Source organism: Carya illinoinensis, chromosome 14, assembly GCF_018687715.1.
Source record: "Carya illinoinensis cultivar Pawnee chromosome 14, C.illinoinensisPawnee_v1, whole genome shotgun sequence".
NCBI classification, from domain to species: domain Eukaryota; kingdom Viridiplantae; phylum Streptophyta; class Magnoliopsida; order Fagales; family Juglandaceae; genus Carya; species Carya illinoinensis.
In genome coordinates, this window is record NC_056765.1 from 15,210,201 (window position 1) to 15,282,289 (window position 72,089).

At 37.2% G+C, this 72,089-nt stretch overlaps 2 protein-coding genes across 2 annotated transcripts; one reads left to right on the forward strand and one right to left on the reverse strand.

Moving 5' to 3' along the window:
* Positions 1–2,713: 2,713 nt before the first annotated feature.
* LOC122293617 (uncharacterized protein At4g02000-like) lies at positions 2,714–3,436 on the reverse strand. Its single transcript, XM_043102150.1, has one exon. It carries the CDS (start codon positions 3,434–3,436, stop codon positions 2,714–2,716), a length of 723 nt encoding a protein of 240 aa, XP_042958084.1.
* Positions 3,437–12,686: 9,250 nt separating this feature from the next.
* LOC122293618 lies at positions 12,687–34,578 on the forward strand. Its single transcript, XM_043102151.1, has 9 exons — positions 12,687–12,714; positions 12,808–12,996; positions 26,537–26,613; positions 30,915–30,974; positions 31,080–31,520; positions 31,602–32,797; positions 33,165–33,344; positions 33,586–33,673; positions 33,856–34,578. The coding sequence occupies exons 1-9, from the start codon at positions 12,687–12,689 to the stop codon at positions 34,576–34,578; spliced, it is 2,982 nt and encodes a 993-aa protein (XP_042958085.1).
* Positions 34,579–72,089: the final 37,511 nt, after the last annotated feature.

The following is a 72,089-nucleotide window of genomic DNA, read 5'->3' on the forward strand; positions in this document are numbered from 1 at the left end:
ACAAAAAATGACACTATCATCCGCAAATAACAAGTGGTTTATTCTAGGAGCTCCTCTACAAATCCTTATCCGATGCACCCCTTCCCTACCAGCATTTCTTTTTAGCAAAGAAATAAGACCTTCCGTGCACAAAAGAAATAAATATGGTGATAACGGATCACCTTGCCTAAGGCCCCGAGAAGGAATAAGAGGACCTTTAGGACTTCCATTGACTAAAACTGAAATGAAACTGTTCTAACACACTGCATAATGAAAGAAATCAGTTTCTTATCAAAGCCAAGGGACTCCATTATTTTTTCTAAGAACAGCCATTCCACCCTATCATAGGCTTTACTCATATCAAGTTTGAGGGACATAAACCCCTTCCGACCCTTTCTCTTAGTACGAAGAAAATGCAACAACTCATATGCAATAAGCACATTATCTGAAATCTGTCTACCAGGAACAAACGCGCTTTGAGTATCAGAGATCACTTCTGACAAAACTCTCTTAAGTCTATTTGCAATGACTTTAGAAAGAATCTTATAAAGTACATTACACAGACTAATAGGACGAAAATCTGCTACCTTTGAAGGGGAAGCTTTCTTAGGGATTAATGTAATGAAAGTATGGTTTAAACCTCTAGGAAACATTCCAGAATTCAAAGCTGAAAGTAAAGCATCGGTAATAGAATTACCTATCACACCCCAATATTTATGAAAGAAGAGAGGAGGCATGCCATCCAAATCAGGGAACTTAGAAGGGTGCATCTGTTTTAAAGCTACCTCCACTTCCTCAGCAATATATGGTTTTAACAACTCCTCATTCATCTCAACAGTTACTTTGGCCTCAACACCGGAAAGAATATCCTCCATATCCACTCGATCTGCAGCAGTGAACAAATTTTGGAAATATTCAGTGATTAAAACATCCATCTGATCCCCTTTATGCCAAAAACCAGACTCATCTTGCAACTGAATGATGCTATTCTTTCTTCATCTAGTGGATGCCTTTGAATGAAAATACCGAGAGTTACTATCTCCTTCTCTAAGCCACTTCACCCGAGATCTTTGCTTCCACATTAACTCGTCCCTTTCAAGCCATTTTTGAACCTCAAGACATGCTTGTTTATGTTCCTCTAGAAAATTTGAGCCCAAGTCATTCTCTTCTAAACATTGCAGTCTCCTTTTAGCAGTAGCTAAATTCTTCTGCACATGGCCAAAAGAAACCTTATTCCATCTTCCCAACTCTGCAGCACAGCTGGAAATCAGCCCCATAATCTGATCCAAAGAGTGAGGACCTTTTCTCTGAACAACTCCTATTCCTCCTTCTAATCAAAGCACCTTCAGTATCCAACCATAAAGGACTGTGGTCAGAGTAAGCTGCTGCTCCATGTTTAACTTGAAGGTTTAGATACATTTCACACCACAAGGAATTGGCAAGAAATCTATCTAATCTCTCATTCACTAAACCTTCCTCCCCCCTACGGTTACTCCAAGTAAAAGGAACCTCCTCATAACCCAAATCTCTCAACTGGCAGTTCGATAAAACCCCTCTAAACTCCTTCATTTGTGATTCACTTCTTATGTTTCCACCCAACTTCTCAGAGTGATCTAAGATTTCATTAAAATTCCCAAAAACTAGCCATGGTAAAACAACCCCACGGCCCAGGAACTTCAACAGACTCCATATTTTAGACCGCTGCCCACTCTCGGGATGACCATACACCCCTGTCAACAACCATTCCTCCCCATCACAGTTTTTAATAGTTGCATGAATATGATTTCTAGAGTAACTAACAATCGTCAAATGAATATTATCTTTCCACAAAAGAGCCAGCCCTCCACTTCAACCCATACTGTCAACACCGAAAACCCAATCTAAACTTACAAAACTCCAACCGGCGTGATGTTAATTTCCTTTCTTGCAAAAACAAAATTTTGGGATCTTCAGTCGTGAGTAAATCACGAAGGGTGCGAATGCTCCGTGGGTTCCCAAGCGCATGGAGATTCCATGTCAAAAATTTCATTGTAATCGGACCAGCCCCACCGCCCTCTCTGTAAAAACATCCACCGAAACAGAGGAAGATGAAGGTTTACCTCTTTTTGCTTCAGCCTCCAAATTGGACTCCCCTTCCATTTCTTGCCATTGTTTGGAGAAAAATCCCCTTCATTCTGTTGAACGGAAGCTGCCACAACACCATTTTCCGAAGCTACTTCAATCGGCTGGGCATGAGTAGTCTGCAACGCCCTAAGTCTCGATCGATGACCCATTTTCCTTTGAGCACTACTATGGGAACCAGAAAGGCCATAAGGCTTTGAGCACTTGTTGCCCGATGGGCCAGAATCGAGGCCCAAGAACAGATGAGGGGCCTCCAGCACTGGGACATCCATAAGCCCATCCTCATCATTACTCTTCTTAAAGACATTTGACTCATCCGTTTCAACCACTTCCTTATTTGAACCTCCTACATCCACAGAAGATTCCAAAACAACAGCCCCCTCATTACCCCAGACGGCGTAATATTCGGATCAGATGAAGATTCACCGTTTGCAGAAATTTCAGCCCCTTCAAATTCCTGATTTCTCTCCCTCACTAGTTCCGTAACAGTCAAAACTTCATTACCCTTTACGTTACCAACCATCGGTGAACCAGTCTCAACTGTAGCAGCCGTAGCCGTAGCAGCCATCGGTGAACCACGTCCTCCTCCCCTGCGAGAAGAATTGAATCCCGCTCATAACCATGGACCGTATGGAAGTCTCTGGCAATCTACTTGGTTTGCATCAATAGCCTCACACTCCTTTAACGTATGACCTAGAATTTCACAATGAAAACTTAAGTCCGGTAGCCTTTCGTAAGAAAAACGCACCCAACAGGATACCCCCTCCTCCACAATCATACGCTTCTGACGTAAGAGAGGTTTGGAAATATTGATGAGGACCCTGACTCTCATATATTCCCCCCACTCCATCTCACCTTTATCTAAATCAACTTCCAAAACCTCCCCCAACACACCCCCGACTAGTCTCCTGATATACTCATTACGGGCCATTAACAATAAATCATGTAAACGGACCCAAAAAGGGGCATGCACTAGTTCTATCTTACCAATCTGCAACCTACCATCAAATTCCTTCAAGAGCACCAGATGCTTATTGAACGACCATGGACCCTCACGCATGACCTTAATTTTGTCTCTCGTATCCTCAAACTCAACCAACGTAAACTCGGTATTGAGATCACATAATTTCACACCCTTCACCAGGTTCCAAACTTTCCTCATCGTCTGCTTAAACGCATCACGATTATAATGCTTATTGATCAAAAGCTTCATAATCAAACAACTCGCCCTACGTTCTAAAACATCCTCTAGCCGGCTAGTCTCCACCGAAACTACTTCATTCTCCTTCTCAGTTAAAGACAAACTCGCATAAAGTTCATCCAATGCATCTGCCATTCCGAAAACCTCGTACGAGAGACGAGAGAAAAAAAACCTCTACTCTAACTAGAGAGAGGAAACCCCAATAAAAATACAATTAACCCATTAATTAATTAACTTATTTGTAGTTAAATATCCAGTGGGGAGTTTTTTTGAAATGCTCGATATTGATTCAATTACCAACTAGTCTTTTAACTAATTCCAAATCATCTAATTAATTTCAATTTTTGTATTTTTTTGTATTTGTTACAATTAATAGATCAGGGATTAAAGAGTACTAATACTCTACACAGGAGAATATATGTTTAGGTATTCTCATGGATCGCTTGATTTCTTTTTTAATTACTAATTAGAAAAAGTAATCCAATACATATTATTGATGGTACTGTTTTTTAAAATGAGCCATTAATATTGAATAATATTAAAATGTAAAGCAAGAGAATTAAAGATTCAAAGTGGTAATATAGGAGTAGATGTGTTGCTTCCAAAACCCGAGCTGAATTCCACTTGGGACGGAATGACGCAAAGAGGCCAATGCTAAGATGGGAGACTCTTTATCCTTGTCAAGAGCCAATGCCAAACATGGGCAGGTTCGGATTAATCCCAAAGCAATATCTTTTAATGTGTCATACGTACCAGGCGTATCACATACAGAACATGCATAAAAATGGTCAAAAAGGAATTATTATTATGTATATGACAAGAAAATAACGGCAGCCAATTAATCGATTAGAAGTTTTAAGTTTAGACTAAAACAAATTATATATTCATGAAGGCTATAATAAATTAACTAATTCCACAGGATATTGCATAGAAGTTCTTAATATCTTATCAAACATTTCTATTACCAGATAGTAAAACACGAGTTCTTACCCAAAGTTCCAGTATATATGGCACGGGTAAAAAGCATAGCACCATTGCAGTCTTGAATCTCTTGATTATCATTATGTAGAATTAAATCTTTATCTGGAGTAAGATAATACAAATTGCGCGCTATTTCTATTTGCCCGAAATCAATAACCATAACAACTGGAAGATTTTTCCCTTTGGAATGTCTAATGCTGATCAACTCAAAGTATCTTCGAAGCATGCACTCCACCATTCGCCAATTTCTAAGCACGACTGCCATGCTTAGAGCTGTGTAACCGTCACTATCATACATGGCCAAGCTTTGATTTGACATCAGCATCACCAACACTTCCACTATATGCTCATGTCCATATGTAACAGTAGTGTGATGAGCCGTTTTACCTTTATCTGAGATTTTCAAATTCAATGCGTCTAGGGGTAAGGACTCAATAATTCCTTTTGTCTTATCCAAATTATTGTCTCGCACATCATTGTACAATTTTGAAAACATACGTAACTCTTTATCATCCAAACCTTCTGTCATTTTTTCTTCACCTTCTCCGCAGTGTTAAGTATTCAATGACTAAGAATTTTTTTGTATTTTAAAATTCTGTAAATAATAGTAAAATAATTTAAACAATAAAGATGTTTTAATGGCCTGATTTTATTCAAGTGGTGTTGAGAAACTAAATTATGAAAAACTTTAATAATTTTGTATTTTATTTATGTGTCCAAATAAGTTATAAACATACATGCACAAGGAACGTACGTATGTCAGAAATATACAGTACCAATTAACAAGTCAAGCTGGCAGATATTTGGATGCCAAAAATTAACGTTTTTATAGCATTATATTAATATAATATTCTAATGTATGGAGGGAAAAAAAAAAAAAAAAACTAATTAGGGATCATATTTTAATGAGAAAGCAGCATTATATTTCTTTAACGAGAGATCATATATAATTAGGGATGGGGGATTCAACAACTTATACCTTGTCACAATAAATACTATCACAAATATGATCTCAATTCGTTGTTTGTGGAGTTATAGTAAAAATTAATGTTACTGCTTATCCGCGCAGGAGTGAGAAAATAGCAAGCAAGATTTAAATGACTAAGTTATCACTTACTAGCTAACATATATGAAGGAAGAATCATCATACTGACGGAGATGGCTTTTATATATACTTGGCTACCCCAATATAAATTTACCAATTTTTCCACAACTTAAACAAAATTTGGATAAAACAGACATTCGGCTAATTAATACTCTGAAGACTCGTAAAGAACAAAGTATCCCACAAACTTTGTCGTTTTTTGTTTTATGTCTGCAATATATCTTATCTGTTGCAAATAATAAAGTTTCCATCCCGCCTTCGCTTATATATATAAAAATATACACTCTTGGATTTAATTTAATGTGATTGCTGATTTAAAATCGGAGCCTAAACTCATTAAATAGGAACTAGAAAACAGCTATTATGAACTGACAAAGTACGGCTTCATCACTCTCATCATGATGTACACAGCTATGTAATTAATACTTACGACGCTGGACTGGAGGAGGGACTTTCTCCAAAGTTTACTGTTGGCTTCTTAGTCTGATCTTGTAGTCTCCGAAAGATCACTGACGATCAGTCTCAGTGTTTTTAAAATCGTACCGTACCGATCGGTATGGTCAGTATATTCCGTACCGGCCACTGGACCGGTACAGAAATTTTGTAATTTCGTACCGGTTCAAATACCGGCCGTACCGGCCGAAATTTTGGCCTGTACCGGCCTATGTATCGGCCCATACCGGCCGGTATTTCGGTTTCGTTTTTTTTTTTTTTCATTTTTTCAAACTATAAATTTATTTTTTTACCCCAAATTTAGACTAAACTATTTATAATTTATATAGATATATGTATTTATGTATAATTTATTTATATATAAATTATTATTTTAAAATATAATTAATATATATATATTTATATATATAATTTATTTATATATCGACTATCCCGAAACGGTACACGAAACGGTATCGATATCAAAATATTTCGTTCCAGTACCTTGACCGGTACGACATCCGGTACGATATTCAAAACATTGATCAGTCTCGCAGAAATTATGACCAGTAAACGACTCAAATATGCCTTGGAATTTCTTTTTTATCGCTACTTCTAGAAGACATGTTCATGACCCAAACAATTTAATTAATACTGTTGGGGTCTAATCATTTATTTTTTATGTCTAAAGCTGATGCCCTGAGATTCCAAATCATCTTTTTGCGTTTTGGAATTTTGCATTTTCGAATAGAAATCATTCAAATCATCTTTACCCGTGCTGTGACATTTGAAAAAGTATTCGGAATCACAGTCAATCAAGCATAGCATAAGCATCGCTATAATCGGTCATAATTTTAATTTTTAATATAAAATATTTTATGAAGATTTTATGTTAAATATGTTTAAATTATGATGACTTTTTTATTGAGTCATAGACTATTTTTTTTTTTCTTTTAAGTTTTTAAACCCTACTAAATCAAAATATTTGTGAAAATAGAGTTACTGAATAGTACTCCAGAGAGACATGACGGTAGCTTACATCATATATAGAGATTTTAAATTATGATTTTTATAACACATATTTAGAAAAATTTTAATAAATACTTCAATACAATCTCTTATGATTTCGGTATTTTAATATAAAATGATTTTATTTATAGAATTTATGTTCCTGGCGTTTTTTCATAGTAAAAGAAAATATTTTTTAATAATTTCAAAAAAAAAACTATAGAGAGAGAACCTCCACTTATCTCTAAAAACTCCTCCAATCCGAAACTAGTTTGAGGGGAGGAACCTCCCCCAAACCTCCAACCTTTTTGTTTTCTTTTTCTCTTTTTTAAATTTGTGTTATGTTCTTTGTTTTGTTTGTTTTTTATCTAGTCAAATAAAGGATTGAACTGGAATTTCTGGTGTTCTATGTCCAACCCACAACCCTCCATGGTAGAGATGAGCATATCGATGCTCGTAGTTGTGAATTGCAACTCTCTAGGCCCAATCCGCAACCATCCATTGTGAATGCACGCAGGATGGACTAAGTGGACCCCAGCATAGTGGTGGCAACAATAAATCGTGCGTGCGGAGGGGGTTGAGAGGCACGATTACTTTGGTAGGTGGAGGACGATTTGGCTGGCGCAGAGGTGGGCGAGAGGAAGTGGCAAAGTTCGTACACTGAATGGGTGAGCCGCCTGCCAGTGGTAGCAACGAACGCACCAGATGATCGTGCTTGTGGAGAGGTGGGCTCTGTTATCAGCAAGCTGGTGCTCGTGCGGGCGGGGGACGATGGTGCTTTGGTTGGCTAGTGTTTGTGCTCGAGGGTCAGCGGCATAGGCTGGCTCGTGCTACGGCGGCAGAGGCTGGCTAGCTCGTGTTGAAGAGGCCACGAGCATCGAAGGGAGAAGCAGGAGGAATAAGGAAAAAAGAAAAAGAAAAATAGAAAAGAAAGAAAGGGAGCATTGTTAAGTTTAGAGATTCCTAGAGCTGGGCCCACGTGTTCCTTTCAATGCACGTGTCCCTTTTATTTGTGGTATTTTTATTGGGCTTTTTTAGTTTTTTTCAATGTATTTGAAGTTATATAATCCATAGTTGTAGTATCTCATAATAAATAGAAGATATTGTCGACTTAGGCCCCGTTTGGTTACACAGATGAGATGAGATGAGATGAGATGTTTTAAATAGTAATAAATAAAATATTGTTATAATATAATTTTTGAATATTAATTTTGTATTGGGATTTGAAAAAGTTAGATTGTTTATTATATTTTGTATTGGGATTTGAAAAAGGTGTAATGATGAGTTGAGATGAGATGAGATGAGATTTTTGGTTTTGGCTAAACAAACAAAGCCTTAGAATCCATAGATTTTGTACTTTATTCTATGGAAGGGAGAGTTTTGTGAGTGTCTTAAATGGTGGTTTAAGACAGAATTTTATCTCTCTAGAGGTTTTGAATAAGATGTTATCAGTTGTAAAGAAATTTGTAGATTTGAAAGCGAGAAAATATTAGAATTTGGCTTGTATTTTATAGTTTAGAAGTTGTAATTTCACTTAAGAAAAAAAAAAAAAAAAAAAACCCAAGAATTGTGAGATCATCAGGAGTTGCAGTGAAAATTAATGTTACTGTTTATCCTGTGCAGAAGTGAGAAAATAACAAGATTGATTTAGATGACTAAGTTACCACTTACTAACGTATACGAACGAAGAATCATCACACATATAGAGATAACTTACTATTTAAAGCTAGGTTGGGATATAAAAATTATTTTAATTCATCTTATCTAATTATTATAATTATTTTAATTTTTGATAAAAAAAAATATAAAAAATATTAACATATATGAACATTTATTATAGCTCAACTCAGATGGCTTTTATATATACTTGGCTATCCCAATATAAATTTACCAATTTTTTCACATCTCAAACAAAATTTAGATAACACAGACATATGGCTTATTAATACTCTTAAGACTCATAAAGAACAAAGTATCCAACAAAGTCTGTCGTTTTGTGTTTTATGTCTGCAATATATCTTATCTGCTGCAAATAATAAAGTTTTGGTTTGGATCTTTCATCCCGCCTTTGTTTATATATAATTTAATTTAATGTTATTGCTGATTTAAAAATCGGAGCCTAAACTCATTAATTAGGAAGTAGAAAACAGAGTAAAAAAAACTAGAATACAGTAGATTTAGATCTTTAATTATAGAAAACAGCTCTTATTAACTGACAAGTACGGCTTCATCACTCTCATATGATGTACACATATCAACAAAGACGTAAAGAAAGAACTTATGTAATTCATTGTATATTTCTTCCACACATATTTGCATTATGAAGGGATTCTTTTATAGAACAAGGATAAGGTGGATATACACGAGAGGTACAGGTAAAGAAATATTTACAATAGCTGTCAATAACAGAATTCGGATTCTATGTAAAAGTTTCAAGAAGCTTCTGCTGCTGAGGTGGTATTTTCATGGTCATCAACTGAGTCATTTATCTTGGAGGGTCCATTTGTGTAGCTTAGGTTGATATGCCTCCGCGAGTCCACTGGGGGAGAAAACACAGTGAGACTTGTTCTTAAAGTAGTAAACCTGTATGCTACTAATGGCTTGGTAAATATGTCAGCCAGCTGGTCCTTACTACTACAAAAGGACACTTGAAGGGTTTTAGCAGCAACCCTGTCTCTCACAAAATGGAAGTCAATGTCGATGTATTTGGTCCGAGAATGATAAACCGGATTGGCAGTTAAGTACGTGGCTCCCAAATTGTCACACCACAAAATGGGAGGTTTAGATAGTGAGAGACCAAGTTTTTTCATAAGTGTCTGTAGCCAAATTAATTCAGCAGTAGCATTAGCTAGTGCTTTATACTCGGCCTCAGTACTTGACCGAGCTACTGTTTGTTGTTTCCAGGAGGTCCATGAAATAAGGTGACAACCTAAAAAGATGCAGAACCCTCCCGTAGAGCGTCTATCATCTGGGCATCCAGCCCAGTCTGCATCCGAATAGGCATGAAGAGAGAAATTTGACTCGTATGAAAAAAGCAGGCCATGGTTTAGAGAGTGTTTTAGGTAGCGAAGGATACGCTTTATTGCTGTCCAGTTACTAAGCTTTGGTTCATGCATAAATTGACAGACCTTATTTACAGAGTAAGATATGTCTGGTCTAGTCAGTGAAAGGTATTGTAAGCTGCCAACCACACTCCGAAACAGAGTTACATCATCAAACGGAGGAGAATCAAACTTGGATAATTTTGTAGATGCCGACATGGGGGAAGAGATTGAGTTGGCTTCAAGCATATTTGTTTTCTTCAAAATATCCGTGGTATATTTTTTTTGAGAGAGACAAATAACATTAGATATGTAAGTTCCAACCCCAGAAAATAGGACAAACGACCCAAGTCAAAAACTGGAAAGGCATTTTTCAGAGAAGTAATGAGACTATCAACAGCAGAAGGGGAGGAAGAAGTGATTACCATGTCGTCTACATAGACGAGAACGAAGATGAAGAGATTTCCCTGATGAAGAATAAAAAGTGAAGGATCATTGTGGGAGGCTGAGAAACCGTACTGAAGTAGCCATGAGCTCAATCGAGAGAACCACGCACGAGGTGATTGCTTTAACCCGTATAGTGCTTTGTTGAGTCTGCAAACATAGTCCGGTCTTTCTGAGTCAACGAAACCAGGAGGTTGTTGCATAAATACGGTCTCAGTCAGATCGTTGTGAAGGAAGGCATTTTGGATATCAATTTGTTGAAGAGGCCACTGATTTGAGACTGCAATGGAGAGAACCAGCCGAATTGTTGAGGGTTTTACAACAGGGCTGAACGTCTTCGTGTAGTCGATTCTGGGTTGTTGATGAAACCCCTTAGCAACGAGCCGTGTCTTCCTTCTTTCCAGAGAGCTGTCGGCATGTAACTTAGTCTTGAAGACCCACCTACAACCGACAAGGTTAGTAGCACAAGATGGTGGAACCAAGGTCCACGTATGGGTCTGAACTAAGGCATCATATTCACCGGACATGGCTTGACGCCAATCGGGAAATTTGGAGGCCATGGAGAAAGAGGAGGGTTCATCGGGGATGGTAGTGGTGGATATGAGGCATTGCTTGGTGGGATAGGGAATGGTTCCATCAGAAAATTGGTGAGGTTTAGAGGAATTTGTTTGAGAACTGGTGATGATTTGAGAACGAGGAGGAAGGAGAGAAGTTTGAGTAGAATCGGTTGGAGCATGGGTTTGAGAAGACGATGGAAGCTCTGGTTCTGAAGGAGTGGGAAAGTGAATATGAGCTGGGGATTCCCGTGTGACAGGTTGCGGGTTGATGGGTGGGTGTGGGTTACTGGGTTGATGGATTGATGGGTTGATGGGTGGGCTTTGTTCAAGTGTAGACGGTGGGTTGATGATTTGATTAAGAGGTGGGCCTGGGCCAAGGATGGATGATGGAAATATTGGAAGGTTAACAGTAGGCGTGGTGGGCTGTGTGTGTTTGACAGACGATGAAGAGTAAGGGAACGAGTGTTTAGCAAATGTGACATCACGGGAGATGTACAAACGATTATTTTTGAGATCGAGACATTTGTAACCTTTGTGGGAAGGGCTATAGCCAAGAAAAAGACACGAGGTGGAGCGGAAGTGTAGTTTATGATGATTGTAGGGTCGAAGATTTGGCCAACAGAGACATCCGAAAATTTTTAGAAATTTATAGTCAAGCGGTTTATGATACACCATAAGGTATGAGGATTTATTTTGAAGGACAGGAGTGGGTAGTAAGTTAATTAAGTATGTTGCAGTCTCAAATGCATCACTCCAAAAAGATAATGGAAGTGATGCTTGAGAAAGTAGGGTGAGGCCGGTTTCAACAATGTGTTTGTGTTTACGTTCAGCCAGTCCATTCTGTTGATGAGTGAGGACAAGAGAAGCGGTGAGTAATTCCAAGAGATTTGCACAAGGATGTGAGGGGGGCGAAATTCACCTCCAGCATCCGTTTGAATGGAAATGATTTTAGAGTTAAAAAATCGCTTAGCAAATTTAATAAAAGCAGTGAAAGTTTGCAACACATCGGACTTTAATTTAATTGGAAAACACCAGGTGAATCTGGTGAAATGTTCTACAATGGATAAGTAATATGAAAAACAATTTCTGGAAAGTAAAGGGGCCGGGCCCCATACATCAGCCTAGATAAGTTGGAGGGGCTTGTTTGTCCGAGTGTTGCTTGAGGAGAATGGTAGTTGGTGAGCTTTAGCTAAAGGACAGTCAGAGCAGAAGAAAACAGAGTCATTGGAGACAAAAGGCAAATGGTTGGTGCGCAGTATGCGTGAGACGAGCTCAAGGGACGGATGGCCCATGCATTTGTGCCACTGACAGAGGGAGGCTTTTTCGCTGAGATGGGTGAAGGGAGCAGATGATGGTGACGCCGGTGGAAATTGGTACAGACCATCACGAAGAGGACCGTTGGTGAGGGGCGAATTGGTCTGTTTGTCCTTCACCACAAAATGGGTAGAGTGGAATTCAAAAAAGCAAGAATTGTCAGTACAAAATTGAGCAACAGAGACCAGATTTTTTGTAATTGAAGGGACATGCAGTAAATTCGAAAGATGAAAGGAAGAAAAACGAGTTTGAAGACAGGATTCACCAATATTGTTGATGGGTAAGCCAGAGCCATTGCCTACCCATATTTGCGCAGTTCCACTTTAAGCTTCTGAGGAGAGGTTGAGATTAGATAGGTCGTGTGTTATGTGGTGGGTTGCAGTAGAGTCAGGGTACCATGTGGAGTCAGGGGTGGTGAAAGGAGCAGTGTAATTTGTTGAAAAGGAGCGTGGAGGTTCGTATTGGTAGGAGTGATCAAAACGGGAGTAACACTGGAGTGCGATATGGCCAGGTTTGTTGCAAACTTGGCACGTTGGACGGTTTGAGTTGTAGGTGGAGGGAGGTTGGTGTGTAGTAGTAGAACGCCCTCTGTTTGATGAGAATCGGTTTCGACCTCTATTGAAGCGGCCTCCACGGTTTGGGGATCGTCCTCGTTGGTCACGGAAACTATTAGAAGTGAGGTTGGCAGAGGGCTCAAAAGGATTGAGGGAGCTGGAATTGTTACGGGAAAGATGAGACATGCGGTTTTCATGGATAAGGAGGAGATGGTAGAGTTCTTGAGAGGTGATGGGATCCGATCTGGTGGTTATGGAGGTAATGAAAGATTCGTATGAGGGACCAAGGCCATTTAGTAAATAAGTGATGAATTCTTTGTCGGAGAGCATGCGAACTTTATTGAAGAACTCAGAAATGGATTGTTCACCTTGGGATAAATTGGTAAGTTGGAAGCGAATTTGAAATTCTTTTGCCTGTGAAATGGAGCTGAACATGGACTCAAGAGTGAGCCATAGTTCACGAGAGGTTTTGGAACGAATAACATGACCAATGACTGAGTCAGTGAGGGATGAGAATAGGATACTGAGAATAGCTTGGTCAGTTCGACTCCATGAGAGATATTTTGGGTTGGATTTTGGCGGAGAGTCCGTAGAGGAAGTGGGGAGGGTAATAGATGGGGCAATTTTTGTACCATCAATGTAAGAGAAGAGGTCTTGGCCTCGGAGATAGGCGGAGATTTGAACTCACCATGAGAGATAGTTATCGGGACTAAGTTTTATAGACACTACATGGGAGATGGGAGAAAGTTTGGGAGGTTTTGTGGCCATTGTGAGGAATGGATCAAGAGACTGCTAGTCAGCAGCTCTGATACCATATCAACAAAGACGTAAAGAAAGAACTTCTGTAATTCATTGTATATTTCTTCCACACATATTCATATTATGAAGGGATCTTTTTATAGAACAAGGATAAGGTGGATATACACGAGAGGTACAAGTAAAGAAATATTTATAATAGCTGTCAATAACAGAATTCGGATTCTATAAAAAAGTTTCAAAAAGCTTATGCTGCTGAGGTGGTATTTTCATGGTCATCAACTGAGTCATTTATCTTGGAGGGTCCATTTGTGTAGATTAGGTTGATAACACAGCTATGTAATTTATACTTACGTGGACTGCAGGAGGGATTTTCTCCAAAGTTAACTGTCGGCTTCTTAGTCTGATCCTGTAGTCTCCGAAAGATCACTGACGATCAGTCTTGCAGAAATTATGACCAGCACACGACTTAAATATGCCTTGGAATTCCTTTTTTATCTCTACTTCAGCAGTAGAAGACATGTTCATGACTCTAATAATTTAAATAATCCTGATGGGGTCTAATCATTTTTGTTTTCTGTCTAAAGCAGATGCCCTGAGATTCCTAATCATCTTTTTGCATTTTGGAATTTTGCATTTTCGAATAGAAATCATTCAAATCATCATTACCCGTGCAGTAACATTTGGAAAAGTATTCGGAATCATAATCAATCAAACATAGCATATGCATCACGATAATCAGTCATAATTTTAATTATCAATATAAAATAGTTTATGAAGATCTTATATTAAATATATTTAAATTATGATAAATTTCTCACTGATTTTAATTTATTTTTTAAGTTGTTAAACCATACTATATCAAAATATTTATGAAAATAGAATTACTAAATGAAACTTAATCTAGGAAGACATGATGGTGGCATACATCATAAATAGAAATTTTAAATTATGATTTTTATAATCTAAATTTTAAGAAATTTTAATAAATACTTCTGTATAATCTTTTATGATTTTAGTATTTTAATATAAAATAATTTTATTTATAAAATTTATATTCCTGGCACTTCCTTCAATATAAAAGTAAATATTTTTTAATAATTTTAGACAAAAAACTCTAGAGAGAGAACCTCCAACTTCTCTTTAAAAACTCCTCCAAACTGGAACTAGTATGAGGGGGAGGAACCTCCCCAAACCTCCAACCTCTTAGTTTTCTTTTTCTCTTTTTTAAGTTTGTGTTTTGTTCTTTGATTTGTGTGTTTTTTATCCAATCAAATAAAGGATTGAACTGGAATTTCCGGTGTTCCAAGTCCAACCCACAACCCTCCATGGTAGAGATGAGCATATCGGTGCTCGTGGTGGTGAACCGCAACTCTTTAGGCCTAACCCGCAACCATCCATTGTGAATGCGCGCAAGATGGACTAAATGGACCGCAGCATAGTGGTGTCTGTGATAAATCGTTCGTGCGGAGGTGGCTGAGAGCCACGATTACTTTGGTAGGTGGAGGACGATTTGGCTGGCGCAGAGGTGGGCGAGAAGAAGTGGTAAAGTTCGTATGCCGGATAGGTGAGCTGCCTGCCAGTGGTAGCAGCGAACGCACTAGATGATCGGGCTTGTGGAGAGGTGGGCTCTGTTTTTAGCGAGCTGGTGTGTTGAGCCTCTAACCTGTCCGAAAATCACACAAAATAATTTTAAAGTGGTTCAGCAAATTTGCCTACGTCCACTGGAGCCTCTTTTATAGAATTTGTACAAGATTTTTCGGAAAATCTACAAAATTCTATTTCTCTCTCTCACGTCCCTCTTCCTTTCCTCACTCCACTGCCCTTGATCTCTCACCTTAGTGAGGATGGTTTTCTGCACACTTAAGCTCTCCTATTTATAGGAGAGCAGGTCACTACGTTGCAGCAATTTGCTGCATGATTCTTGGGGAGGTGCCTTGGAGGTGCCTAACAATACAAAAGCACCAAACGGTGCCTAACATGCCAAATTTGAGAACGGTGCATGTGCAACAACTATACACCACCTGCACTCACACTTGGGTTGACTCAACATGGTGCACGTGCAGGCAAGGGACGATGGTGCTTTGGCTAGCTAGTGTTTGTGCTCGAGGGTCGGCGGCATAGGCTGGCTGGCTTGTGCTGAAGAGGTCATGGGCATCGAAGGGAGAAGCAGGAGGAATAAGGAAAAAAGAAAAAGAAAAATAGAAAAGAAAGAAGAAATGGAGGCGATGTTAAGGTTAGAGATGAAACCCCAGAGCTGGGCGCACGTCTTCCTTTCAGTCCATGTGTCCATTTTATTTGTAGTATTTTTCTGCGCTAGCTTTTTTAATTTTTTGAATGTATTTGAAGTTATGTAGTCCATTGTCGTAGTATCTCATAAAAAATAGAAAATATTATCTTTAGGACTTAGGATCGGTAGAGTTTGTGCTTTATTCTATGGAAGGAAGAGTTTTGTAGGCTGTCTAAAACAGAGTTTTATCTCTCAAACGGTTAGTCTAGAGGTTTTGAACAAGATTTTATTAATCATAAATAAATTTGTAAATTTGAGAGCGAGAAAATATTAAAATTTAATTTGTATTTTTCAGATTAGAAGTTATAATTTCACTTTAAAAAAATAAAAAATCCAAGAATTGTGAGATCATCGGGAGTTCCAGTGAAAATTAATGTTATTGCTTATCCCGCGCAGGAGTGAGAAAATAACAAATAAGATTTAGATGACTAAGTTACCACTTATTAACATATATGAACGAAGATTCATCATACAGATAGAGAGAACTTCTTATTTAAAGCTATGTTGGGATATAAAAATTATTTTAATTTATGTTATTTAATTATTTTAAATTTTTATATAAAATATAATAAATATTAACATACATGAACAATTATTATAGCTCAACTCAGATGGCTTTTATATATACTTGGCTATCACAATATAAATTTACCAATTTTTCCACATCTTAAACAAAATTTAGATAACACAGACATATTGCTAATTAATACTCTTAAGACTCGTAAAGAACAAAGTATCCAACAAATTTTGTCGTTTTGTGTTTTATTGTCTGCAATATATCTTATCTGTTGCAAATAATAAAGTTTTGGTTTGGATCTTCCATCCCGCCTTCGCTTATATATATAAAAATATACACTCTTGGATTTAATTTAATGTGATTGCTGATTTAAAAATCGGAGCCCAAACTCATCAAATAGGAACTTGAAAACAGCTCTTATGAACTGACAAAGTACGGCTTCCTCACTCTATCATGATGTACACAGCTATGTAATTAATACTTTCGACGCTGGACTGGAGGAGGGATTTTCTCCAAAGTTAACTGTCGGCTTCTTAATCTGATATTGTAGTCTCCGAAACATCACTGACGATTAGTCTTGCAGAAATGATGACTAACACACGAGTCAAATATGCATTGGAATTCCTTTTTTATCGCTACTTCAGTAGTAGAAGACATGTTCATCACCCAAATAATTTAATTAATACTGTTGGGGTCTAATCATTTCTTTTTCTGTCTAAAGCAGATGCCCTGAGATTCCGAATCATCTTTGCATTTTGGAATTTTGCATTTTCGAATAGAAATCATTCAAATCATCTTTATCCGTGCTGTAACATTTGGAAAGGAGCCATAATCATTACCGGCCGGCCCGTTGTAATTATGTCGTGTGCGATAATATTATCACTTTTGAACTTACTTTGTGTATATTACATGTTCTTGTTGGATAAAAATTAACTCGTTCTAGTTTATTGGAAGCAGCTCATCAGGAATAAAAGAAGTTGACATATAAAATATGACTCAGCAATCATAAAGAAGGAAGAAGATAATTTTTAGATAATTGTCAAGTTTCTGATGAACGCAAGATAGAAGCAGAAGAGATAAAAAGAAAGATTTTCATGAAATTAAATTAATGAATTAATATAACTACAGAATGTAATAGTCTAAGAGTTTTTCATCTTGAAAAAGCTCTCAATTCTATAACTCAATGTTCTTTATCAATCACTAAATACTTCAATGCTTTCAAAACCCTATGGGATGAATATATTAACTCCAGATTACCTTCTCTTAAATAATTAGAATCATCCATATCTCTTGATTCCACAAATGTTTGTGATATATGTCATCTTTTCCTATATCTCAAACTGCTTCTAATAAAATGTTTAAATTGATTCATTGTGACATATGGGGCCCCTTTGGTATTATTTCATATTATGGTTTCAGATTCTTTCTCACTATAGTTGATGACTTCACACGATGCACTTGGGTTTATATGCTCAAAACCAAATCTGAAGTCTCTTCTATACTTAAAGTTTCTATAAAATGGTAGAAACACAATTTAGTGTTCCTATCAAAACAATAAGGACAGATAATGGACTTGAATTCCTTCTAACTCAATTCTATAATGACCATGTCATTATACATCAAAGGAGTTGTGTGGAAACTCCACAACAAAATTGAGTTGTGGAAAGGAAGCATCAACACTTGTTAAACACTCACATAGCCTTAATGTTTCAAGCAAATATACCTTTAAATTTTTGGAGTGCTTGTGTGTTGACTACTGCCCATATCATAAACAAAATTCCTACCCCCTTCTAAAAAATAAAACACCATTTGAAATGCTTTTTAACAAAGCACCTACTCTCTCCCATCTTAAAGTTTTTGGTTGTCTTTGATTTGCCTCAACAGTTACAAATCACATATATAAATCTGATTCAAGATCTACAAAATGCATTTTCTTAGGTTACCCCTTTGATATAAAAGGCTATAAGCTGATGGACCTTAATACAAACTCAATTAGATCTATGGCACTACAGATTAGGCCATGTTTCTAGCTCTGATACCATGTCAAGTTTCTGATGAACACTTGAAGGTAAGGCTCGATGAACACAAGATAGAAGCAGAGGAGATGAAGAGAAAGACTTTCATGAAATTGAATTAATGAATTAATACAACTACATAATGTATTTATAGAGATAAAAGATAATAACAGAAAAATAACTAACTTTTTACATCTTTTTCTACTTCAACCTGTGCTTCTTTGGACTTTAATTCCATTTGCTCAATTTGTGAAGCTATACTCCAACAATAATTACAAAATTTAAATATCTTAATAACAATAAAATTAATTCTTAATTCTTAATTTCATGAAAATTAATCAACGTAAATAGTCCTTCAACAGAGGAGTTGATTTGCTGGTCATGAAGATGGAAATATCATGTGCTTCAAGGACAAAGTCGAAATGTGAACTCGACTAGGCATTGATGGATTGGTGATGGTTGCTCATGTAAAGGATGTATTTTGGACCTTGGTGATTAATACAAACTAACTTGCACCAAGAAACGATGTGATCCGGTGTGCCTAATTAATACACCTTCAAGTTAGAATGAAAGATAAAGAGAACCATTAATTATGAAAGATCTATAGAAAGTTATATCAAATTTACCAGCGTCGACCATTTACATAGAAATAAGTATTATTTAAATAATAATATTATCTTTTCCTTCAATATTGAGATCCCCCTTATCATCCTTTCTTTATTCACAAAGGAAAGGATTATCATCCTTGGAGGTTTTGAACCCTCTTGCAGCTGTATTTTATTTTCAAAACATCGGGGAGGAGGCAATCCCTTTGGTTCCTTGAAAACCTTTCCAAATTTTTCAATAAGCTGCCTCATTTCAAAAGGAATCTCTAACTTCGGATCTGGGTTGATTTCCTCTATCAACTATAGCCAAATACCCCTTACCACAACCTTCTTCATTGGCCTAATGTCTTCTTCTTCCACCACAAGATTAATTGGCAACTATATTCCTTGAAGAACAACCTCAGCATTTCCAATATTAAATTTCATGGTTAAATCAGTAAAATCCTATACAATAGACCCTAAACTTCTTAACCAGTCAACTCCCAAAACAACTTCACATCCACCTAAAGTAAGTGAATAAAGATGAAGTATGATGCACAAGTCCTGCAAATGTAATAGAATAGCCCTACATAAACCCAAGCAAGGTAGGCTAGCCCCATTAGCCACTTTAACTGGCAGTTGGCTTTTCTCCACTGCCAGTTTTGCTTTCCTTGCTACATGTGGATCGATAAAACTATGAATGCTTCCACTATCAATGAGTACCACCACTTTTTGCTAATTTATACTTCCCATTGTTCTCATAGTCCTAGAGGCCAAAGACCCTGTCATGGCATGTAATGATATGCCTAGCAGTTCCCCAATTTCTTCCTCATTCTCCTTAGGGCTATCGGTTTGTATTAGAGCTAATGTCCCTTCAGCCTCTTTTTCCTCCTCTTCTTCCCCTTCTTCTTCTCCCATACCTTCTAGTAAGAAAATTTTGGGTCTTATGCATCTATGTCCAGGTTGGAATTTATCATCACAATAATAACACAACCCTTTTTCCCTCTTTTCTTGCATTTGTGCAAGTTTCACTCTTCTAATAGGTAAGGTTGGCCTTCTGTTTGGGTTAAAGGTCTATAGTTGGGGTTGGTGTTTGTAGCTTTTGATCTGTTCGGTAGTGTAGGTAGTCTCAAAAGTGGCTTGGGTGCTAGTAAACATGGGGTTTGGGTTAAAGTATGTTGGCTGGTTGTTGGACCCTTAGACTGGTACCTTGAACTTCTCCTCCAAACTTCTTCTTCCTGCAGTTTAGCCAACCCAAATGCAGCTGATAGGGTTGTAGGTTTGAACATAGTCACCATGATCCTAAGATCCTATCTTAACCCACTTATGTATGTGCCAATACGAAATTCCTCCGTAAGGCCATTAATTCTGTTAGACAATACTCAAATTGTGACTGATAGTCCTCCATTTTACTAGTTTGACGAAGCTTAGTAAAGGCTCCAACTGGGTCTTCATAAGTTGAAGGCCCAAATCTAATTTTTAAAGCCACCACAAACTCTTCCTAGGAATGGACTGGACTAGAGTCTATTAGCCAACAGTACCATGCAAGCGCTTTGCCTTCCATATGGAAAAAGGCAATCTATAACTTTTGTTCCTCTGGGGTGTTGCAGTAAGAGAAAGATTGCTGAGCTTTTAAAGCCCGTGCAACAGGTTCAAATCCGTCAAATTTTGGAAAATCTAATCTGAGGGTCCTAACCTGGTTCCCCCCGGCCTTCAAATAAAGGGTTGCCATTTAATTTAATGCATTACCTGCTGAACTTCCACCTGTGTTTTGATTACCAACTGCCACTACCAGTTGATCATAACTCGTTGCCAAGCTATTGAGCTGCTACAATATAGCTTCCAGCATTTGTTTCTACCTCTCCTGCTCCTCTTTCAAGTGTATTGACTTTCCCTTCAATGCTGACATTGCCTTAGCCAGTTGAGCATGACAGCTGCCCTCAGCCATGTCGCAAGAATGTGATACCCCGTTTTTACGTGTATTTTCACTGAAGGAGTATTTTAATTTAATTAAAATATTAGTTCTTTTATTTTAAATTATTGTATTTTAATTGGATTTATTTAGTTATGATATTTGTTTTGTAGAACTTTCTTACTTTAAATTATCGTTTTTGAATTTAAATTGCTGTGTAATTTATTTTAGTTTGTTTTTGGATTTAAAAATCTAGTTGTTAGTTTTTACTATTTATTTATTATATTTTAGTTTGATGTGGTGTTTAAATTAATTTAGTCATTTTATAGCTTTTAAAATTTTTTCATCGGATCAGTTTCTGGACTCCAGAAGTGAGGATTGGACCTCATTTCTTTTCCCGATCTTTTCTTTTTCTCTTTTTCTTTTTCTTTCTCTTCTTCTTTCCTTTTTCTTTCTTTTTTCTTCTTCTTTTCTTCTCCGGTTTCTCCTCCCGTGCGCTACGCCCTCTCTCTCTCCTCACTATCACCGATTTCGTTCTGCCGCCCAGCACCGCCGCTCGCCGATGACGTGGTTAACACTACCCACCCAGTTCTCTTCCCCTTCGGCTGGTGCACCTCCTCAACAAATTTCACTTCCATCCGAGCCACCGTTAGCCGTCACGAGCTCCTCCAAGCCGCACGGTTTTCGTGCATTTTCGCCACCGTCGTTCTGCCTCCGGCCACCATCTTTTCACCACTTCATCACCTATCTCTTGCTGTCCTAAACCACCCATTTCCTGCTCCGATCCGTTGTCGGAGCAGCTCCCATGAGCTCATCCTTGTTTTTGCCGGTTTTCACTTCCACTGCCATTTCCACCTCCACCCACGGCCAACTTTCACTTCCATTAGCTTCATAAACATCTCTAAGCCATTCCCTATCAATTTCAAGTCTTAGTTTGTCCCCGTTCAAAAGTGGGTATTTTACAACCCACGGCCACAGTGTATTTTATACTGTTACTTTGCTTTTTCTCCGCCGTTTGCAGTTCCTTGATCCTTCAAAAATTATCATATAGCGCTGTAAGTATTTTTTAAACTCTATTTTAAATTTAAATATATTATTACTTTTACAATAAATTTATTGACTGGTTGGTTATTCTGGACTGAGTCCGAGGAGTCGGGGGTTGGATGGATTTGACGATGGGGTTAGTTATGTTTGGTTGATGTTGAGATTTATTGGATATTTTGTGTCTTAATGTTTGCATTGCATAGTGCATACATGTTCATGTTTAAAAAAGAAAAATTGGGTTTTCGTGAAATCGCATGTATGTACATGTGTTCGAATTTGAAAACTGGGCTTTCAAGCGAGAAATGATTTTTGGTATATGTGAACGATTGGATTGATTGGTTTGAGTCAGAGGCACATGTAGGGATGGTGGTGAGCAGGGATGGTGGTAGAATCCCGCCTGTGATTCCCGCCTACGGTGCACGCGGCATAGGGATGGTGGTAAGCAGGGATGGTGGTAGAATTCCGCCTGTGATTCCCACCTACGGTGCACGCGTAGGGATGGTGGTGAGCAGGGATGGTGGTAGAGTCCCGCCTGCGATTCCCGCCTACAGTGCTCTGATGGTTTGGTTTTTATCTGGGATAATGGCGAGGCTATGTTTAAAGGAAATGTTTTGGGCCAAAATAGGATTTTTTTGGCATGCATGGAAAATGTGGATTTTGGGACATAGGCATATGGCATCATGTTCATGCATATTGTTGTGGCATGGATATATTTTTATCTTGTGGCTTTTGGATTATTACTTACCTGCGGCACCATTTTGGTATCGTAGATTTTGATACAGATATCGAGGATGAGGAGGAGGCTGAGCCCGAAGAGGCGGCTCCGCCGGAGTTTTGATTTGGAGTTTTTATGTCTTGTATTATGGTTTTGAAACTATATTGAGACTTGTAATATTTTATTATCTGTGCTTTGAACGAGTTTGTATTTAAACAAAAATTCTGGTACTTAGTTATAAGACTTTTATTATCCGCACACTTGTTACATGTACACACACTTGCCACTCGTCGATGGGATGTGTGACATGTGTTGTCATCATCCCGACGCCTCAATTTTCGCTTGTCCGTATGTGGGAGTTGGGGGCTTCAGAAGGAACGCGGCTATGAGACCACTGTTAGGATTAGATCTCTGAGTAAAATATGTAAAAGTGAATAATGTGGTAATTCGAGGAACCACAACCTCCACAATGTAATTCTAGATAACGCGTCTGATGCCTTTTCATTATTGACTTGAGGAATTAAATACATGAATGGAAATCAATAATAGACAAAACATGCAAGGAACACGTTCAACTCCAAGACTCACTAGTGGACATACCGACCCATGTCCCACTACACTAAGACTCGGTCTACATTGACCCGTTCAACTGAAACTAAACCCAACAATTGAAATAAAACACATTGTCAGTTCTACCCTTTAATAAAATGAAATAATACATAATAGCCCACATATAAAACCCATCGCATTCAGACAATAACTCTAATATGCCGCACGTAACATTTACTTACTTCAAAGGGAAGTTTCTTGGGTGCCGAAAGAAGGTTTAGTATGTGTAGGTGGGGAAAGAGGAACCCCTGAGGCATGCCATCCCTCTATTAACACTGGTTAAACAATTCAAAATAAGCATATCATCAACTTGAAAAGGATGATTGTGAATATTTGCAATAGAAAAATTATGAAGACCCTAAAATAGAGAAGTCATGTATTTTTACCCAGTAAATTAAGCTCTAAGATTTTTTTATATTGAGATGGTAGTTTAATCAAGCCTACAAGAGAAAATTTAGACTTCTTTTTGGGGTTGGTCCATATTCTTTGACATTATCTCTGTAAAACAATGCACTACTTGTCCATCATAAATTGACCAAAAATAAAAAGAAAATGATATGGGCATTAAATAGAGCTAAATAATAGAGGAGCAGTGTCAGGAATACTTGACTGAAAATTACCAAAAGTCCCGAGGAGGGGTGTTATCAATAAATTCTCTCATGCTATCCCATGGCCCATCTCCAACCACAACTAGAATAATTGACAAAGGATACTTACTGCAACTTGTAAGGCACATTAAATAAGTGTCTTGAAGCAGTGTGTATGATCATAAATAGGCAATCAAGGCATTACCTCGCCTTTACTATTACATCAAAAGGTTTCCTCTCAGTATGTCTGACTGCAAAACAGTCGAGTCAAAAACTGGAGATTTTGTAGCTGTAAGTAATAGAATACTAATATCGACCTTTTGTTTACTTGAACTTGTAATATTTTTATTCTTAGCATCTGTTAGCCCTGACTTCCTCTAAGACAAAAGTTATTGATCCATTGACATGTTATTCAACTCAAGGATTCTGCTTCAACTGCTAATCCTTTCATCAATGAGGGAATTCAATGGTAACTACTACTAGAGCCATAGAGCATTTGCAACATATATGTATGTGTGGAGAATCTTTTTATTTTTATTTCTTTGATAAGTAAATGGGTGGAGAATCTATATGATCAGCCCTCAACAAAGATATCTACAATTCTTGGTGCCCAAGGACCTATGTAGTTTCTAGTTTTACCCTGTTATCTCAATTTTATACAACTTAAGTTATTGACAATACAAAGAAAACTTAACAATCTCTTTAAGTATGGAATTCATGCCATAATTATGCTATTTAATATGTAGTTGTTTTTGCTAATGGATACACTCATATTGACAATTTGTAGATGTTTATTTCTAAAGTTCTTTGGGCCAGATGTCGGTAAGTACTGAAACATATTAGAGTTAAAATAAAACTTCTTAATTTCTTGAAATATAGCCCTTTCACTATTTAAAACCAAAACCTAGGAGCTATAGATAATTACAAAATCATTTTGGTTTGTAAACTGTGTGCAGCTAGATTAGGATTCTTGTCATCTGGTGATGAACTAAAGACCAAAGACAAAGTACCTTTCCATAATCTATTATCAGTAACACATGATACTCACTTCAAATATATGAATCATATATATATATATTTTTTATTGTTGTACTATAATAAGTGAATTGAGTCGGACTCAATTTTCTTCAAATTAAACTTGTGCTTCTTCTCGAGGAGCACAAGTTTCTCCCTTATTTATTTCCATTTTCCCTTACTTGGGTATTTTACATCATTCTCCCTTAGAATGAGCATCATCGACCTTTGAATTTGGAATGATGTTGTTGAGTATACATTTTTATATGTTGTTACTTCCTTCCAAGTCAAAAATTTATTGACGTTAAGAAATCTAACAGAAATGTTTGATTTGAGCTTGTAATAAGAGGACATTGCCTACTTATAACTTTGCTTGGTATTTGTATATATGTACATAGTTGTAATACACAAGGGGAACACAAGGGGAACACAAGTGAAACGATGAGTCATAGTTTTCAACAGTATTGATAAAGTTTGTTCTAATTGTGGTTTTATTAAAATCTGAACATTTTGAAGTGGTATTAGCAAGTAATTATGTTCATGCAGATATGCTTGTTTGAGTTTTGAGGGTGGGAATTTCGGTGTATGGTTTTGAAGAATGGGTTTTGGCATAATTCTGACATAGTTAAATGTGGAAGCCACAAAACTCAATACTTTTGGGGGTTTCTTAAATGGTGGATGTGCTAATCATATTTTAATTTTTGAAATATATTTATAATAGAATTTCATCTAAGTTTTCCAGTCTTGGTAATTTCTTCATGGATCAAAATCCGATTCTTCAAAAGTGTATGGGTCCAATTGCAACCATGACTAAATTGCTGTTTTTTGTACTCTGGGAATTCTCTTGCTATATCTTATTTTTTTTAATGGCAAAATATAGTGAAGTTGCAATGTATAATTTTAGAACTGATTGCTTAAAGCTTCTTTCTTTTGGAGTTTAGGTGAAGAATTTCAGAGCTAATGAGCTGATGGAGTTCTACAAAGTAAGTCGTCGTATAAGATATTGGTGATTGCACCTACATTGCTTGTGCACAACTCGTAGGAGCTTCTATATTTTACTTTATATTGGGTGTGGAGATATTAGAATATAATTTCTTGTTCTATGTTTAATCTTGATGTGGTAGACAGATTTGAAACTGAAGAAACACTACAAGAAAATACACTTAACCCAACGTTTTTTGAACTGCTGCAAATAAACACGCTGCAAATTGTGATTATTTGCAGCGTTTTTCACATCACTACAAATGTGTTAACACATTTGTTACCTGTCTGGGAGGAGTGTATTGAAATTATTTGTTACAGCGAGTTTTTGAGTAATAGCGGCAATTAGTGGCGCTGTAAATAGAAATGGACTTGTTACGGCAGTGGGAGCTACGTCGGGATGAAGCTAGGCGCCAAAGTAGTAAAAATGTTTTAATTTCCCCCCAACCCCCGCCCCAACATTTCGCAGACCACAGTACCTTTCTTCCCCCGTGTTTAGAAAACTCCCTAACCGAAAGCTTCCATCTGCAAAACCTATTTGCCCTACCTCCACCTGCAAATTGCGAGTTTGACCAACTGGTTTGGGGGGAACCGAACTTGAAGCTAGAAGGATTCAGAAGGCACACACGTTCACGAAGCTCTCTTTCAGTTTTCGGAGTCCCATTTTCCCACCCCCTTCCCCCCTAGTTCGTGTAAATTCCTCTGTTTTTGGTCTATCAATTCCGACTATAGAGCCCCCTTCGCTGAGCATTAGGTTTTGGTGTCCTGTTATTAGGCTGTTCACTGCAGATTTGGGTTCAATTTGTAGCGTCGACCGATGCTGATTTTCAGCTCATAGTGGTCATTGTGAAGGTATGTTTTCTTGTCCCTCTAATTTGGTCTATCACTTCTTAATAGTTTTTGTGTTCCTCCACCGATTAATGACCACTAACTCGCTGCCTCCACCCATTCGGTGCCTGCGGAAGGAATTTCTGGGTTTTCCTCTTAGGAATGTAAACACCAGCCCATGTGTTTGATGCATTATGCTGAGATTGAAGCTCAAAATCCTCCTTTACACGTATATACTAATTCCCTCTGTTATTGTTGCAGCATGATCCTTTTCTTGGTGGCAAAGGGTTATTGGTAGAAGCCTCTTCCCCTTCATTTCCTCCACTCGGTTGGTCTATGAAAAATTAGCTGGTGATTTCCTCTGCTTTTTTCCCCATTTTATTCCCAACGTTTAGGTCAAGTATTTACAGTTTCTTGATAATGATTCATACAAGCAATGCTGTAAATAGAACTTGACTATAATGGAAGTATTTGTCAACTGATTTAGAGTTGTTATGCTTTTTTTTTTTTTTTTTGGTATGTTAGCTTGAATATCAAATCAATGATTTGCTTTAATGGCCATCTACACGTGATTTTCATATGTATCGACTTATGAGATTTGGTTTTCATAATTATCAACCAAAGAGTTGTTGGTTTCCTGCTTGACCAAATGAGGAGATTTTATTGACAACTCCATTAAGATACTAACAAAAATCTCATCTCCATTTAAATGTGATGTAAATATTAATTAACCATCAAGTATCACTATTATTATATATGTGTTTGTAGATATATACATATATCTACAAACACATATAATGAGAATGGATTTCTAACTATCTGTCATGATCATCTTCTATATATAAGTTAAGTACGTACCATTATCGACCGCGTAGCTGCGACGAAAGTGCCTTTGTCGCTTAAGTTGATCACTTGTTTGAATTAATCTCATTGTGTTATGTTCAGTAAGTTGATTAAACCTCTGCTAGTTTGGTGGAAAAATATATAGGGCCAAGATTATAAGCCCGGTATTGCATGATTTATCTTTTAGGCAGTGCATGGGGGAGCTAGATCATATATATATGTAGTGTATATATGATATTTAAATATATATATATATATATATATATATTTAATAGGTTCAAAAGAGACTAGATAGGCTACAACAGAGAGTTTGGATGGAGGATTATCCTCAGGAGATTCTTAAATGTGTAAACTTTGATAAACTGTGTAATTCAGTCTTTGTTTATGAAACTTTTTCTGGGTTTTACTGTTACTATCCACATAATTTATGGTATTTGCACCACAGACTGATCTGAATCTGGTTCTGCATGCATTCAATTTCCAAGTTGGCATATATATATTTGTCGGCTACTTGATATTTTCCTGGCTAGTTTGAAGATGACTTTTTCTGCAACTTGGATGAGACTGATATCTGCAAGGTTGTATCATGTTTCCATATATACGAGTACTGTGTACTTAATGGACGTTGCTACGTCTACAGGGCCTTTCCACCGAAATCCTCTATTGATAAGTTAAAACTTTTTTTTTCTTTCACTATTTGTTTTAAAACTATAATTTAGACATTTTTAAAAAAAATAAAAAAAATCACATATTCATTTAAAAACTCTTACTTAATCAATAAGTAAAAATAAATAAAAAAAAATAACTCTTACTTACAGTAGAAATCCTTTGTAAAACTAGTGTTTTCCTTTACACAAAATATAATTGGTGCAAGATTTTATAATAAATTCTGTTAAGAAATGATATTTGTAGTTATTGAGTATATAAGTATCGCGTAATTTTTTTTAAAAAAGTGAGTAAATACAAAACTCATATAAAAAATTAATTTTTTTTATAATAAATCTTATTCTTTTTCAAAATAATTATGTAGTGCTTACGGATTACATACTGTTGCATTACTCTTTTTTTTCTCTCTCACAGTTGCTTCCACACGGGCAAAGTTGTCAACTTAAAGAGAAGCAAATGGGTAGAAGTGTACCATTAATTAGCTGAAGTAAAAAGCACTGCTTCTAAAAGCAGTTCTGGATCACTTCCACAATTTCTTGCAGTACAAGACAGACCATTTTATATTAGACAATTGCTACCTACAATTAACAAACACATTTTAGTTCAAAGTACCACACTAATGCTTTTGCATTTTAAAACATTTCCAGCCCATTGCAACCTGCCCCACACCTCCTGTTACTGCTAACTGCTACCCCTTTGTAACGAATTAAACAAAAGGTTTACATCACATGACTCCATATATGATATATCAATTAGGTAGGATAGCTTGTAATTGTGGTTTGACATGTACTAGTTCTTGATTTCAAATCTGAATATAGATTCACTTTAAACTATTGGTATTGGTCATTTCAAGATTCATTGAATTCCCTAATTATAAGGTTTAGGTTTAAGCTATGCTCTCAATCCGGTTTGAGAGAGCGTCTATGACTTCTCATCGTTTAGACCTCACCCATCAAGTTTCTAGTACTAGATAGGGGTGCTATTATGGTCACATCCAGATACGAAAGTCATCTCCTGTTTTCTCGTTTTACCTTTTTTGGCCTAGGAAAAAAAAAAAAAAACTCTTAAACTTCATTATAAAAAGTAATAATATCTCATTTTCAAGTATCGTGCGATCTTATTCATCACCTTTCCGTAAACAATTCCAACCAATACTAAACCTCCCCATTCAAAGATCTCTCACCAAGTTGCATAAAAGAAAGAATACTTTCCACATAATTGTGTCTTCTTCCATTTAATAATCATTGATGTCATCTACTGTGCTTGGTAATCCGCTCAGTTTTCTGCTCATATTTGATTAGTTTTTTGCTTCTCGTTTTTCCCAAATGTGTTGCTCATCTTGGATGAAATGAACTAGCCTCATGTAGGCCTCTTTGTGTGTATATATACTGCTCTATTTTCAGTTGTAGTATTTAGTAAATGATATGACTTTCTATTGGGATACAACTCTGCTTTTTTGTATATGGACTGTGTTGGTATACTGTCTTGCTCATCATGGCATAATAGTACCATGAGGCTATTTTTTTTGTGTGTATCCCCATCACTATATTACTGATGTTGTACTACTTATAAGTGATCCTTACCATTTGGTTCAAACTGATAAGAGCAGAATTGTCTAAGTTATGGGTAGAAAGTGATTAATTATGTGTTTTTTCAAGATTAAACACAATGCTAGTTTGGGATAGGCCTGATAGCGATAATTGAGAGCAGATCCTTGCTGGAAAAACACTAGTAGTAAATAGAGTTATACTTCACCTGATTCCAATGCAATTAATCTGGAACTGATTAATATATGCAAATACACTGGCACGACGAAAAGTGAATAGATATCCTCTTCAATATCAGAAACCATGATCTCCATGCCAAAAATCAGTGAGATGGTGTTGCCCTATAAGGCTGGAAACTACTTTTAGCCCCTTGTGTTCTTCTTTGTCATTTTCAAAGTCCAGCTTCAACATTCCACACAGCATTACAATCGATTGTTTTTATCATAGTTCTAGATATTGCATACAACAAACACCATGACTACATATTACATTCTTGAGTCATAAGTGTTAACTAAGGGAATAGTCTCAATGTTTCAGTTTTAATTCCAACTTTTAAAACTGAAAGATCCATGAATAATGTATGACGCTTATTATTTAAAAACTGTGATGAGTTTTATCCACTTTAAATTCCAAGCATATCATATTCTTTTTTAAAATAATGTACAGATTTGTGACCCCCTTAAACTATATATTAAACCTCCCTTCTTCAAATATCCATGAAAATATTCAAAATGTGACACTACTACCATGAATCAAACCGGTGGTTATTCTTATTAGCCTATCATAAAGTTTGCAAGTCATCATGTAATTTCTTGTGCACTTAAAATCCGATTCTTCATATATATGATACTGTTTGTGTCCAAACACCTACCATGGCCTGAAATGAACAGTATAACAAAATAGTACCCTTGTTATGAATACAACACATATCTTGTTCTATGCTTTTGTTGTCGACTTGATATTGTGTCTACCTCTTTTTTGTAATAATTTACCTTTCAAGTGTATTATAATTAATAATACACTTGGAAGATTTCTCTTATTATGTTTATTATGGATAATGTTTATTATCACCTCCAACCCATGATACTACTTCTTATTTTAAACATAAGTTTAAATTTTTTTAGATTAACATGTATATCATTGTGTGTGTTCAACTAGCAATTTCCCCCTACTTGTATCATGCTCCACATGCTAGTTTGTTCTAGAACCTACCGCTTTTATTATTATGACTTTATATCAAAACTACTCATGCCTTCTTCTTTTTATTAGATGGACAAAAGTTGGATGAGTGAAGGTGATAGACTTCTATCACCTGTTTACGCTGAAGGGGTTAAAAATTTCTTAACAATGGCAAGAACCCATTCCATGGGAAGTGATCGCATTCGGTGTCCGTGCCGTATATGCTGTAATAATCTCTTCTTGCTTATATTTTAGGTGGAGTCTCACTTGTTCATAAAAGGGATAGATCCAAACTACACCCAGTGGATATTTCATGGGGAGGAGGAAACTCTCCCCATCATTGACGATGATGATGATCCCGAAGTTGAAAGTGGAGACGGCTACATTGATGACATGGACCGTATGTTTGATGACATACGAGCAGCCACATGCGGAGATGCTCCTGATGACAACACTACATCACCAACTCACTCAGCAATACCACAGTCCTCCCCAACCCCAACTTTTGACCAACTATTAGAGGATGCCCGACGTCCTCTTTTTGATGGCTGCACAAAATTCTCAAAGCTCTCTTTCGTTGTGAAGTTGTTACACATTAAAACACTTGGTGGGTGGTCAATCAAGTCTTTTGATATGCTCCTAAGCCTTTTGTGGTCAGCCTTTCCTAATGTTGAATTGCCACAATCATATGAGGAGGCCAGGACTTTAGAGCGAGGTTTGGGATTCACGTACCACAAAATTCATGCATGCCCTAATGACTGCATCTTATTTTGGAAGGAAAATGCTAATCTTAATGAGTGCCCTATCTGTAAGGCTTCACGATGGATGCCAAATACACACGGGTCACGAGTGATCCCTCAAAAAGTGCTTAGGCATTTTCCTTTGAAGCCAAGATTGCAGCGTCTCTTTGTGTCAAGCAAGATAGCAGGTGACATGAGATGGCATAAGGAGCAACGGGTCACCGATGACACTAGTATGAGACATCTTGCTGACTCAGAGTCCTGGAAGACATTTGATCAAGCTCACCCCAGATTTGCTAGGGATGCTCGCAATGTTAGGCTCAGTTTGGCAAGCGACGGATTTAATCCATTCAACAGTCTAGCTAAACCTTATAGCATTTGGCCAGTGATTCTTGTCCCGTATAACTTACCGCTGTGGTTATGCATGAAAGACATGTTGTTCATGACATCCCTCATTATCCCTAGTCCAAAATCACCAGGAAATGATATTGATGTTTATTTGCAACCGTTAATTGATGAGTTACTTGAACTCCGGGAGCATCGGGTACCTACATATGATGCATCTACTAAGGAAATGTTCATGTTACATCCTGCCTTATTGTGGACAATCAATGACTTTCCCGCCTATGGAAATCTATCTGGGTGGTCAACAAAAGGGAAGATGGCATGTCCGTTTTGTAATGCACAAACAGATTCCAATTGGTTGAAGTATGGTAGGAAACATTGTTACATGGGACATCGACGTCTCTTACCGAGAGATCACATTTGGCGAACGAGAAAAGGGTTGTTTAACGGTAAAGAAGATCTTCGCATGCCCCCAACAATGGTTGAAGGAGCGGATCTTTTAACTCAATTACAAATGCTTGGAGATATTCAATTTGGAAAATCTTGTAGGAAGAGGAAACACACTGTAGAGGAGTTGAACTGGACTAAGAAAAGCATCTTCTTCAAACTACCTTATTGGTCAACTTTGCGGCTTAGACATAATCTAGATGTTATGCATATTGAGAAGAATATTTCCGAGAACATTTTGGGCACTCTTATGAACATTCCTGGCAAGACAAAAGATAACACTAATTCACGGCGTGATCTAGAGATCTTGGGCTTTAGAAAGGAATTACATTTGAAACGTGAAGGTGAGCGTGTTACAATGCCACATGCAGCATACACATTACATGGAGATGAAAGGAATAAATTCTGTGCGTGGCTTGCTGAGGTTAAATATCCAGATGGGTTCGCTGCCAATATCACTCATTGTGTATCTGTACGGGATTCCAAAATCTCTGGGCTCAAAAGCCATGACCATCATGTTTTGTTGCAAACACTACTTCCTATTGCTGTGGGGGGGGGGGTTCTTAAAGAGGGATATTGCGTTGGCTTTGACTGAACTTAGTAGTTTCTTCAAAGAGTTGTGTGCACAAACACTAGATGTGAATCGTCTATCAAAGCTTCAACTTGATATCGTCACCATTTTATGCAAATTGGAGATGATATTCCCTCCATCTTTTTTCAATGTTATGGTCCACCTAGCTGTACACTTACCCCGTGAGGCCATTCTCGGAGGTCCAGTTCAATATCGGTGGATGTACCCGTTTGACAGGTTTCTCGGAAAATTCAAGCGGTATGTTAAGAATAAAGCCCATCCAAAAGGATCAATAGCGGAAGCCTGGGTTCACATCGAGTGTTTGACATTTTGCTCCATCTATCTCCAAGATGTGGAGACGAAGTTTAATCGACCAGATCGCAACATTGATGGTGTTGAAGAGGAGAGTATAGATGGGTTCAAAATTTTCAACCAGAAACTTCGTCCCTTGGGTATAGCTAATAATGTGCAATTAGAAGATAAACTCCATGCTGCAGCCATTTGGTACGTGCTAAACAACTGTATTGAGATCGGACCCTATTTAGAGTAAGCAATAATTACTTCCTTTCATGCTATCTCAAAACAACCTACTACCATTTGTCATTTAATTTACGTCACTGACTAAATCTGTTTCCCCATTTGTGTTCTACAAATGCAGGGAACACAATGACAAATGCAAGGTGTTAAACCCGAATTCTATAGAGCGCACGCAACAAACTGAGTTTCCCATTTGGTTCAAGCAACGTGTAAGTTAAGAATTCTATTTAGACACTAATTCACGTGTTATACCCGACGCTGGTGGTCGATGTCATTGAAACTATACACGTTCACTCATTACCCCAATTGAATGTAGGTTCTGGACCAGCGTAGCAACAATCCACTTGATGTGTCCCCAGATTTGTATGCGTTAGCTTGTGGACCTGATTAGTGGATTGCATCATATGTTGCTTGTATTATAAATGGTAAACGGTTCCATACGAAGTCTCGTGAACTTCGCCGACGTTCACAAAATTCTGGGGTGTTGGTAACTGGTGACCAAGATACTGATAATGTAGACTTTTATGGTATTATCAATGATGTTGTGGAGTTACACTACATGGGGGGTCGTAGAGTGTACTTGTTCAGTTGTGATTGGTTTGATGTTGGTGCCAAAAAACGGGGGGTACGAGTGGACGATCATTTAACTAGTCTCAATATGAATAGGACTTGGAATAAAGACGAACCATATGTGTTGGCTTGCCAGGCTTCCCAGTGTTTTTACATTAGGGATCTAAGGGAGAAAGGGAATTGGTATGTTGTGCAGAAGTACAATAATAGGAATGTGTATGATATTCCACCAGTGCAGAGGGTTTTAGAAAGCATTGATGGCGAATTGAGTGACGATGATGCCTATCAAGAGAATGAGTCCCCATATGACTATCCACTTTTGCATTGTGATGCATGTCCAGTGTCAACTCCACTTAGTAGGACTGATATAGAACCTTCCCTTATTGAGCCACGAGACCAGATGGAGTCGGGTGGTAATAGCAGAATTTTGGGAGATTTTATTGATGATGCTATGGCTCCATCTGGTTCTGGAGATGCTTATGGTGATTGGGAATATTCAGATGATGATGACCCATCCACCAAGGAAGAGTCTGACTCAGAATAACCAACTGACAACATAATGATATTAGGTGAATTCTCATATCTTACCAAAAGATACACAGTATTTCGATACTCGACAATTCTTATTAGTTTAATGCATTATGCAAATTGGAGTGTGCACTTATATTTGTAAACTACTTTCATGGTGTTAGAGATGAGAGACTAATTTAATTATGATCTCAAGTCGGGTGAAGAAGGGTTCACATATGCGCATAGTGTTCTAAAAGAATCCGTTGCAATCCCATCTCAAGGAATTCACACTCGAGGAGCATGAACAGCTCAGGTTGATATTCAAACACTTTTTTCGCTTTATATTGATTTTTGTAAATTATGATCCTAATACAAATGATATCTCCTTATCAATGCAGGCGCGCCAGTGGGATATAATGGCCGAGGTCGGCCCAGAGGCCGAGGATTCCGTGGTAGAAGAATGGCACCTTACTCATGCCGAGCCCGCCGGCCACGAGGTGCTCGAATTAGTTCATATCATAGTCCTGATAATGTCGATGAGGCCAGCTCGGATGACTCTACCCAACCCCCAAGCCATCCATGGGAGCCACCATGTGCGACCACAACACTGGAGGCAGAGCCTAACAGAGTCACCTCACCCAGTATAAGGCCGGAGACAAATAGAGTTCAGAGCGGTATAGTTAACATGTTTATGATTTTTTTGATGAGTTCTCAATATACATATCATGCAGTTCTATATATTTGTAAATTCCAATTCACCCTGACTGCATATTAACACTATTATATGATACAGGTGTGGATGCCCCAACAGAGCCTAACAGAGTGAGCGCACCCAATATAGAGGCAGAGCCTGCAAGAGTTGAAATTGGTACAGTCCACATATGCTGGCTGTTTTTTTATGTATATTCTTAACCATTTACAAAAAATGGTGTTACAATATATTTGTAAATTCCATCAGAACTTGTATGACATTATTGTTATTATGCTATACAGGTGTGGACGTGGTCACGGAGCCAGCTCAAGTGACCTCACATGATATAGAGGCAGAGCCTGCAGGAGTTCAGATCGGTAATGCTCACATAACCAATTTTATTAACTGTAATGACATATTTTATCCTGCTCCACATGCTCAGTTTTATACCACATCAGATAATGTAACCATATACATTTGATGTTATTTATGAACTTACAGGTGAGGACATTCCCATGGAGCCTGTACCAAACCAGGCTCAGAGGAGACGTGGACGTGGCCCAGCTAAGTGCACTGAATTTGAAAAATTGAGGAAGCATGGAAAGGTGCTGTTGAAGATAAATAATGGAGAAACAGCACCATGTTGCTCAAATGCCAACATGTTTACAACACGATTAACATGGATAGTCAAACATCATTGTGACATGAGTTATGCAAGGTGGAGCGATGTACCCCAAGCACATAAGGATGAGTTAATCGATCGTGTTCGGGTAAGACTTTTCCACTTTAATGATGGTAGGTTTCAAGTGGTCGTAGTATAATTGATTAAACCAAATACATTTGATTATATATGCAGGGGGATTTTGAACTTGATTGGGAATTGGAGAACCATCGATTGACTGTAACGAAACAACTTCGGAAGCGATTTAATGCTTTCCACCATGAATTGCATAGGATATATTTATCATATGCCAGCCATGACGAAGCATTGGCTAACGGCACAGTTTTGGTCAACCCCCTTGTTTGGGTGAAGCTATGTGGTAGATGGGGTAGCGAGGCCTTCAAGGTATGCATCAAGGGTGGTCAATACAAACTTATTATTCAGTTAGTTAATGTAAAACGACATTGATTGGATGTTACTCAACATATGTGTGAAAATTGTTTTAATTTAATGGTTATTTCATGGCAGAAATTATCAACTAAAAATCGGGAGAGTAGGAAGAGGCTGGTTATTAACCATACAGCAGGTTGCAAATCCTTTGTGCGGATTCTTGAAGAGAAGGTACTAGGTTTAGGCTATTACACTTGCTTTCTTTCTATTCTGTAGTAAATTATTTTCATATAGGGACAAAGCATCTTGTGTTTATTGAAACGTATAGCATTTATTTGTTATTCTTTAAAATACCGGGATTCAGCTACCAATCCCGGTGTGGAAATATGTCGATGACTCTTTCCTGACTGTGTGTTATACCATGCCACATTCCACACACATTTGGTAGAGGGCTGAATCGGCGAATATGGTAGACTTCTTCAAGGAAACCCACTGGTCAAAGAAGAAAAATAACTTTTTAACACCAGCCACCGAAGACAAATATGTGAGTAAATTCATAGAATTTCTGAATTTGCCTAACATAATTGCTTTTTATTATTGTTTCTTGATTGTGCAAAAAAATTGCTAACTTAACTACACATCATTGTAGTTAATGGATTTATAATGTTGTATTTCAGAAGGACATGGTTTCGAAGTTGGATACTCTAGAACCAGAGCAATGAACTGACGAAAGGATAGCGGGTGTCTTCAGAGAAGTACTTGGTCATAGACCAGGCTATGCAAGAGGATTGGGAGAGATGATAATCCCAGAGTCTACGAGACAACGCACATTGGCACGAGAGAAAGAGTACCTAGATTTGATTGAGAAACATAAGAAGGAGGCTAAATCATCCAAGAGTGAGATGGAGGCAATGAAGGCAAACATGCAGCTTCTGTTGGAGAGACAAGCAGAAACTGACCGCTTATTGAGGGCTTTCTTCGCTGCTAACCCGACCCCGCTCAGTGAGTCTTAGCAAGAGACTCAATGAGTGGGGACATGTGAGAAGACAAGGGAAGGTTTTTTGTGGCTTTTTGGGTGCATTTTTTGTTGTGCCGATGGTGTTATATATTGGCAAGATATATATATCCAATGGAAGGATATAAGTATATGTTTTGTGGGAGCAAGCTGGGTTGGGTAAAACTATTTTTTGTGCCATGTGAGATATCCTTAAATTTTCATATGCTCAGTTTGGGCAACCAACAATCCATGAGATTATGCAATGTCGTAATATGATAAAGGTAAACCTCTAAGCCACCATTATCTTTATAAATTTAAACATATTGTAGTTGCTAGCTAATAAGTCACTTACTACTCATTGAAGACTTTAAAAACTAATGGTAATATTTCTGTTGGGCTTGACAAACTCATGTACAGGATATGCATTTGACCAACCATGGAAAGGTCTGAATGGGACGGGGAATTTATTGCAATGCCATTGTACTATGATTGGCATGCTTGGAAAAGTAGATTGGTAAGGTGTGGGCCTGTGTGATGAGTGCCAAAATAGAGGATGCCTGAACTGCAAACTACATCAAACCACTCATGAATTTCAGGTGATGTCTTCATTCCCCGTCTTTTCTTACACCCACTGATTATGCATCCAACATGTGCACAGATTTGGATGACTTATATTTTAATTGACTGACCTTAGCTTTTAGGTGGCAGTGATTATAATTGTGTGGAAAACACCCATATGATGGATTTTCGATATACGATAATTTCACATATGTCACAAAAATGTATTTCCCTTCAAAGGTTCATGTAGGGTTAGTATTGTGATTTCTGCATTTATGCACCTATCTTAGAATGTTTTTCAGATTTTTGGGGAAAATTATGGAAGCACAATTGAGGAATTGTGTAGAACCTAACTTTTGCTTATAGGACTTATATGCGCAATGGATTTTACCAAAAGATACCTACGTTACAAGAATAAATGAAGGATAAATAAAAAAAACACCATGATAACATCATTAGTAACAGGCCACATCATTTGAGTTTAAAATGTTAAACCACATGTTGCAACATGTAATGGAAAGGAAAGGAAAAGTTTCATTTCTCAAACATCTACACTTGTTATTAGCCTCATGTATTGGTCTATGGTATGTTATGAATATACTAGAAAAGATTGCTGATCTAGCCCAAATAATCATTGATCTCAATCCGATTCTTGTAGATGTCGATTATCGGGGCTGAACTTGGTGTTTTCTCACAGTTCAGGTCATTGGGGAATTTATTGGGGTGGTTATTTACCCACACTTATAATGCTGAAACCAAAGGAAGTTGTGCATATCAAATGGGGTGTTTTTATGGAATTTCTTCTCCGCATTTGTTACTAATTATGGTGTTTGATAGGATAAACACAACTAGATATTGTTGATAATTGGCATTTTCATAGTTGACATGATGGACATGATATAGTATTCTAGATATAGTTGACATGAATTGCTTTGATCTCAAATCAGCAATTCATCCAGAGAGAAAGAAATGAGAGCTGGACAATTTTTTTTAAATGAACTAGAAATTCTGCAACGTTTTGAACCAACACTACAAGAGCAGCAGAAGGCCTTAAAGAATATTCTTTCTGTGTTCTCTGTATCACTAGATTGTAGCCCATTAAGTGTTAAGCTTCCAGTATTTTCTTGTTATGACCACTTGAAGGAACGTTAAATATAACCATGTGCAAGAAAAAGAAATCAAAAGAGTTGGGATTCAGGAATAAATGGCAAGAAAAGTTAGTTTATCTAACATTTTTACCCTTTTAATTAGGGTAAAAATTCTACCAAAATTTAGGTAGACGTAAAACCTTTTACTTTTACGTAAAAATTATACGTAAAATTTTTAGGTAGACATAAAATTTTTACCTGCCAAATTTTAGGTAGACGTAAAAATTTTTACCCTTTTAGTTTATCAAAGACGTAAAACCTACCAAAATTCTACAAAAGACATACAAGAGAATGAGGATACCAAAATTAGGCCCATGCAGCCAGTGATTAGATAATCTTCACGTTTGGTGTAGTTGAAATTGTTGATCTCTAGTATACAAGCTGCTGAGAAGACTCAATTACTTGTTAAATGACCTGTATGCAGCAGCTTAAAAGCCTCAATGTCCTGGTCAATCAATCCTCCATCACCTCATGCATTAAATTCTTCCATCTCTAAACTCTATTGTCAGTTCAAGCATAACCCAATCTGTTTGGCCTTTTATTAATGAGTTTGAAATGTGTATATATATAGAGTCTGGATGTTTTTATTTTTGGTCTTAAATGCAAAGTAGAACGCAATGTTATGTTTGATAGATATATATATATATTATATGCAGATAAGTAGATCTATGTGTAACCCATGTAGAATACGTTGGTGTACTGAAGTCAGAAGATCCAGACTTTGTTTCAAGTGGATATTTATCATATGCAGAGGCTGGGAATGCCAAAGAGCTGAAGCATGAAATTAATTTTGTACATTTGCAGCTGGATCTTTGATTGCAACAACTAACATTGAAGGGCTACGTAACCTATGGTGTCTCACATGGGGGGGTCCTGTAGATGTTCCAACGGCTCTCGGGGTAGAAGCTTCATGATCTCCAGTTCCATGGACACCTAAACCTGCTGTATTGGGTTGTATTTATGGAGAGAACTTGAAATTTACACATGTATTTCCTGTTAGCTTGACTCCGAAACATAGTAGTTAAAATTCCCTTCCATTAATGCACCAAGCTAATGTATTGATTACTAAAAGATTGTAACAATGTTGTATTGGATTTCTGAATTTTTATTATATTGAAAATGTTATGGTTGTTAAAAGGAAAATATGCTTCTATCTTGGATTGTGGTCTGAGTTTTTCTTGAATTAGGTACAAAACAGTACGTAACAATTACGTACTGGGTATGTCGAAAAACTACCTCATTCTCGGCGTTGAATGATGCGCTGGGAAAAAAATCTGGCTTGAGAATATTATTTGCAGCGTTTTACATCCCGCTAGGAATAATATGTTGTCTACCCTGTTATTAGATTCTGTAGCGTTACAAACGCTGCTAAAAAAAATATTCTCAACGTTATATTAAAACGCTACTAATAATAAACGAATATTTGCAGCGTTCTAATAGTCATATACAGCGTTTTTTAGCGCTGTTAATAAACTTATTTGTAGCGTAATTTTGAAACGCTATTAATAATGTTCTGATAGTAGCAGCGTTGCTTGATAGCGCTGCAAATAATCCAGTTTATTTGCAGCAAATTTTGTGTTATTTGCAACATTGAAGCTACGCTGCAGAATGTTTTTCTCAGCGTTTTATGGCCATAGGAAGACTGATATTACCGGCGTTTTTTTGATTATTTGCAGCGTGAAAAAACACTGTAAATAGTGTAATATTTGCAGCGTTTTTGGTCTATCGCTAGTTTAATTTATAAGTGAGTATACAAATGCGACTAACATTCGGCATATAAAAAAACGCTGTAAATAATTATTCGCAGCTTACCATTGTTCCCTCGATTTGATTTTTTTAATAATTTCAGTTTGGTTTAGGTTAATGTGATAGAGCTTGTGCTTGTTTATTTCCTCCTTCACTCATTTGTTTCATTGGTCCGATTTGCTTGTTTCCTTGTTTTATTGTTCTGATTTGCTTATTTCCTACTTCACTCCTATACCTACACATGGGTTTTTGGCTTCAAGTCCCCAAACTCCCCCATATGTGTGGAGGGTTCAGGTATATGGATTGTGTGTGATTTTTCTGCATTGACGTTATAGAATTGGCATTGTGATGTAAAAGCATTTCTCCTTTGATGTACACTCATCTGTGTCAAAATTAAAAAGAAAACTTGCAAAACAAGGTACGGTGAGCACACAGGATGCAAAGGGGATTTTGTTTAAAACTTACCAAGTAGTTGTAGATCACATTTTCTAAAGTATGTGATGCAAGAATGACATGATGGGATAAAAATTACTGATGTCTACAAAATACACGTTGAAATATCCCATCTCAATTTTGGTGATCTTTGTTTAGAGAGTTTCTGATCTTGCATGGTTGCAGTGATGTTAAAACTATTCTACCCACCCCTACCAGGAGCATATTACTATTGCTACCTAGCATCTAAATTTGATTAGAGGAGCAGTTACTTTTAACTTAATATGAAGTGGATATATCTGTTAGGCTATGATGTTTCTAATTGCCTATGGATGGATCATATTTATTCAATGTTCCACCAATGCACCAGTGCCTATATAATGTGTATATGTTAGTACATGTGTATCTTGTGGGGATGGCTTCTAATAGGGTGGGTTCCTAGCATCACATGCGTCCAAAAATATTACTGTAAGAGCACTAGTTGACTGGTTTAATGAATGAGCAGTTAATTGAAACGTTCCTAAATTGTGCATTGGACCTAACTATTTGGTGCAATAGTAGAATTTTTATGCCTTTTATGATAAGGATGTTGCGTGTTTTAGACTATGACAACTTTCCAGCTTCGGTAGTAATTTGTTTTTAATTTGTAATTGAGTTTTTCTGGCTATTTTTAGTTGCTGGAAATAAGCATATGGTTGTTGGAAATGAACATTTAGAACAATTTTTCATCGCTATGAGAAATATTATGTCCAGCAACTTTTTCAAACGTTGCAAATTAGAATATCTTTTGTAGTGATATTCCAGCTATTTGCGATTGTAATAAATTGTTGCAAATAATTTTTCCCAATGATTATAGATAGAATTGTGATACGCAGTTCCGATGATTTTGTCCAGTATTTGTGTCGATGTAAATCGTTGCAAACGAGGTGTTATTTTCAGTGATTTTTGGCTTTTGCCAGTTTAGCTTATAAGTGAGTAAACAAATGTAACTAACATTTGGAGTAGTAAAATTCGCTGAGAAAGACTAAATGCAGTGATTTTATGGGTTAGTTGCGGCGATTAATGGCGCTGAGAAAGTCCATTTTTTTTTTGGTAGTGTCTACCCATTAGAATAACTAAATCCATAGAGGTAAAACTAAATCCTCTTATACGAACTTAAGTTAGGAGTGATCAATGAAAATCTAACACTACTTTACCGCATACTAGTTGTTTATCGTGGGAATTACTCGGCTAATTCCTACCGATGATTAGGGTTAATATAATTAATTAGACACTCGAAACATTTAAAATTTATAGGTTAATGTTCTAAACCATATTTCAGTTGAAATTTAGGTGGGGTAGTGTTCATAGAGGACCCAACAATTTTAAGGGATTCTAGTTCTATGTAACCCTCCATTGGCAGCTTGTATCTTCCCCACTACTCCATCTTGGTGCATTCAACATGTACAACACTCCCACCAATACATTTTGTAGCATTTCTTCATATCTATAATGCCTATGCAAGAAACTTGTTGGGCCAATCAATCTGCACAACCTGATTGGGTTGAACCCGCTAAAGTTGGGTTGAGTAAATGTTAGTTTTGACAACCATCCAACCCAACCAATGTCAAACAACATTTGGACCCGACTCTAAAAATGTGTTTTAATTAAGCTTGTCTTTCACTTTTGCATCAAACCCTAGCCCCTGACCCTTCTTCCCCTTTCCATTCTTGCTACGTTCCCCTTTTATATCATTTGGTTTTGGTTCTACAGAGCAAGCCTAAGAGTGATACTTATGCCTCTTATACAGAGCACTCAGTTCAATATAGTTGTAGATCTGACATTGTGTCCCCCTCTGGCACTATGAACCAGACTTTCTCATCTAAGATCCTTAAAAAATCCTCTCTGGCACTGGTAGCGATGAAGAATGAAGAGAACAATCGAAGGAAGAAAAAGTGAAGCCCATCTCGAAATTCATTGTAGGATCTCAATGCCATTTATAGCTGTAGTAATAGAAATTGCAATGAAGCTTCTTTCGTGTCCATGGAAGGTCCTAGATGTTATCTCAGGTTCTCTCTCTCTCTCTCTCCTTTTCTGATAAGGTGTCAAAACTACATAATTAAGTTGCTAAAGAGACTAAAATGTTTAACCAAAATGAATTAAGCATGTAATTATGTAGTAGATTATGATACTTGAGTAAATTAATAAATTCTGATATTTTGCACTTGAAAATATTTATAATGCAGCTGTTCCACATAAAATTTAATATCCCAAATTTTACTCATCTCATAATAGGGGTAATATGGGAAATGCACAGCTAGTGCAGCACCCAAAAGATGAAAAGTGTGAACGCACACACGCTGGAGAAAGAAGCTTGCACGAAAGAGGGGCAGGCAGATCGTGGCCTCAACATTGGACAGCAAATGGGCACTTGCTTGAAGCAGGAGCACGATGCAAAGGCATGGACGCGAGATGCAAGTGCACACAGAACCTTACTGTAGAGGAAATCAATGCAAGATGCAGTGGCAATTTCGAATTTCTCATTCGGCATCTTTTTTTTTTCTTGTTTTTTGGCTTTACTTGGTTCAGACAGCGTGGGCTCTGGGGGTCAGTCGGTATTTTATTTTTTTTGGGTTTTCAGCTGGTTTTAAGTTATTTGTTTACATTTTTGTTTTCCAGACCTTTTGGGGGTCAATTGCTATTCGACATTTTATTCTGTGCAACGGCTTCTTCTTCGGTTCCCTTTCTTTTGTTTACTTTTCCCTTGTTTATTTTACTTTAGTTTTCGGTAGAATCACAAATGTTTAGAGAGGAGATCCATTTTGAGATGTTAGGCTAAATTTCTAAGCCTAGGTTTTGGAGAGTAACCTAGATTTGGATTAGAGTTGATTTCTCATACTTCATCCATTGATTTTCTTTTTTATACTCTCTTGCTTTGTGAAACATGTTATATTTGTGAAAATTTGGAGTTCTTCTTGCTGATCTTGATTTGTTGTTGATGTAAAGCACAACTAATGCTTGATTGTGACATAAGACTCCATAGGTTTCGTTCATCTTACATTGACCAAACTTGCTTTGCAACTCAGTAGGAAATTTTGGATAAACTATAAACCAAACTTGAATTGTTTTAACTTCCAGTCATTATCTCTTTGAATGAGTAAACAATTGAGTAAAAAAGAATGTGAGAAATGTTCAATTCTAATTCATGAATGGGGGAAACCTGAATCTTAGGTGTTTGATAAATTGTTTCTTAGAATCCCCTTTTGAAATCCCAAGTATTTTTAGTTTAGATTTTTTCCACTTTCATTTTTCTTGCACTCATTTTTCTAGCATTTATTTCTTTATTTATACTTTTAAATCTTACAAGCATTCAGAAAATTATTTCGTTAAAACATAGAGAAAAGATTGAAAGCATTCTTCATTAATACAATCCACATTAGTACATAAATTCCATTTTCTTGTTTCTTTTCTTAGTTGTGTAAGTAGCCCCTTTCACAAACACGCTCCTCACACAAACACAACTCATTATATGTTTGCTCTTCATGAACATTGTTGTCCCTATGGAAATGACCTTGGAACTCATCCATGTATTATTTTGATAGCTTCTACACTTGGAAGATAGATTTAGAAAGCCATCACTCTCCCTCTCTCAAGTTCTTCTTCTCCTTCTTCAAAGTTGAAAACCCCTTTTCAAGGTACAGAACTCTCTAAAACTCCCAAATCAATCCCAAATTTAAGCCCTCAAAAGAGATACAATGTCAAAATTAGCTATTGAAGAAAACTCAGATCGACCCATGCCAAAATGTGGGCAGAAATTGAAGGATAACCCTCATTGCCTGTATTAGTGACAATCTAGGAAAAAACCTCCTTGTCTGATAGGTCAAATATAAATGATTATTTCTTATATGTTTCACTTTCTTTGACTTCCGATTGGGTTTGCACATTTGTTGAAATCTTCTATACCCTTGTTTGCAGGTTGAGTTCTACTTTAGTGATATCAATCTCCCAAGGGACAATTTTCTCAAGAAGTTTGGCCATCAATGAAATTGATGATGGAAGTATCCTTACTCTTCAATTTATCGATTATGTCTTTAAGAATAATCTCCCCCTTAGTTTGAGTTCGTGTGTTTGCATATAAAATATGTACATACTTATGTCTAGATATCAATAAGTTTTATCTCTCCCTTAGTTCCCAAGCATTTTCGTTGCTTTCGACTTTAAATCATGCACCGTTTGTTTTGGTGGGAACTTGAAAGTCGTGTTCCTTGAAAATATTATCTTGGTGTAAAAAGATGTTTCAAGGTCACTTAAAAAAAAGGCAATGTAAAACAAAACTGACCACATTCTGACTTGACCCGAATGGACTGGGTCAAGTCAGGCTCAGGTTAGGTCGGATCTAAACCTGGCTTGGGTTGGTCGGGTTGCAAGCCTAATATCTATAGCATGGCAAGTAAACTCCTAAAATCAACAAAATATTGAAGTGCTTTAATGGGGCAGCATGAAGAGTAGTGGTGTAAAAATAAACCAAAAAACTGGAAAATCGGCTCGGACCGGTTTGGTTTTTGACCGATTCGGTCCGGAATCGGTTCTTTCATTTTTAAAACAGGTCAAATTGGTTCTGAAATCGGTTTTACGTTTCCAACACTAGACCAGACCGGTTCACGTATTATATGTCTTTTATTAATTTTTAATATTATATAAACTATATTTATATATAATTGATTGAGCTGAAATATTGCACATTTTAACTATTTAAAACCAATGTATTTTAAATTCATCATGACATTATTATTGGTTTTAAATAGAAAAATGGTTAAAATGAATAAATCAAAGTTGTGATTTTAATTGATTAAAAGCATGAATTTATGCTTGAATTCTACCAACTATTGATTACTGTGCATTCTGATCTTTTCCTCTAGAATTGAGAAACAAAATAAACTGAACTAGATCGATATTGGAATGGCTTCACATGTCTTCATTTTCGTGATCACAGTTCATTGGACACATATTTTTGCTCTTTGTGCATGAGTTATGAGTTCACATACTTCAAATATATGTCTATTTTGTTTATCTTGCATGTTTGGTTATGTCTTTCTCTTCTATTAATTCTCTACTTTTCATTTCCATTTGTTCATGCAATGCCTATTCCAGACCTTTGTTCTACAACAAAAAAAGGTGATTTAATGAAGATATCATGGATCCAAGCATATATGGTGATGAATATAGGCTTAGAGCTTCAAGAGACCAAGTTTAATCAAATCCAACAAGAAGTTTTTGTGTCCACCGAAACTATATGAAGAAGAAGGCAGCTGCTGTCCACCAATTGGTCTCCACCGAAATGAGGAACATGTGATGAATTGGTGCAATAAAAAGAGCTGTTGTAACCAACCGAAATGAAGGAAGAAAAATTCAGCTTTGTTCACCGAAATGAGAAGAAAAAAATAGAGAAACATGTGCTGATTTTTCTGGGGTTGAAAGCTGGAATAATTTAATTGGATAGGATTTGTTTTGGTTGATTGTAAAGGGAAGAAGTCGACTGCTTGAGTTTGCAATCAAAGGAAGAAGTCGTGCTTGAGTTTGCAATCAAAGGAAGGAGCCGTGTGGGTGAGTAAAGGAACATGTGCTGGAATGAATTGTGAGGTTATTTGGACTGGTCAAAGCAGTAGGTGAATGAAGGAACATGTGCTGAAATTGAATAACAAATTGAAGAAACAAATTGAGGAAGTCGGCAATGAAGAAACCGAACAAGGAGTTAGGCAAGAGTTAGGCAAGAGTTGAATAAGAAGTTAGGCATGTTGGACTTTGTTGTTTGGTTTGAATTACTAAACCAATTGAATAAAATAATTGAAGAGGAAAACAATGGAAGACACGGCAAAAGAAAGAGGAATGCAATGCAAGACACAAAATGAAGAAAGAGGAATGCAAGGCCGAAAATGAGTGTGAAAGCAAGATTGAAGATTTGGTTGTTGGGTGTGAATGCAAAACCAATTGAATGAGAGATGAAGTAGCCAAGATGTTTGGCTATAAAATGAGGTGCACACCGAAGCTTAAAGGGAGAACATTTTAGAGTACAATTGAGGACAACTCAATCTTAGAAAAACACTTGTCAACACACAATTTTCTGCTATTTACTTGAAAGAATTAGCTCCCTTTTGTTTTAAGAAATTTTGTTTCTCCTTTTAAGTTTCAAAGCTTTGTTGTTTTAGCATTTTTTTTAGTGTATTAATATTTGTTCTAGAATTGTATTTCATTGAGTGTAATACCTTAATTTCCATTAAGTTACTATTTTGTTTCATTTCTAGTTTGTTTCATTTCTAGTTTGTTTTATTTCTAGTTTGTTTCATTACTAGTTTGTTTCATTTTAGTTTGTTTCATTACTAGTTTGTTTCATACAATAAAAGGAATTGTTTTAGAAGTTCTAAATTAATTGTGTTACCTTAATTTATTGCAAGAAAGATTTGATTTTAAGCTTTTGTTTTTGTTTTTGATTTTTCTGAATATCATACGTAAAGAGCAGAGGAATTGTTCTAGAGTTTTTATACGTAAGAAATTGTTCCTTTTCGTTTCGAATTTCAATCGAATCGTGAAAGGTTTTCGTTTAGATTTTTCGTTCCCTATTTTATTTAACTTCAGTTTAAAGTTTATAGAATACTTTTAAGTTTCTGTTTACTTATTTCGTGTTATTTATTTTTCTTACTTCTTTAAGTTTTCATTTAATAGTAATTACAACTATTGTATGTTATTTTGAGAATTCGTAATTTAATTACAAAGATGAATTCTAGAATCTTAGTTTTGGGCATTTTAAATTTTCCGTTCATGTTTTGTCAATTACTTTCTAATTTAGTTTAATGCTTAATTTAGTTTTATTAATTTCTGAGTTTAATTTATAAGTCCTTTACATTCTAATCCAATAAACAAAAAATTCAAAAGACATGAATCTAGTCCATGACTAGTACCCTTTTTCATCCATTGCATATACCATCATATTATTTTCTCTTTGTGAAGTTTTTCACATTTTTTCAACAAGTTTAATTTTAAGCAACTTTTCCCTGAGGAGACGATCTAGGAATTTATTCCTAATTATTACACGACATCCTCCTGCACTTGGGATAGCATTAGTGCTACTCATTTTTAAGTGAGTCAATAATATATATAGTTATATAAGAAATAATATATTATAATTTATAACACAAAATTTTAATCTTAAATATAAATATTTATTTGATAATATGTTTAAAATATAAAATATATATATATATTAAATTCATTTTTTGCCAAATAAATTTTCAATATAGTTCTTCAGCTTTGAATGTGGAGGGGGAGTTTCTCTCAAGTGTTCTTGGAAGGAAGCTCTATTTTAGCTCTATTTCTCCACACAAGGGTAGAATAAAAATGTTCCTTTTATATCTGAAACATTGGCTCAAGCGAGGTGTAGAGCATGAGTTGAGCACAGGTTGTAATTCAAAAACCGCTTGAGTGCCACGTTGAGTGAGGCTTGAGCGAACTCTCTGTTGGAGTTTCACTCAAGCTCTGCGTCGAATGTCTGTCGAGTGAACTCTCTGTTTGAGTTTCGCTCGAGTGCTATGTCGAGAGCAATTTGAGCGAACTCTTTATATGAGTTTTACTCGAGCCATGGTGAGCATACTTCAACCCATTTCATGTCACCTCACTTCATCACTTGTTATAACACATTTTTACAAAATTTTTACAAGAATATGCCAACCAACTCATTTTTACCTTAACACAACTGAAGAGTTATTGATCTTTCTTTGTCCAGGTAATGAACTTTGTATTTGGAAAGTGGAATCAGGTGGGAAAGTGGAATCAAGTGGGCATGACTTGGAGCTATCAACGGTGTGCAAAAGGTCATAGTACGGGAAGAAACCAGGATAGCCATAAAAAGATAGTTGGTGCTGCCTAATTTGATAGAAACCAAATGAGAAATGTTAGGAAAAAAGAGTAGAGTAGAAATAGAGGAATGAAAGTGGCAGTTGCTGCTGGAGGTCGAGTCAGCCATTGTAAGGGAATTTTGAGTAGTTAAGCCCGTGTGGTTGTTCATAAAGATAGTTGAATATAAAATGTTCGACACAATGTCTCACAAAGCGTGAGAGCATTTTAGAGAGCCATTTCATATATATAGTCAATGTACAAAGGTGTAAGAAAAGACTAAGCGTTGTACAGATGAAGAATAATCGAGAATTAGAAAGGAAATTAGGTCTCTGTTTCCATATTAGTATTGTAGCCGTTGAGAGTTGTTTCCTTGTATAGCTTTGTGTCCGTTGGGGTGATCTGTTGTCTTTGGTCTTGGTAAGATTGAGGTTGAGTTGCCTTAGTTTCCATGTTTGGCTTTGTAGCCATTGGTGTAAAGGCTTGATTATCGTCAATAGTCCCCGCAAACTGAGCCGAAGTATAAGGCCAAGTTTGGTCCGTCAAGATTGAAGTGCAGGACATCCAAGAGGCTTGGTGAAAATATCAGCAAGTTGTGAAGATGCTGGAATGTGTCGAGTATGGAGGAGACCTAAAGCAACACGATCGCGTATGAAATGATAATCGATTTCAATATGTTTGCTGCATGCATGGAAAACAGGATTGGCCGTCATGTGTAATGCACTAAGGTTGTCACAAAAAGAATTGGTGCTGAAGGGAGAGTAACACCAAGATCTCTTAGAAGAAAGGAAATCCAAGTGAGTTCTGCAGTGGTTCTGGCCATTGCACGATATTCTACTTCAGAACTTGATCAAGATACCGTATTTTGTTTCTCGGCAGACCAGGAAATGCAGTTAAAATGCAATAGCCTGTAGTAGTGCGACGAGTAAGAGGACAACCTGCCCAATCTGCATCGAAAAAGGCACAAAAGTTTAATGTAGAATGTGAACTAAAATGAAGACTGGTATCAAGAGTACCATGCAAATAACGAAGGATAAGCTTTACCATTTTGTAATGAGCCATACTGGGAGAGTGCAAAAATTGAGATACAAAATTAACACTAAATGCCAAATTAGGGCGAGTAAGAGTGAGATATTGAAGGACTCCAACAATGCTACGATAGTGAGCCGGATCAGGAAAAGGAACATCACTTGTGAGTCCTTTGGTTTTTGGCATCATAGGTGTACCCATAGGTTTATAATCTTTCATTTGAGCACGATCCAAAATTTCAAGGGCATACTTAACTTGAGATAGTGTAAGGCCATCTGAATTGCGAGTTACTTGAACTTCCAAAAAATAATGCAAAGGACCAAGATCTTTCATTGCAAATTGTTGCCGAAGAACATGAATAAAAGTAGTAAGGTGTGTGGGGTCGGAACCCGTGAGAATTATATCATCGACATAAAAGAGTAAGTAAATTGTGCTTAGAGAGGAAATGTAAATAAAAAGAGATGGGTCAACGGAACTACAAGTAAAACCATAAGCAATTAAAAAATTACTAAATTTATCAAACCAAGCATGAGGTGCTTGTTTTAACCCATATAAAGCTTTATTTAATTTGCACACATGAGAGTCAAGAGTCGGATGCATAAAACCTGGAGGTTGTTCCATAAACACGTCTTCTTGGAGATCATCATGGAGAAAGGCATTCTTGACATCGAGCTGACGAATATCCCAATTATGAACAAGAGCAAGGCTGAGGACAATCCATATAGTGCATGGTTTGATGACAGGAGAGAAGGTCTCAATGTAATTAATGCCATCAATTTGGTGGAAGCCCTTGGCTACAAGCCAAGCTTTAAGACGATCTAAGGAATCATCCGCCTTGAGTTTTGTTTTGAAGATCCACTTGCATCCAATAACATCTATGTGTGGTTGGTGAGGGACAAGAGTCCAAGTGTTGTTCGCATGAAGTGCCTGAATTTCCTCCTTCATGGCGTTGGTCCAACCAGGATGGTTAAGAGTGGAACAGACAGTCTTGGGTTCCTTGGGAATTTGAATTAGGGAGTGATAGTGGGCATACCTGGGATTAGGTTTGCAGATCCCAAATTGAGATTGGGTTACCATGGGGTGAGGAGGAGGGGGGGAGTTAGGTGGATGAGTAGGGGAGGGTGGAGGGCTTGGTGTAGGAATGGGAGGCGCCTCGGGTATAAGGGGCAAGGGTGGAATAGGGATTGGATCAATCTCGTGTGATGTGGGGATAGGTGGTGATAGTGGTACCTGCATAGGGGAAGCACTAGAACCATCCATAGGATTAGATGAAAAATTGTCAGTAGAACGCCAATCAATAAAGATAGATAAAATTTGATCGTCAGGAGAGGGAAGATGAAGATTTCCAGGTTGTTTGTAAGGAAAAGATGACTCATAAAAAACAACATGTTGTGAAATGAATGTACGGCGAGAGATAGGATGACAACATTTATAACCTTGATGTTTGTCACTATAGCCCATAAAAATACAAGGAAGAGTTTTGGGTTCAAACTTGTTTTGTTTAGCATCCCAAGTATAGGGATAGCATTTTGAGCCAGAAATTCAAAGAGAGGTATAGTCAGGTTGATGGCCATAGAGTAGAAAAAACGGAGATTGCAATTCCAAAGTAGTAGAGGGAAGACGATTTATTGAAAAAACAGCAGTTGAAAATGCTTTGACCCAAAAACGTTTGGGAGCTCTACTTTGAAAAAGTAAGGTCATACCTAGTTCATGAATGGTACGATGTTGTCGTTCAACTAAACCATTTTGTTCAGAGGTGTGAGGGCATGAATATTGATGGATAATGCCTTGGTTTTGAAGATGCATATTTAGTTGATGGTTAGTGAATTCACCACTGCCATCGGTTTGAAAAACTTTAATTTTTTTGTTAAATTGTCGTTCAATTAATTTTTTAAATAAGAGAAATGCATTAAAAAAAATAAAAGTTTTTGCGTAAAGGAATAAACCACATATACTTAGTGAAAGCATCAACAAAACATGCATAATATTGAAATTTACCAACAGATAAAATTGGAGCGGATCCCCATAAATCACAATAAATTTTATCAAATACATGAAAAACATTATTAGAAGATTGTAAAAAGGGAAGTTTGCTCATTTTTCCTAATTGACAACTCTCACAAATAGAGTTGGTTTTATTTTTTCCAATAACTGAAATAAGACCTTTAGAATGTAAAACTTGAAGAGTGGAAGCTTGAGGATGTCCCAACCGTTGATGCCACACTTCCTCAGAAACAGTGCGAAAGCGGTTCGAGAAGTGTGGGGACAACACATATAAATTATCCTTCTGTCGACCGGTCAGGAATGTGCAGTTGGTCGCCCTTTCCTTAATAGAAAAACCAACACCAGAAAAGTCACAATTATAAGGATAATCAGAAGCTAAATGACTAATGGATAATAAATTTTTTGCTAAGTTCAGAACAAGTAAAACATCTTTGAATTTAATAAAAGAATTACTAGATTGAATAAAGGTGTCACCAATATGAGTTATTGTGTGGAGACTACCATCACCAATTAGAACATCATCATGACCAAGATATTGACGTAAATTCAAAAGCATACCTGAATTACCTGTCATGTGGGCAGAAGCACCGGTATCAGCTATCCACTCAGCATCATGAATATTATTTTCAAGTGTCAGGGCAGCCAATGCTTGGGGTATATCATCAGGTTGGAGAGCATGATCAAACCGGTGCCAACATTTAATCTCAGTATGGCCTTGTTTCCCGCATATTTGACAAGTGGGTATACGATTATTGTCCCTGGTATGGTCATGGTCAGGCAATGTATTTTGAGCAGGAACAGTTTTTGGCCCATTGGGCCCACTGGCCTGAGGATTTTGCCATACCACCTGTGTGGCTTGAGAGAACCCATGTCCACGAGAAGACCACGATCTACCTCTACCTTTGCTTTGACCCGTTGAATGACCATAAAACGCAGTGTGCTGCGCATGAAACACACTCTATTGTGTCGTGTACATCTCGTGCAGTTGAGTTCGAGTTTCAAATCCTTGCAGCAACGGCACCACCTCAGAGGATGAAGGCATCAAAGGCTTGAGCATGGTGGTGGTGAAGGGCTCATACTTGGGACCGAGACCGTTGAGGAGGGCAAAGACTTTAAGTTTATCACTCACGAGGAGTCCGATTGCTGCAAGATTATCACACATAGATTTAAAGTTTTTGAGATGTACCTAAAGAGAAACTGATGACTTGCAACGTTTGTATTGCAGATTTTACATGATCGCTCGAGCGGAGGCTTTTGGCCGCTCGAGCGAATTCAGGCAGATTCAAACGCTCGACTGCCGCTCGATAGGGAGCTCGAGCGGGTTGCTAGCAAACAAAGATCACTCGAGCGGAGACATTGGCCACTCGAGCGAAATCGGGCAGAGTCGAACGCTCGATGTGTGCTCGACACCCCGCTCAAGCGAACATCATATTTTGACAGATCTAGGGTCTTCCGCCATCACACCATATAACGGGATTTTTCACTCTATGGCCGTAACTTTTTGACTGGAGAACAATTTTTGGGATAGAAAAACATAGCTAGAAGGATTCAATTCATCTATTTTGGAGAGGGAATTCCAATTATTGCACGTATGTTGGAATCATACACGAGCACAGACGGGAGAAAAACATTAAATCATTTCCTTGAGTTTTTGAAGACGAGTTGCGGCTACGAGGAGTATTTTTCAGTGTTTATTTTCTTCCAATCTTCTCAGAACAATTATAGTGAATTCGTTTATGTTGAATTCTATTTCTAGCATGAGCTAAATTTTATTCATTCTAGGAAAACGATGTAACCTAGTTCCGAACTATACTTGATTGTCTATGCTAATTTAAGGCAATTCTCTCTCTGTTTATCTTATTTATTCTGAGTTTATTGCTTCTAATTAACTGACCATTGATTAGATAATAATTAATCTTGTAATTTGCTATCGAAAGAGGGAATCATAGGGTAGATCTTGAATATTTCAGCATAGGTAAGTATAAAGATCGAAAGACTTGTATGAACCTATGTAGTAATTAAATCATTGGTCTCATTGCTTTCTTGATTATTTAACTTGCATATTCTTGTGCGAATTTATAAACACGAATAATTTCCAATTGACTATCGAAAGAGGCTGTTGGATGAATTAGAGATTTGCTAATGAACAAAAAGAATTAAATTAAATTAGCTGGATGAGAAAAGCATAGTGAAGAATTAGGTGAAATCGATTTCCTAGAAGTTTTCTTTTCCATTAATTTGATCTTCGAACGTCAGTTTTATTTCCTTTGCGTATTTCTCTTTGAGTTGATCTAGTTTAATTTGCAACTATAAAAATCTTAGTGATTCCTCTAGATAAAAGTGAGATTAGTATAATTTTGGTATTTTGGCAAAAGTAAGGTATCAATCCCTGAGGACGATACTCTTCTTATCACTTTATTATAAAACTACGATACTGTGCACTTGTAGTTTTGCACCGATCAGAAACCGATTCCTCCTTCCGCATATATGTTAATTGCTGGGTAAGTTGAAACTCCCTTTCTTGTGAATCTTGAGCATAAGCTTCTTGAAGGGCATGCCACACTTGATAAGCAGAGTCGAGACCAACAACCAGGCCAAGCGATTCTTCGAATAGAGTACCGATAATCCATCCTCGAAGCAAACGATCTTCCTTTCGCCATTGGAGGTAAGTAGAACTAATCTGAGGCTGTGTGGTGGTTGTTAGGTCATCAATGGGCACGAATTGAGGGGGAGGAACAGAATTGTTGAGGTGATTCATGAGGTCTTGGCTCTCGGCCAAGGCCACTACTTGTTCTCGCCATAAGGGATAATTTCCCTGATTCAATCGAATGGTGACAAAATTATTCACAGATAGTGAAATAGCTACCATGGGAGTAAGACTCTCTTGCTCTCACAAGGCTCTGATTACCATAAAGACAGTTAAATATAAATTGTTCGACACAATGTCTCACAAAGCGTGAGAGCATTTTAGAGAGCCATTTCATATATATAGTCAATGTACAAAGGTGTAAGAAAGGACTAAACGTTGTACAAATGAAGAATAATCGGGAATTAGAAAGGAAATTAGGTCTCTATTTCCATATTAGTATTGTAGCCATTGAGAGTGGTTTCCTTGTATAGCTTTGTGTCCGTTGGGGTGATCTGCTGTCTTTGGTCTTGGTAAGATTGAGGTTGAGTTGCCTTAGTTTCCATGTTTGGCTTTGTAGCCGTTGGTGTAAAGGCTTGATTATCGTCAATAGTTCATACCATAAGAGAAGGCATGTTTGAAAATGAATATTCTGCTGTATTTCTCATTTACCACTAACATGTATATATAAACTTCAGCTGTACAATAATCACTCATGCTATACATAGAAACAAAATAAAATCAAATAAGTACTGTGATAAATAAATGACAAAGATCTCGGAATTCCATATTTGTCATCTGTCAAGTGATCCATCTCGGCTATATCCAGAGCATTCCTTTGAGCTGGCAGTGCAGTGAGCATGACTTAAGGACTCGGGCTCCACTCTTGCATCTATTGCAGCAGTTTCAAATATAAATGAGTTTTTTTTTTCTTTAAGCATTTTTTAAACATCCTTAACCATTAATAAAATAAATAAATAATATATAAATTCACTAATAGTCAATATTTAAACATTTTTTTAATGAAAAGAACCATACTCTCAATTTTATTATAAGCCTCAATTATTGCAAGGAATACCTTGTTCAAAAGGCCTTAGCGGTTACAAATAAAAAAACCAAGGCCTCTTAAGTCGTATGAACATGGGATATTAACTAGAAAATATAGGAAAGCAAACATGGCATACCGGCTTTTTCAAGTTTGTATAATCCAAGTAGTCTCTTAGGGAGCTGTTGAGAATGCCTTCAGCTCCAAGTTTAGAAAGTCCATCCGCCATCCCATTTCCTTCCCTTTATTTATGGCAGATCTCAAATGGCATACAAGAGTAAGTGACTAAAATATCTTCTTAAATTTCAAAATACTGCCAGGGACTCAGGGAGGTTGTGAATGGTCATTAAGCCAACGCACATATAATAAAGAGTCAGCTTCCGCAATGATATGAAACAGCTGTAACTGAAATGTAAGAATAACATGAGGTGAACATTTTATCGAATTCTTAAACATTAAAAGAAAAAAAAACCAGGAAAAAAAAAAACAAAAATGATGGGAATTAAGAATCCTCTTCAACTTCTATGTCTTAATTGAAACCAAAAAAAATAAAAATAAAATTAATTTATACATTCTCAGAGTCTGCATGTCTTGCACACTCTATTTGAAAAAAATAAACAAATCTGAGACTTCAATAAAAAAATCTATTTTTTAATGGTAAGGTCTCATATTTTTTTAAAGATAATGCACGATTCTTTCACATTAAAACTTTATCTAATATTGAGCGAGAAAGTGATTAAGGGTGAAAATGGGTATTGGGTTCGGTTATGTCTGGTACCAGTTTCATTTTTTCTCAAAATCAGTCAAAATTGATCGGGTTTCAATTTTTCTTTTTCTAATACCGAACTGAACCGAAATGGTTCATGTATATATTTATATATATATTTTAATTTTTTATATTATATATAATTTATATATATAATATATATAATTATATATAAAATAATTTTTTATTATATGATAAATTACTAATTAATAACATTATATCTTAAAATCCTATATAAATAACTATATATTATCATTATAGTCTATTGTATTGATAGTTATAATAATACTATATCACTATATATTATGATATACTATAATATATTACTATGTTATATATTATAATATATCACTATATTCTATAATACAATTATAATATACTACAATATATTATTACTATATAATTATATACTATAATATATATACTATGTTATATATACCGGAAAAACCGGACCGGACCGATTACACTCCTAAAAGTGATAAAGAAAAAAAAAAACACAAATTGAAAAAACAAATTCAAAAGGCAAAATTAAGAACTCTTCAATTTTTTTACTTTGAAAAAAGGAAATTAGAATAGAACTTGTACTTGAGGGAGATGGCGACAGTACTTTCACTCACAGTTTTGAGCTTTTGCACAATTTGCATCTTAACATGCACTCTGAATTTGTTGTCACAATCCAATGCATCTACTGGAGTAGACCAGAGTCACTCTGGGCCTTGGTTTGTGTTAGTAAAGGGTTAAGGGATTGGCCTCAGCTCTGTTAGTTATGTGTAGGTCCATGCCTATTTCATTAACTTTTATTCGGCCTTTTGTGGGTTGTGGGTTCACTGTGTTTAACTGTGTGTTTGCCTTTTGTTTTAATTGTTGTTTTAATTGTGTTGGGCCTTGGCCCGCTAGTGAGTAAGATTTGATCGGTATATGTAGAAAGACGAAATCCTTGCAAGACATGCAAAGTTATAATCAAAACAATTATTTCATCTCTCTCTCTCTCTCTCTCTCTCTCTCTAGAGGATTACTTCCCTCGAACCAAAACAAATATCATAGAGATATCTGTAAGTAGGTTATAATCAAAACAGTTATCAACAGTAAGTAGGTTACCGAGTGATTTAAGCAAACAACAGGAGAGTAATACAAATTGATATCATAGAGATATTGATATCTTTGTTATCAATCCGTAGAAGTATTTATTGAATTACACAAAATTAAGGTTATGTTTGAACAAATACAAAAAAAATCTTGAAGTTACCCAACAGAAATTAAAAGATTATAGAAACAACTTTAATCAAAATCTATCCTATTTGGAGCAGCAAATTTGTATGATGCATGACGAAGAACAAGTAGTGGAGGGTGATCCCAACAAGATTCCTCTTTCCTTTGTTCTCATAAATTCATTCAGAAATTCGGTCTTATTTTCTTAACTTTCAGGTCTCCCTCTCCGTGTTTCATTTCTTTCCTCTATCAACACACCATCAGATCTTGACCTCACCGCAATGGAGCACTTCATCAATCATGGGGCCAAGAACTAGGTCACCATGAACCCCATCAACACTATCTTCAATGTTAGGAGGTTAATTGGCCATAGATTTAATAATGCTTTTGTTCAGAGTGACATTACATTGTTGCCATTCAAGCCTATGGTTATGGTCATTTATATGGGATAAGTCCATGCTTCTGTACGTCTCATATGGCATCCTCTATGGCCAGAAGGAATCACTCACTCACTCACGGTCCAACAATTCCAAATCCTAGTTTCTCAATCCAAAAAATCCAAGTCCCCATCTCTATTTACTTCCCCACCTAACTTGAACTGGTCCTTTCGGTTTAAAACGATCAACCAGGCAAAGACAGATGACTCTGCTACTCCGGCCAAGACAGAAGGGGCTGGAATCATGCTTTGCCTGGAGATCGAAGACGTCAATGCTGCCAACGTGAAGGTCATGAGTGCTGGAGCTATAGCTGTGAGTGAGAACTGGAAAGATTGGCTTCTAATAATAATGAAGCCAAGAAATCTATAACAGAAAAGTGAATAACAGAGAGTGTTGTGCCTAGAGCTGCCTAGAAATTAAACACAAATGGCACTACGTCCACTGGAGCGGAAATACTATATTCAAAACAACTCTCTATCTCAAATGGCACTACAATCACTCTTATTCACTCTCTTCTAAGGGGATGATTTAAGCTTCAAACATCCTCTCCTATTTATAGGAGAGAATGAGCTCCTCTCCCTCCACATATGCGCTAGATCAATCTGAAATGCAATGCTCAATTCACATGGAAGCACATGTGAGGAACATCACCACATGGGCAACACATGGGCACATGAACACATGGGCAACATATGGGCAACACATGGGGTGGATGACACACATGGGGTGGACCCTCAACAATCACCCCCTCCACCCAAGTGTGTCATATTAGGATACTACATGTTGTATCCTTCCAATGATTTCATCCCTTTATCGAAATGTTCGTTTGCCATAATAGATCTCCGCTATCAAATGCATCCTAAGGCGCCAATGCACCCGTAGGTGCTTAACAGTATGAGATATTAATCAAGTCCAAATAGTGTTGAAACTTGATCCCGGTGACGACTTTCGTCAATATATCTGCTGGATTATCTTCAGTGTCAATCTTCTGAAGTAGAATGTCCCCTTCTTCCAATATCTCACGTACGAAGTGGAAACGGACATCTATATGTTTTGTTTGGGAGTGATACACTTGATTTTTGGCCAAATGAATTGCACTTTGACTGTCACAGTAAACGGTAACCTCTTGCTACTTAAAGCCCAAGTTTGTTACCAATCCCTATAACCAAATGGCTTCTTTCACGGCTTCTGTTACAGCCATGTACTCAGCCTCAATGGATGATAGTGCAATTGTAGACTGCAAAGTTGATTGCCAACTAACTAGTCCTCCAACCATAGTGAATACATATCCAGTTGTCGATCGGCGTTTGTCAATATCACCTGCATAGTCTGAGTCAACATACCCAGTTACTAGACTTATCTTCACTATTCTCGAACTTCAAACCAATATCGACGGTTCCTAAAATATACCATAGAATCCACTTAGCCGCATGCCAATGAGTCTTTCCAGGATTATGCATATAGTGACTAACTAAGCTAACGGCCTGGGAAATATCAGGTCATGTACACACCATGCTATACATTAAGCTTCCAACAACACTTGCATATGGGACATTCCTCATGTAGTCCCGCTCTTCATCATCTTTAGGAGATTGCAATGCACTGAGTTTGAAATATGGGGCCATAGGAGTACTCACCGGCTTCGTCTTCGAGTAGATGTTGAAGCGTTGCAGTATTCTCTTTAGGTACTGCTTCTGAGTAAGGTGAACTGTACCTTTCTCTCTATCTCTGTTGATCTCCATTCCTAGTATTCTTCGTGCTTCTCCTAGATCTTTCATTTCAAACTCACGACTTAACTGAGTTTTTAAGTGATTTATCTCCCCCTTGCTTTCACATGCAATTAACATATCATCTACATATAAAAGCAAATAAATGAAAGATCCATTTGCAAGTTTTCTTAAATACACACAATGATCATATTAGCAACAAGTGTATTTCAGATCCATCATAAAGCGGTCAAACCGCTTATACCATTACCGAGGTGACTGCTTCAAGCCATAGAGAGACTTCTTTAGATTGCATACCCAATTTTCTTTACCAGCTTCTTTGAATCCTTTTGGTTGAGACAGATAAATTTCCTCTTCCAGATCACCATGTAAGAAAGCTGTTTTTACATCAAGTTGTGCTAATTTCAAGATCATATTGTGCAACCAAAGCTAGCAATATCCGAATGGATGAATGCTTCACAATAGGAGAGAATACTTCACTGTAGTCAATTCCTCTATCTGAGCGTAGCCCTTGGCTACCAACCTAGCTTTGTATCGCACTCCATTTTTAGCAACTTGATCATCTTTCTGAGTAAAGATCCACTTACAGCCAATTGTCTTCTTTCCTTTTGGAAGCGGCACTAGCTCCCAAGTCTGGTTCTAGTGAAGAGACTGCATCTCTTCATTCATCGCCTTTGTCCATTCGACTTGTTCACTGGACTGTGTGGCTTCTCTGTAAGTGGTTGGGATCTCACCCCCTTTATCTAGTAGTGCATATGTCACGTAGTCTGCAAAACGTGTCGGTACACGTTTCTCTCTTCTCGGTCTGTTGGTTGCTATTGATTCGGGTTGACATGGAGGTACTGTGACTGGACTATCAACCTTATCTTGTCCATGCTTTCCCAAATTCTTTGAAGTAATAAACTTCACATTCTGCAAATTATCTGATGTTTCGCCATCATTGCTACCTTCATTGGAATCTTTATGCTTATTTGACTTAAGCATCTCAAATTTGTTGAATGTAACATCTCTACTAATGATCACCTTTTTAGACTCTATGCACCAAAGTCTATACCCTTTTACACCACTACTAAAACCCAAGAATTTTGCTTTCTTGACTCTAGGATCAAGCTTACTTTCTTTAGCATGATAGTAAGTAGGACATCTGAAAACGTGTAAAGAGTCATAATCAGTAGCATGTGTACCTTTCCACATTTCAGAGGGTGTCTTCTCGTCATTCGCAGCTGCGGGTAGTCGGTTGGTAAGATGGCAGGCATATGTCACAGCTTCAGCCCAAAATTGTTTACTGAATCCAGCATCCAGCAACATACATCGCACTTTCTCTAGCCTCAAACCCTTCATAGCCACCTGAACTCCCATTAGTACTTTGAGAGTTCCGTCTTCAATGGTGATTCTGAATCCCTTTGAATCCAGAGATCCCAGTGAGATAAGATTCTTTCACAAGTCTAGAACATACCGAACTTCTGTCAGAGTCTTGACGCTTCCATCGTGCAGCTTTAACCGAATGCTACCTATTCCCAGAGTCTTACAGGCACTGTCATTGCCCATAAGTACTGCTCCACCCTCAATCTTTGTGAAGTTAGTAAATCAGTCCCGATTGGGACACATGTGATAGGTACATCCGGAATCCATAATCCATTCATCAGAATGAGAAATGGATGATGAACTTGCCAAGGCAAAATCTGAATCATCATTTATGTCCACGACATTGGTTGTGGTGGGTTGATTCTGTTGTTGTCCCTTTAGCTTGGGACAATCCTTCTTCCAGTGTCCTTTATTGTGAAAAATGGAACACTCATCTCTGGCGAGTTTTCTTCCGACTGATGAACCAAGTGATGTGGCTCGAATTTTCGATTGAAAACCTTTCTTCTTTCCGGGATACCTTGACTGTGGTCTCCCTCTTGCTGTTAGTGCTTCACTTGATGTATCTAGTTGTACCTGCTTATATTTTCTACGGTACTCATTGCTAATTAAAGAACTAGATACATCGTCAAAACTAATATTTTCCTTCCCATACAATAGAGTAGTAATTAAATGCTCATATATATCAGGCAAAGAATTTAACAAAAGTAAAGTTTTATCTTCATCTTCGATTTCAACATCCAAGTTTAACAAATCAACAAGAATTTGGTTATAACTATTCAGATGTTCAGACATAGAATTACCTTCAAGAAATTGGAATCTGAAGAGCTTTTTCTTCAAGTGCAAACGGCTCTCAATGCTCTTTTTCATAAACTTATCCTCCAATTTCTACCCAAGTATCTTAGCATTTGTCTCTCTCATGACAAAATACTTCTGTTCTTTGGTAAGGCATAACTGGATTGTACTACAAGCTTGGTTATTAAGCTTCTTCCAATCCTGTTCAGTTGTATCATCTGGTTTATTGTCCAACGCAATATCCAACTCTTGTTGGATCAAAACATCCATGACTTCACATTGCCACATGCCAAAGTTGCTAGTTCCATCGAACTTTTCAACTTCAAACTTACAATTTGATACTGTGGACCTACGCCCAGAACTACTGGGATTTCTAGAGTTCCTATCTCTTCCACCTTCCATATGAATTTAGAAAAATTTTAACAAAAAATTTCAAAATTTTAATCGTATGGATGAGTCCGGAATGATCCAAATAGTTGGAAAGAACTATTTGATCGTTGAAATCGGACTCCAAATGGCTTAGATCAAGCCCAAAATGGATCTGGAAAACGAGTGGTCCTGATCGTTTGGCGCGTGAATCACACTCTCCAACTTCTAGGGGCGCGTGCGGACTCCTCCGATGTTCATTTTCGATGCCAGTTGCAGCAACAGATCCGTCTTGACGAGAGGAACGTTGTGGTGTGATCAAAAATTGATTTCGATCAACTGCAATTTTCAGGGTAGCACGAACCGAAGCTCTGATACCAATTGTTGTGCCTAGAGCTGCCCAGAAATTAAACACAAAATAGATAGAGACAGTATTTTAAGTGGTTCAGCAATTTGCCTACATCCACTGGAGCGGAAACACTATATTCAAAACACCTCTCTACCTCAAATGGTACTACAATCACTCTTCTTCACTCTCTTCTAAGGGGATGATTTAAGCTTCAAGCATCCTCTCCTATTTATAGGAGAGGATGAGCTCCTCTCCCTCCACATATGTGCTGGATCAATTTGAAATGCAATGCTCAATTCACATGGAAGCACATGTGAGGAACATCACCACATGGGCAACACATGGGCACATGAACACATGGGCAACGCATGGGGTGGACGGCACACATCGGGTGGACCCTCAACAGAGAGATGACAGAGGATGGAAAAAGTGAAGATTCTATATTTCATATCTCATACGTACAGTGTGCTTTGCTATTTATAAAAAGAGGCAAAGAATAACATGAATATATCTACAGCTCATCCTAACAACCATAAAACAGGAAGAATTATTTTGCTACATCGTAGGAGTTGGAGGAGGATCTTCATCTGGTATTTTCAACATCCCCACACAAGGTGGAGAGTATATATTAGTTACTCCCATCTTGGACATGAGTCTAGTAAAGGCAAGGGAATGTAATGACTTGGTGAGCAAGTCTGCTAATTGGAGATGAGAGAAAACATGAGCAGTTGTTACTTGGCCTTTTGCGATTTTATCTCGAACTAGATGACAGTCTAGTTCGATGTGTTTTGTTCGCTCGTGAAATCAGCAATATGTATGGTAGCTACACTATCACAGTATAAAGGAGCAGGCTTTAAAATGGTGATGCATAAATCATTGAGGAAGTACCGAATCCATGTAAGCTCACACACCACAGCTACCATTGCTCTATACTCAGATTCTGCTGATGATCTAGACACAGTAGTTTGTTTCTTTAATTTCCAAGAGACAAGTGAATGCCCTATGAAAACACAAAAACGAGTAGTTGCGTCTATTGTCGGGGCAACTAGCCCAGCTTGCATCTAAGTATGCGACTAAATCTAAGTTGGAGTTAGCAAAGAAAAATATGCCTCGTCCAGGCATCCCCTTCACATATCAGATGACCTTAAGAACTGCGTTATAGTGAGGTACACGAGTTGCTTCCATAAATTGACTTAGAAGGTGAACACTGTGACTTAAGTCAGGTCGAGTGCTTGTGAGATAGAGTAATATCCCAACTAGTTTTCGGTATAGAGCTGGATCGCTGAATAGAGCTCCCTCATCCTTTCGAAGCTTGGCATTGGGTTCCATTGGCAAATTAGATGGCTTTGAAGCCAGCAATCCTGTCTCCGAGGGAATATCCAATGCATATTTTCGTTAGCATAGTTGTATTCCCCCTTTTGTGCACCCCACCTCCATGCCAAGAAAATATTTAAGGCTTCCGAGATCTTTGATCTTGAACTTGGTCTCCAAAAATCTTTTCACAGCAAAGGTAGATTGAACGTCTGAGCTCATCAACACTATGTCGTCTATGTAGACAAGAAGGGCTGTAAATGATGTTTCTGTGGACTTAACAAACAAGCTATAATCAGCCTTTGATTGTGCAAATCTGAACTCAATCAATGACGAAGTGAGCTTGACATTCCACTGCCTTTAAGCCATAAAGGCTTTTTTGCACCTTACATACTTTGCTTGAGGTTGCATATGGATGACCCGGTGGTGGACACATGTAAATTTCTTCTTCAAGGTTGCCATAGAGAAATGCATTATTCACATCTAGTTGCTGGAGGTACCATCCTTTGATTTCTGCTATTGTAAGGAGACACCGAATGGATACTATTTTGGCAACAGAAGAAAATGTATCATGGAAATCTATCTCTTCGCATTGAGTAAAACCCTTTGCAACAAAGCAAGCTTTAGTTCTCTCTATTGTCCCTTTTGACTTGAATTTATACTCGTAAACCCACTTACAGTCAATTGGTCTTTTCTCAGGAGGTAGTTCCTCAATGGTCCTAGTCTCATTACATTCATGTGCATCTAGTTCCTGCTTGATTGCTTTGAACCAAGTTGGGTCTTGAATGGCTTGAGCATAAGAGGTAGGTTCGGTGTGTCGAGAAATTGGAGTAGTAAAAGCTTTAAAATTTAGTGACAAAAAAACATATGACAGAGATGCAGATAGAGGAAAGAAACCTTTGATTTTTCTGAAGTGAAATGAGGACCCTTGTAGCTTGGATGTTGACTGTGAGGAACTAAGTGCAATATTAGATTGTTGGTAATGAAATTTCTGCAAATATGCAGGTGCTTTTTAGATTGTGCTCGACTTGTGTGGAAGCTCCTGAGAAGAAGTATCATTGGAGGGAATGGAAGGTAGGTCTGGAACAATGTCAGTGGAGGTTGGATTTACTTCCTCTGTATAGTTGGGATCAAGAAATTGCATAGAATTTTCTGTGAAAGGATTATAACTTCCTCATAAATTTGTGTTGGGAAGTTGTTAGGAAAGTGATCAGGTATTTGTGAAGGAGGTGATTTTGTGAGATCAAGTGATGTATTTGTGGGTGGTTTAAGCGGAAAGACATCTTCATGAAAGACTATGTCACAGGAAATGAAAATTTGGTTAGTGTTGAGATAAACTTATTTGTATCCTTTAACACCATATGGATAGCCCAAAAACAAACATTTTCAAGCTCGGGGATCAAACTTAGCCCTAGCATGACTTAATGTTGATGCAAAACACAAACATCCAAAAACAATCAAATGTGAGTATTAAGGTTAAGTGTGGTATAGAACCTCAAAAGGAGATTTATACTTAAGGTTTGGAGTTGGTGTTTGATTTATCAAATAGACTGCTGTTATTATAAATTCATTCCAACACTTCATGGAAAGACCTTATTGGAATTTTAAAGCTCTCGCCACATTCAAAATGTCCTGATGTTTTCGTTTGGCTAAGGCATTTTGTTGTGGAGTTGCAACGCAGGTATGTTGATGGAGGATGCCTTTAAGTTGGTAAAAAAATGGCATTTGAAATTCCCCTCCGTTATCTGATTGGATGGTTTTTATTTTGCTCTCAATTTGGGTTTCAACGAGGGAACAAAAAACTTGAAGAGCACCTTTTGCTTCAGACTTTGCTTTCAATAGACATACCCAAGTGCATTTACTGAATTGATCAACGATAGTTAGAAAATATTTTGAGCCATCATGGGCTTGCATGGGATTTGGTCCACATATATCAACAGATATGAGATCAAATATTTTGGAAAATTTGCTTGTGGTGTGTGGAAATGGCAACTTGTGCTGTTTGGCAAGGGGGCAAATATCACAAGGAAAATTTTGGTTAGCTGAAAGTTTTCCATTAGACTTGAGAATGGCATTTAAAATATGATGGGTCATGGAGCTGTGTCCAAGCCGATAGTGCCATAAAGTGAAATCATCAAATCTAGTAATAACAGTAGTATTGACAAGTTTTGAAGGAAACATAGATTGAAAATGAAAGTCTAAAGCAATAGGATGAAATTGCTGGTGTTGGAGATGATATAAGCCATTATGCACTCTCCCCCGTTCAGTCGTCATCCAAGAGGCAAGGTCCTAGACATAACAGGAATCCGAACAAAAAATTAAACAACAATTGGAACTCTTGGTCAATGATTTTACTGAGACAAGATTAAAAGAAAAAGTTGGAACACAGAGGACATTCTTAAGAATTAAGTGAGTAGAGAGATGCACATCTCCAATATGAGTAGCAGCAACTATGGTTCCATTAGGCAATTTTATGGCATGATTAACTTGTGCAGCAAGATGTAGCACCGGTATCAATAATCCATGGTGCATCGTTGAAGTTGGTAGATGTGTGTGTTTGAAATGATAAACAAAGTGGGATACTAGTCATGGGAAGTACGCTTGGATTGGAGGAGGTGGCCTGGACATGATTAGCAGCGGGAAGTGAGGCGTTAGGCTGTTGTGTGTTGAGCCAAGCAAGAAGATGACTAAACTGCTCTTGAGTAATAGGAAGACCATTGCTGACTTGTTCCTGCTCAAAAGAGACATTGTTAATAGAGGATTTATTTTGGAAAGAGTTTTTATGGCCTGGAGGAATGCCATGAAGCTTATAGCATTGTTCTTTAGAATGGCCAGGAATACGATAGTGTGAGCAAACCGGAAGGTTGGGATTAGCCTTGAAGCAGCGTTCCAAGGAATGACCAGAAGTGTTGCAATGAGAACAATGCAGCTTGTCTTTGCGAGAAGAGAAAGGAGTACGTGAGTTGGGACCTCTAGTTACCATGGCAACTGGCGCAGGGATGGAATGAAGTTGTCTTCGGTGTTCTTCCTACTGGATTAAGGAAAGAACGCGATTAATGGTGGGAAGTGGATCATAGAGTTGAATTTGTGCTCGAATTGAATAGTAGGAATCCTAGAGCCACATGAGAAACTGCATAACCTTGCTGCGGTGATGGTAATCTGACAAGGTCTTGACTGAACCACAAGTGCACAAAAGCATTCGCTTATATATCTCAATTTCATCCTAGTAGCATTTGAGCTTCTTGTTATAGTAAACGCTCACAGATTCAGCATCTTGAACAAGAGAAGAGATTGCTTTGATTATTTGAAAAATGCATTGTGCATTTTGGATCGAAAACCTCTCACGATGATCATTCCAAACGTTAGCAGTAGTATCTGCATAAGCAATAGTAGAATGATGCTCAAAACTCACAGAATGTTGAATCCAAGATATGATCATATTATTGCAGTGCTCCCATGGAGCAAATAATGGATCAGATGGATTACTAGGTTTAGAAATCTTACCATAAAGGAAACCGAGTTTATTTTTTATATTCAGTGCACGGTGCATTGTTCTTGCCGAAGTTACGTAGTTTTTAGTGGTTAAGAGTTCGGGAACCAGTAAACAAGAAGCTCCTTCATCGGGTTGGATGAAATAGGGGCTGGCTAGGTGGTAAGGATTATTTTCATGGTTGGAAGAATTTGGTATGGGGTTGGCATCAGTCATTGCTCTGGTACCATAATGCTAATGAAGCCTAGAAATGTATGACAGAAAGGTGAATAATAGAGAGATGGCAAAGGATGGAAAAAGGGAAGATTCTATATTTCATATCTCAGACATACAGTGTACTTTTCTATTTATAGACAGAGGCAAAGAATAAAATGAATATATTTACAGCTCTTCCTAACAACCATAAAGCAGGAAGAATTATTCTGCTACATCATGGAATTGTCTACAGTGTTCTTATCTGAAGGAACCGTAGGAATTGGAGGAGGATCTTCATCTGGTATTTTCAATAGCTTCTATTGGTTGCCATGCAAGTCGATTTTTGGTTGCTTTCTGTAGCTTTTTATCTTGGAGCTCGTCTTGACTGTAATGAAAGGAAGTATCCATTTAGCTTGATCAATAATTTGGCCATAGTTTTTTGAAGTTATGACAGAGAGGTAGCCTATGAAAGACAAGCCTAGCTTGGACAGTAGAAACGAATCTCAGGGTTGCACAAAGAGATCAATTGATGGACAAGTTAAGAACAACCCTAAGCTTGTTGAGGAGATTGATGAGGAAGAAGATGATGAGCATAACAAAACCCTTTGTGGAAGTTGTGATGGAGATTACAATGCAGAGGAGTTTTGGATTGGTTATGGGATTGTCTACCTTGGGGTCTTGCTTGATGGCACCAAAGTCGTTGTAAAAATCCTCCTGAATAACAAGGGTCAATCTTCAGATGCGGATTTTCTCCTAGGCCAAATGGTCATAGTTTCAAAACTTGTTGAAGCTTTTATTAGAGGGTTTTTTAAACAATGCCCACTTAGGCAACTTGGTCTAGTAAGTGTAAAAGATGGTCAATGCTTAATAGAGCTTGGTGGCTGACTTGAATCCCATGTGGAAGCTTTGATGGGTAAACTGGAGTGCTCTGGCGAGTCCTCTCTTCGGAATGCCCTAGACCTTGTTCTTGGCTATCTAAAACAAATTCCTTCATATGATCATTGACAAGTTCTCGTCTTATACTCTCTTCTCAATATCTGTGATCTGGGTGATATAAGGGAGACTATCCAAAAGTGCAAGAAGTTAAAAATTAGTTGGTCAGTTATTGGTCCCTCTGCGGAACTCTTTATATGCAAACATATGTGCCAAGAAACTAGTGGCTCATACATTGTTGCATTGGATGAGTTCCACTTGAAAGACTTTAATAACATTGGAGAGAAGACGCACAATGCCTTTTTAGTATTTAATGAAGCAAGCTTAGTGATTCCAAAAATTGGTCCTAGAGTATGTAATTCTCCTTGGTACTTGAGCTTGCTTCTATGGGGTATTTAAATTATGCAGAAAACGTGTTGGAAAAGATGGGTGTTAAAGGTGTTTTAGTAGCATTCTTGGGTTGATGTTCTTTGTGATGTTTTACTACATGCTGGTTGCTTGTGGGATTATAGCAGAGGAGATGAAGAGAATGAGGCACAATCTCTGCATACTAGGTGCCTCTAGTATTGCAGATAATTTGCAACAAAGGGTGCCAAAAATTGCCATATCAATTGGCAACTTCTCTAGGGTTCTGACAAGCAAGATGACTTGGATAATAATTAATAGCAGCTCTAAGGAGTAATGTAGGAGGAGTTTGGAAGAGGATATTGTCATGTCTAAGAAGCTTAGCATTGTTGCCAGCGATATTGGAGAGTTTTAGCTTCAGAAACAGAGTTTATGGATGATGATTTTTCATATATTAAGAAAGGTGATGGGGTGAGGACTTTCATTTCGAATCTCTAATTTCATTTTAGTTTCTCTTTTCTCTCTCTCTCGACATTCGACAGCCCCATCTCTCTCTCAACTACGAGACCCTAGACTATGATGTTGCATGCCATCTCTTCTTTCCATTGCTGCCATTTGCCCTCTCTCTATCTCTCTCTCTCTCTCTCTCTCTCTCTCTCTCTCTCTTTATATAGAGATTTTTGTGTCCATGTCTAAAATTAGATGCCATTTTGGGTTTCTTTATTTTGGCTAGATCTAAGTTTACTGATTATCAACCATAGCTAACCAATTTGGGTTTCTTTATTTTGGCTAGATATAGGTATTTATTGCATCATTTGTGGATTTTTCAGGATTCCAGCTTATGTTTGGGGTTGAATATTCCCTAGTCCTTGGTGGTTATATAGATTACACTAAATAGCGATACTCCTTTTAATTCTTTTTGTAGATGCAAGAGTTTGGCTAAGACTAGGTAACTAAGACAATTGAATTCATCTTATCAATTCTTCTACGTATAGTCGAGTGGCTCAAGCGGTGAGGAGTCGGCTGATTCTTGTAATGCCATGTCTACCCATATTTAAAAAAAAAAAAAAAAAAAAAAAAAAAAAAAAAAATGCTTGTGTGTTATCATTATCCAGAAGATGAAAAGAAGAGATACCTTCTACACATCCAAGCTTTAACAGCTATATGTCTGAGCATGGAGCAAGCATCCTCCTCCTCCTCTTCCTCCACCATTAAACTCGACAGCAGGGCCATGGACTGCCATAACCCCATCATTAGAGATTCAAGAAGAAGCACCAGAGCACTCTCTGTTCCTTGTGCTTCTCAGCTGCCGCCCATCAATCCCAAACCTTACCACCAGCTCCAAAACCAAAAGATCAATAAAATTTCTTCTTCAAAGCCAATAGACCAACGCACGAAAATATCTTCCAAGACAAGTAATCAAAAGAAAAAGAATACTATAACCATGCCGAACGATCATCTTATTAAAAGAACTCTCATTTGCAGGTAGCGAATATTATACGAAAGATCTAGGGGTAAATAGGATGATTTAATCAGTATTCCTCCTGCTCCGTCAAGATATTTGTTAAGCAACATTGCATACTTCGATGGGTTATCGAACTATGACCCTGTTTTCTCGTTGGTTCTGGTTGCACAAAAGAAGAAGACTCAAGTTGTAAATGATCAAGATGAATCCTCTGTTTCAAAACCTGTCTCTTCATTGTCTCACCCAAAATCTCCTTGATCCAACCAAGTTTGTTCACAAGCTAGCTCTCTTTCCATTTGAATGCAGGAATCAAAGAAATGGGAGAATCATTGGCAAGGTTGTTTTCGTATGATCCACATTAATATTCATGAAACTTTTGTATGTATCTATCTAGCTATGGGATTTTTCTACAGATACAAGCTTAAATTGGATGGATGCAACAGCAAGTTGCAATTTCTTTTTTTTGGTTCTTTTTCTTAAATATAAAGTTGATCCTTTTATGATCCATTCAAAAGAGAGAAGCAAAATTTCAAAATCTTGCAACTTTTGCTTGTGGGGTTGTTCTTGTCATGTATTATGATGGAGGGAGGGAGGGAGGGAGGCTTCAATGGAGGGATGAGTCAAGGGAGGCTTCAGTACGAAGAAACGCAGAGAGGGAGGGAATGAGAGCTTGAATGAGGGAGGGGGGGGGGGGGGGGGGACAAATGTCAAACGATGCGTTTCCATTTTTTCCACTAAACAATGCGTTTTCATTTTACACATAAGCCACGTTTCCCCTGCGCTTACATGAGGTGATTGAGTTTAGCATTTTTCTTATCTTATATTTGATTTTGTAATTTAGATGAATGTAAAATACTTTGACTTTTTCTATAACTATTTTGAGTTTATTAAGAAGTTATTAGGAAGTGTTTTAGATAAGTCAAGAATATGAAATTCGAGTTCTAAGAATTCTGTAATTATCCAGAGGATAGTTTGAATGGAAAACTACTACTACTGAGAATATTTAGTGTCAATTGTCAGCATCCGTTAGAAGAGTCCCTTTTGATAGAGTTGCTATGCAAACAAGATCCTACTACAATGCCCACATAAAAGAAACACATAAACAATTTATTATCACAACTTTCCCAAATTTCCACACCATCAACAAATTCAAACTGTTTTCAGATTTTTTATTTAAAAGATCATACTAGTTAGGATCTATAGAGATTCATTTCTAGATATTTTTTTAGAGCACTTTCAGTACATAAGTTTGGTGAGAAGATTCCTTGGAGAATTTTCATATTGTTTCTCTCAAAGAGTGTGATCGTTAATCCAAAATTGAGATAGTGTAATAGTAATTCAACCACTAGAGTTCTAGTAGAGAAGTCAGTGTTTGAAAATCGTCAGAGGTTCTGGCTGCTACTGCAGTAGAGACAAACGGGTCATTTTTTATGTCAAGTAATAGTGTCAATTGATAGAGGTTTTGTAATTGAGAACTTGCTTGTAATTGATTTTCAAATAATAAAATTGACTTTTTTGGATTTAGTTGTCCTATAGGGTTTTACATTTAAAGAATTCTTTAAAAGGTTTTCCTTTGTTACCAATCTTAGTGTTCTACAATTT

Coding starts and splice junctions, on each gene's coding strand:
- LOC122293617 (XM_043102150.1), bottom strand. CDS start 3,436: ATGGCAGATGCATTGGATGAACTTTATGCGAGTTTGTCTTTAACTGAG.
- LOC122293618 (XM_043102151.1), top strand. CDS start 12,687: ATGGCCAGGTTTGTTGCAAACTTGGCAC. Junction 26,614..30,914: donor TCATAGTGGTCATTGTGAAG/GTATGTTTTCTT, acceptor TCTTTTTATTAG/ATGGACAAAAGTTGGATGAG. Junction 33,674..33,855: donor CCATTTGGTTCAAGCAACGT/GTAAGTTAAGAA, acceptor GGACCTGATTAG/TGGATTGCATCATATGTTGC.